This window comes from Benincasa hispida, chromosome 10 (assembly GCF_009727055.1).
Source record: "Benincasa hispida cultivar B227 chromosome 10, ASM972705v1, whole genome shotgun sequence".
In the NCBI taxonomy this organism is placed as follows: domain Eukaryota; kingdom Viridiplantae; phylum Streptophyta; class Magnoliopsida; order Cucurbitales; family Cucurbitaceae; genus Benincasa; species Benincasa hispida.
Window position 1 is genome coordinate 60857915 of NC_052358.1, and position 72089 is coordinate 60930003.

Consider the following 72089-nt stretch of genomic DNA (forward strand, 5'->3'; position numbering starts at 1 on the left):
CCTTGTTGGTATAGATAGTAACTTTCAATTCTTTTAATCTTTTCTTACCATAATTTCATGTCCTCAGGATCCCTCTCATTCGGATGTGATACTGGTTCATTCATGTACCCCTCCTAAACTCGGGTCATTACATGCCCACCAGCTTCCGCTTGGTTCGTCCCCAAACCACATCTTACTGGGAGAGGTTCCACTCTGACATCATCTGTAACACCCCAAGCCCAAGATTTGGACTAGGATTCGGAATTCGGATTCGGTACCTGATAGCCCTGGCATTCCCCTGCGTCCCCTGCGACCTGGCTACGTCATCCTCATTTGCCTTGAATGCTTCTAGAAGTGAAAGTTGTCCCCACAAACCAACACGGGTCCTTTCAACATGCTTTGTCCTCACTCACATGCATCCTAGGAAAATTCCCAGGAGGTCACCCAACATAGGATTGCTCCAAGCTAAACACACTTAATTTTGGAGTTCTTATGATTGAGCCACCGTGTAAAGATTTCGTGGCAGAATCACCAGTTCGAGGAAGCCACTTGGGAATGATAGGATGAGATAAGAACCCAGTACCCAGAGCTTTTTTAGGAATGAACTTTCGAGGACGAAAGTTCTTTAAGGAGGGAAGAATGTAACACCCCGAATTTTTATTATTTATGCAATTTTAGTAATTTTTATTAATTAAGGGCATTTTTGAAATTTTTGGACTGAAGTGTAATTGCGGGAATTTAATTATTGACGTTGAAATTATTTAATTTGGAAATTAATGGATTGACGTTGAAATTATTTAATTTGGAAATTAATGGATTGACGTTGAAATTATTTAATTTGGAAATTAATGGATTAACATTGAAATTATTCAAATTGAAAATTAATGGTAGGAATTAATTTCATTTTGGAAGGAAGGGGTGTTTCAATTTAATGGTTTAATCGGAGGGAAGTTATGGAAATTGGACTTTTAATGTCATACAAATTTAATTTGAAATTAATGTCAAGAATTAATTTCATTGTGGAAGGGAGTGAGTTAAATTCTTTGTTAATTGAAAATTTTACGGGAGAAAATGATTAAAAGTTGGAAGCAGGGTCTGATTGAAGGAAGAATTTGGAGATTGGAATATTGAGGATGGTTGTTGCTCAGGCTTCGTTGGGGAATTGAATTCAAAGATTTATTATTGAAGACTGCCGCTTGGATCGATATCTGAATCTAGTATCGAGGTAAGTAATCTTACTACTAGAACTGCCCTAGTGCCAGACAATGATAATTATGATTTATTGAGGATATATTGATAGTTTGATGTTTATGTATGCCTTGCTGACATGAGCGTTTAAAAGACTAGTTGCACATAGAGATTTTTGAATACTAGTATGATTTGAGTATATTATTGTTATTGAAGATCCTGCTAAATTTGAGGAAGATGAGATGCATACGTATGTTATAGAGCTATGATGAAGAAATTCATATGTGTGTTATAAAACCATGATGATGAGATGCATACGTATGTTATAGAGCTATGATGAAGAAATTTATATGTATGCTGTAGAACCATGATGATGAGATGTATATGTATGTTATGAGACTAGGATGACAAGAGGTATATGTATGTTGTAGAATCGTGATGATGAGATCTATATGTATGTTATAGAACCATGTTGTGATACTTGTGATGTTGAGATTGTGATAGTGTCCTCACTGATTAGTTAGATATTCACCAGATATTGTGTTTCCTTCGGGATTCACCAGATTGTGTTTCCTTCGGGATTTACCAGATATTGTGTTTCCTTCGAGATTCACCAGATTGTGTTTCCTTCGGGATTCACCAGATGTTGTGTTTCCTTCGGAATTCACCAGGGGTTGTGTTTCCTTAGGGATTCACCAAGGGTTATGTTTCCTTTGGGATTCACCAGGGGTTGTGTTTCCTTCGGGATTCACCAGAGGTAGTGAGCATACTTAACTACCGTAAGATAGAAATCAGTTTCTCATGTATGTATGTGTCCCATGAGGACTAGAACAATTTATATATTCCACCAGAAGCAGGCATCTAGAGGACATAGATGCCTAGCCTGATCCCAGTAGGGGGGTTACTTACTGAGTATTTTATACTCACCCTTTCTCATGTTTATTTTTCAGGTAAGGGTAGAGACGAGCCATTGGGAATCATTTTTAATGCTTCTGCTCATGTTTTAAGAGTTATTTTATGTTTTTAACTTTCGGTCTTGACATTTGGAACTTATCATTTGATATTTGTTTTCAGACTTATTTATTTCCATTTATGACTTATGGATACCCTATTGTTTTTTTTAATATTTGAATTTAATAAAGGGATTTTGAACTTACCTTATTTATTTAGCATTTATTTCACCATAAAAGGGTGCCGTTTTAAGTTCCATACATGCATGTATTTAGTAATGGCCTAGCTTGAGTCCTAGGGGATCGGGTCATTATAGTATCCATTTGATCAATTAATTTAAGTAGAAAGAGTCAACTGCTTAAGAAGGTAAGTAACTGTGGAATGCATCGAGTAAGGGCATTGATAGCTTTAGAGATAAAGTTAATCATGTTTTTTATCTATTCATTTCATCCAATGCACGCATCTTAGAGATAAGACAAATGTGGCAATCACATCGAGAGATGTTAAAGATAGACTTAAGTCAAGAACAGAACTTGAACGTATCACACATGTACATTTAGAGTTTAGTAGATACTTCTCCCAACCTCATTTCATTCGATTGATTTCATAAAGATTTATTGTGTGTTATTAAAGAATCAATACATCCCATTCCAACGCATAATCCTTCTCGTCAATACACCTTTTTCACTAACTTATGTTTCTCTTTGCATGCATGATGTATTTAGTTTAGTGTATAACCTCAACGCATACATACACTGGAAGAATCGTTGTAGAAGGTCCACTTAACCATATTGCATTAGTGCTCACTAGATCCCTGCATCGACCCTTGACTTACCAGGAAACTTGAATTCGATTTATACTTGTATCTATATCAAGGAAACTTGTACTCAACTAGGGTTGAATTTATGCATGAAATATGGATTCTATCACATAATTAACTCATTAACCTAAGATAAACAAGATAGCAATCAACTCACAATAAGTTTTTGGCGCTATTGTCAGGGATTTAGGCAACATAACTAATCTTGAATTGAAGAATCTTCTAGTTCTTCAATGGATTCGTTCTAAAAATGTAGGGGATTTAAACCCAATTTTAGCTGGTGAAAGTCTAATAATTAATTTTCCTTGAGAACAAGCAATACATAATAACTCATTGGATTGAAGAATCTTCTGGTTCTTCAATGGATGTCCATGTGAATTTTCAATATTATTTTTCATCATTATTGACCCAGGATGACCTAATCGATCATGCCAAACAGAAAATATATATGGATTATGAATTTCACGTTCATGGTTGCATAAACTTCAATACCACTGATGTGAATATAATATAATCCAAAAGAAAAGGTAGACAATTTTTCTAATATACGTTTTTCATGTGAGACAATTAATATAATATAGAGATACTCTACATTATTCACACTACTAGTCTCTATATGATAACCTTTAGAATGTATATCCTTAAAACCTAGTAAATTTCTCTTTTGACTTACTAGAGAACAAAGTATTATCAATTATAAATTTTGTTCATCTAGGTAAAATTATATTTACTTTTCCAAAGTCTTCAATCAAGTCAGCAGGACCTGATATGTATTGACTTTTTCTTTCATAATTGTCAATTTTGAGAATTATTCTGTTTTTTAGTATAGTGTGTGTTGTTGCACTATCCGCCAAACATAAATCTTCATTATCCATCATTGAATGGGCCAAAAAATGAGAATTGTCCATAGTTCTTCATTGAAAAAAGAATAATTACAACAAATTAGAGAAAAAGTAATAATAAAAAACTTGACAGGAGTAAAGACGACAATAATAATAACTAAAATAAATGCAAACTAAAATAGAAGACATAAATGAACAATCCTAATTGTTAATATTTTCATGTAAGGTGTTTCCTAATTCTTCAATGGTGTCCATTCTCTTTTCAGTAGACTCAAAGAAATCAACAAGATCTAAATGTGTCACGTTTGATGGGTCAAATACATCATCTTCTTGATATGCGAAATTTGCTTCCACATTTTTTTTTCTTTAATGGTGTCTAGTGGAGATCAATCAAGTGCTTAGGTGTACGATATATACGAGACCAATTCTCTTTTATGTTACATCAAAAACATTGGTTTTCAACATTTTTAGATCTCTGACCATTTTGTGGAGCTCTCTTTATGAACATCATTATTTGTGTTCACTTGAAATTTGAAGAATTATGGTGAATACCACGAAGAGAAAAGTTATTTCTCCCTCCTCCATGGTCTCTACCTCGATCATGACTACGACTATTAAAATTTACAACATTCAATTCAAGGAACGACGTTACTTCAGTTGGTCGAGATTCGTGACTTTTCATTAAAAGCACATTATTTTGTTCAGCCACGAGGAAACAAGATATAAGTTCAAAATATTTTTTAAAACCCTTTTCTCGATATTGCTGCTGCAGAAGCATATTCGAGATTGAAAAGTAAAAAAAAAAGTCTTCTCCAACATATCCTCATCAATAACTTTTTCTCCGTATAATGTTAACTTTGAACTTATTTTAAATAAGGCGAATTTATAATTACTTACTGATTTAAAGTCCTGCAACCTCAGATGCATCGAATCATATCGAGCTATTGAAAGGATGATTATTTTTTTTTTTTTTTGATCATACCTTTCTTTCAAACTTTTCATAAGACGTGGGGATCTTTTACTGTAAGGTACTCAAATTTAATCTCTTATGAACATGATGATAAAGAAATATCATGGTTTGTGCATTTTCTTGACTTTATGTTTTATTTTCTTCTTTAATTGTTTTACCAAGATCCGACATCTAAATGGATCTCATCATCAAGCACCCATGACAAATAATTGTTTCCATCGATATCTAGAGTTGTGAACTTTAATTTTGTTAGATTTTCCATGTAAAGACTATAAAAGAAAAACTAATATTAGAATTTTAATAAATACACATCAAACATATATTCTAAAAGAAATATTACATGTTATATTTTATTTTATTTATTAGGCATATATCCTATATAAATAACATGATCTCTCTATATGAAATATATAAATGATTCATAAATAACTTTCAAAAGTCGTTCAATTAACCATTATATGTCCTTAAATAAAATTGGACTAATTCAACTCCTAGGTTCTTTCTCAAATAGACGTTTTCTCTTTTGGTCATCTTAAATATCTCAACTTAGACAGACTAATCCTTAGATAGAGTTTCCTGATAGCCATTTTTTATTTTAACAACATTAACAATAAATGCATCAAAGTAGTGAATATATCATATACAAACATGTTAATTGCAATATTAGATACATGGTATATATAAAAACCTTGCTAGGAAAAACTAGTGGAGAAAAAATTGTAACGACCCGATTTTATAGGACCGGTAAACATATAGTAAAAATGACAGTAAAAATGGCAAACTAACTTTCATTTTTAATTATTTCCAATTTTATCCTTACTAGATATATCACTTCTATCATAGATATACTTCTATCAATGGTAGAAGTCTAATAGTGATGCTTTATTACTGATAAATTCCAATAGTAGGACCTATCAATGACAAATTTATATTATTGATTGAAGTCTGAAAACAAAGGAATGCCATTAATATTAAGCTATAACATTTTTAGCCTACCAAATAATCATTCTATCCATTCAAAAAGTTGTTCATGAAGACTAAACATAGATAATATTTAACATAAAAACGATAGATAATTGAAGTTTGTTAGTAATACGAGTCTATTAATGATAGTTGGTCTATATAAATAAGGCCCTTGGGTTAAGCCATTAGATACATCTCACACATCTCCTCTCCAAAGTTGTCTAGACGTTTCCAATCCTTTGTAGATGAGTGAATTTAAGTTGATGGATTATGGTAATTTTATTTATATCAATACTTCAACAAATTAGTACCTTAGAATTATTTTGGCTCATATCTTAAAGAAAGCATAAATCATTTTGTGATGTATTTCCATATTTTGCTACTTTATTGAATTTACGAGAGTTGCTCTTGGAGTTTGACCAAGAAAATATATCAAATACAATTGTTGAAGTGGGAGATGAGCCTTTGAGTTTGTGAAGTTGATTAATAGTTGTTATTGTGGGAGGCAAGATTGTTGTATTTGTCTTCAAATGGAAGATTTTTGGGTCTATACAACCCCCAAAAAAGTTTTATGTATGGGTTGTGAGGGCAATGTCACGATGTTGTTGGAGAATTTATGATGTGTTTAGTTTAACTTTTCAAGCAGTGACAGATCCAAAAATTTTAAGTATGGGGATTACCGTATATATAAATGTAATTGAAAAAAATTTATAAAGAAATGTAAAACAATATTCGTTTATTTATATGTTAACTGATATGATATACTACAGTTGTCTTCTATGAGTTTTCATATTTTGAAATCGATCCATGATAACTTGAATATTACAATTATAATCATAAATTTTAGTTCTTAAACTAAGATTTGCAGGTAATTCTCCTAAATTGATTTCTATATAAGATCTATCATAATCAGAGGTACTTTTCTTGTTTGAAGATGATGATTTTATAGTCTCTATCTCTATTGTTGTTTTTCTTTTAAAATTCTTCCATATAGAATTAGAGTTAGCTTTACAAAAATATTCACAATAAAAATATTAAAATCTATTATATAGATTTAAGAGTATGCGAACTAAAAAAATCTAAGAAGAATTTGAAACTTACTTGTCAATGGTGTGATATATATAGCTTGACGAATGACGAAGAAATTATATTGTAGCTTTAACTTTGAAATTAATATATATATATATATATAAACAAGTAATGTGAATAGGAAAAAAAAGTAAATATTTACCTACTCAATAGAACGTTGGTGAGAATTGAGATTGAAAATGAAAACTTTTCAAAATTTTGAAAAAGAAGACAACTCTACGAAACATAGAAAATTGCATTCTTTTTAATATTTTTGTAACTAGAGATGTGTAGGAAAATTGGAACCTAAAATCTAGTTTATATTTTCATTTATTTTATATCATATTTAGAATTTAATAAATATGCAGATTTCAAGGTGGCCTAACAGTTTACTCACAAAAGTGCTTCGAGGTAAGTATTTGAAAACCGAAAATTTTCTAAATGTAGGTTTAGGTCACAACCTTTCTTATGCTTGGAGGAGCATCCTTTGGGGTACATCCTTATTTGAGAAAGAATTCAGGTAGAGAGTGGGGAACGAACAGTTTATCCAAGTCTCCAATGATCCTTGGATTCCCAGGGAGGGGAATAGTAGACTTATTTGGGTGCTGCAAAGTCTGCAAATGTGGCATTTCTGTTTGCAAGTAATGGTGGATGACATGAAGAGTTGATCCAATTGAGCTTCCTTCATGATGACACTGAGGCTATCTCGTGAATCCAACTATCCAGATGACAACATGATGATGAGATCATTTGGGATATTGATAAAAAGAGAGTTTTCCCTGTTAAAAGTACTTATTTTCTTGGTTTAAAACTTGCTAATTTGTATATTGCCAGTTCTTCGTCTGGGAATTCTACTAGGCTTATGTGGCAATCTTTGTGGAAGACTAAGGCTCCTTCTAAGGCTAAAATTTGTTGTTGGAAAATAATTCAAGATATATTCCCCTGTAAAATTAATCTTTTAAAAAAAGACGTTTAAACTGATCTCTTGTGTGGGTTTTGTAGGTGTCAAGAGGAATCTACATCACTCCTTCTATGGAAGTGTCAAGTCACCAGGGGAATCTGGTCTTGATTTCTATCAATTAGCGTTAGCATTCTTTGTGATGACAGTTATTCCTAGAGCTACCAAGACCATTTGCACTGGATTTTCAATTATGTTTCTACTTTCGAGTTGGAGAAGGTCATGATCATTACTTGGTAGATCTCAGAGACAAGAAACAAATTATTGTTTTAGAGGAAACCGATTGATACTAATTCCATTTTTAACTTAGGGGAGAGCTATATCATTGAGCCCAATCATGACAGGAAGGATTCTTGTATTGGGGTGTCTGTCCCTCAGATGTGTTCATTTGTTGGATGACATTCTCTTGTGGAGTCCTTTTGAAAATTGAAAACTGATGCTATTTGGAGTCCTGTCTCGAAGGAAGGTGGTCTAGGTTGGGTGCTCTGCAATCATTTGGGACGTGTTTGACTTATTGGTCTATTTTTTATCCCTCGGTGCAACGAGGTGAAAACTTCGGAGGCGATGGCTATATGTCATAGGCTAGAGAGTGTCTTTTTTTTTTTTTTTTTTTTAAAAAAAACCTTACTAATATTTTGGTGGAGTTTGATTGTCTTAAGTTTGTTCGTTAGTGAATGATGCAGTGATGGATATTTCCAAAGTTTCTTTTTTTCATTGAAGTGGTCAAAAAAATAGGGGTTGTGAGTTGGCCATTGTCTCTTACTTTCATGTGAGATGAAGTTAGAATGTGCTTGCGCACCATGTAGCGCATAAGGCTCTGGAGAAACGTCAATCTTTCTTCAATCTCCTTATTATAAGTGGTTTTGGCGGCTTGTTTCTTCACATGTTTTTTTTTTAATTTGTTTTGCTGCCTTTTCTCCCAAAAAAAAAAAAAAAAAAATCTATTTCATATCTTTTATATCATATTTAGAATTTAATAAATATTCCATTTCATATTTAGAATTTAATTTCATTTTTATTTCAAGTAGCCGCAGAAAGATAGTACGCAGGCGTCTACCAATTTGATTTAACCTATAATTAAAATCATGCAAAAAATGGACATGAATAAAAAAAAAAGCACCAAATGGATTCGAACATGGGTAGCGAGCTTCAAAACACACAAAAACACCAATCATCGCTCCTTACTAATATGGTTTTGTTAATACATATTTTGAATTGTTATTTAGTATTTATATTTAAAAATACAAAAATTGATAATTTGAGGAGGGGAGGGCACGTTCCTAGAGATGTTTAATTTCTCCACGGGGACAGAGCCCCATGGGGCTCTGCCCCAAACAAGGCGAGGATTCCTCGATTGGGTGGGAAATGGGGAAGGGAGTGGGGAAAAAATTCTAAATGAGGACGGGGACGGAGAATGTATTCCCCGTCTTCGCCCTTGCCCCCGCCTCTGATTTGCTTCTACATATTTATTTAGTATACTTATCTAATGTTATGTTATTATTATTATATAAATATTACATTTAAATTTCAAATTTGATTATTTATTGGGAAAGATAATGAATATGTTTAAATTGAATATTCAAATTTAGATTATATATGTGAATAATTTGATTTATATTTATTTTTTCTACTAAAAAATTAACTAGCTATTTTAGGCCAAAATTTGAGTAATTTATCTCTAAATTCAAATGGTCAGGTAAGACTAACCCTAATAAACAATTTAGTGATAAAGTTAATTATTTAATTAAAATTTACTCATATTAGTGATTTAAATTAATTGGCTTTTTACAAAAAAAAGTAATGGAAAAAATTTTCCACGGGGAATCCCTGCACCATCCTCATTAGGAATTTCACGGGGATGGGAAAAAATGGGGAACGGGGACGAGGATGGGGAATGGCAACCCGACCTCACCCCACTCCGTGCCCATCTCTACACGTTTCCCCAGCCCCTACATGGATCCACCACTATTTTTAAGTGTTTATCTTTGAAAAAAAAAAAAAAAAAAGAAAGTTTGGAAAAAGTTGGAATGTTTGACAACCACTCAAAATAACTTTTAGATAAATAAATTTATGAAACAAGGCCATGTTTACCCCATTGAAAACATAATAGATAATGAGAATAAAAAAATGGGCTCAATTTGATTACTTTTGGTGTTGTTAACTTGTATTCAACATTTGTATTGACACATGGACTCTGAAAGAAATCAAACACAAGGATTTCCATGAGCAGCGGAAGTGGTCATTCCAAATTCCATTCGAATTGAACATAAACAATTACAATCTAAGAACGAAAACTAACAGGTCATGCACAACTAGAAATTACAACATGCTTTACGAGAATCAAGGGATAGAGTATGCATACCTTTGAAGAATCATTCTTTAAGAATCCCCGAACAATCTACAATGCGTCCAAAGATAGCAACACACGAACGCAATGATCACCATACGAAAAACACAAACAACCAACAACTCTTCAAACCTAATCGAGTCTAACTCGATCCACGAACTAAGTGAGGACACCACCACAATGGTTACCTTGGTATTCTCGGTGTGAGAATTCAGGAGTTGTGAGCTCTATCTGATCTTGGCTTGAGAAAGATACTGGAGGTCTACGATCGAGCAAGTGAGAGATAAGAAGCTGGTCTATCGTATAGACGATGTGCTCGATCGTGTAGCAATAACAGCTAAATGACAATCGTATAGTCAAAGGTAAGCGATCACTTAGCTGATTGTATAGTCTCTCAAAGGCTATTGCTTAGTGAAACTTTTTCACTTGATAGCTTATCCGTGAGAACTTTCCGAATGAAGTAGCTCTCAAAATTTTAGGAAAACAATTTTCCTTTTATCTCACGGTTACCATAAAACTACCAATAACCTCCTACTCAATCAGTTATTAGAGAAAAGAAATTAATTATCATATAATTAATATATTATAAATAAATATGATAACCAACTTATCATATTATATTTATAACTATAGTTTTAATATTTCATTTCATGAAACATATAAACCATAGTTCTTTTTCTATTTTATGGTACTTAATGTAAATCATATTTACATTAACCCTCCATTTGATGTATCTCATACATCACACCAATTATATCATATATAATTGAATTTTCTCTTGTTAATTTGAATATTTCAAACTAACCCAAAATCTGATTCTTAACTTGAATCCATTGAGCTACCAAGGGGACCTTATGGACATGTAGCTTGAAGCTCTAATAGTACGTGAATAACTGACTAAACTCTTTAGTCACGAGATCCACCATCCGTTAACTGCCAGACACTCAACTAAAGATCGATAACTGCACTCTTCTCACTGCAGATATATTTCTGTGTCCATATTAACCAATCAACAGTGCGATAACCCATCACAGATCGCTCGTAAGTACAACTGGGCCAATTTACCATTTTGTCCCTGTAGTTACATCTAACTTCTTAAGTACCACTGATTCCTCTAATGAACAATAAATCATAGTCCTATTATGACTGGGTCCTCTCTTCCAAAGAGAGGATATGGCCACTATGTTCAAGACCTAGAATCAGCCCTTAAGGGAGCAATCTATCTATTCACCCCTTCTTCGGGGAAGAAGTGAATTCCATCTTGTGTAACTGAGTTCCCAGCTCCCCAATCAGACAAATCCCCAAAAAGGTAGGCTTGTTGAGTTTGCAATATGGCCACTCTCACCCATACTAATCAAAGGACCGCCTTCATAGGCAGGAGTTCCCAAAACACTCAGGATTAAGGTCATGCCACCTATGGTCGTTTTAGTGTAGGATTGGCAATGGGGCCGAGGCGGGGCGGGGGACGTCCCCCGGCCCCGGTCCCGTGGGGGAAATTCTCCCCCATCCTCGCCATTTAAAGGTGAGGATGGGCGGGGATTCCCTATCGGGGAAAGGGGTCCCCACGGACACCATTCCTCGTTTCCCCGCAGGGATTCCCCTACTAGTTCCCCACGGGGAACTAGTAAGGGATTCCTCGTGAGGATTCTCCATTTTTTTTAATTAAAATTTTATTTAAGTTTTTTAAGTTTGGGCTTGGCTTCTTGGGCTTAGAGTTAGAATTGGGATATTTAATATTGGACTCCAATCCAATACTATACATTATAAACATATATATAAATAAATTATTTTATATATTATAAATATATATTTATAAAAATATAAATATATCAAATCGGGGGTTGGGGTTGGGGTGGGGATACCGTTCTCGTCCCCGTCCCGCACCGGACGGGGCCCCAAAATTTTTTTCCGGTTTGACCCATCCCCGGTCAAACCGGGGATTTCCCGCCCAGTCGGGGCTGGTTCCTGCGGGGAATTTTGCCAATCTTATTTTAGTGAGATGTAAGTCTCATCTATCAACGGTATTATATAAAGAGATTAATCATCTCGTGGTCTTCTTACAAAATCTTTGTATAGAATACCCCTGCTCGCATGTCTCTACATGAATGGTCAGGATTAAACCATATTTAGTAGTTCACAACACTTGTAAACCTTTACAAAGTAGACCATATCTGTAGTATCACCAAGATAAGGTATTCCTCCTTTATCCTTATACTACAGACCTTTTAGGTTATTACTTAAGGAATGATCCACTTGTATATCTCATATACATGCTTAAGTTCACATAAAATAACCATGAATCTTTGTTTATTGGATATGAGTAAATGCAAATAAAAGAACTCTTATTTTATTAATAATAATGTATACAAAGCTTACAAACTACGAGACTCCGAGAAAATTAAGACACCAATCCCAATAGAGTCCACATTTAAATCTGTAAAGAAATAAAGCAATTTAATTGATGAATAAAGAGTACTTACACTACAAGAAAACACCCCTTTTCCAAGTCTGAAATCGTTGGAAAATGGTCAGAAACTCATCGGGAGATCCACTCCTGATGACAAACTAATCGTTGAAAATTTGGTCGAGATATACCCGTTGAGAAAGCATCTCCTGACGTGAAAATATATACAGTGAGTAGTTATTGGAACTCCCGACGCTTCATATACTGCGTCGGTAGTTTCTCCCGACACATATATAGGCATCGTCGGAAGATAGTCATTTTTTGAAAAAAATTTAAATTGATTTTTTTTTTAGTTTAATCTGAATAACCTAAAATGTATAACATTATTAAACAAATAAATATATTGTTGAGTTCATTTATGTATTTTTTTCTCGTGAAGTAACTTCATGAGACAAACTTGACAAGACGTTTCGTGAAATTACTTCACAAGACAAACTTCATGAGACGTCTCGTGAAGTTACTTTACAAGACAAACTTATAGTAGGGTGTAATATGAAACCGAAGACAAACTTTGTCTCGTGAAGTAACTTCACGAGACGTTACGTTGTAATGTGAAATTGAAGACAAACTTTGTCTCGTGAAGTCATGTCACGAGCAAAAGACAGAAATGAACTCGTGAAGTTTGTCTCAAAAAAATCATTCTTTTATCTCATAAAGTTAAATTCATTTTTGTCATTTGTCTCGTGAAGTAACTTCACAAGACAAACTTATAACTTTACGAGACAAATGACTTACTTGCTAACTCAACTTACGAGTCAAACAACTACTTTTCAACATGAAAAAATATAAGACTACTTTTCAACATTCAACATTAATCGAAAATTTTCCAGAAAGATATTATTCTCAACCCACCCCAAACAACATTCAAACTTCAATATTAAATTCCACAAACACACAAAAAAAAAAAAAAAAAAAAAAAAAAAAAAAAAAAACTCTACAAAACACATTAAAATCTAGTTGTTTGACTACTATAACTGCAGGATAGCCAACAATTCATTATCATAAACCTAATAGTAAAATATAACTATTTTGCTATCATAACTATAGGATAGCAACATATTAAAATAACTACCATCCGAGGAATAAAAATTTAAAACAGTTTAGGATATCTTACTAACATAAGGTATCACCCACAACTCTTAAATCTCAAGGTTGATTCCTCATTTGATATACGAGTAACTCATATAACAGAGATTTCTTCCACGAGAATGCACTTTCGCAAAGAGTTAGAATGCAGCTTTGTGTACAAGGAGATAGATACAAGCAAAGAATTAAAGGTTCACATGGTGGTTTGCAGGCCTTGAATTCAATGAACATAGAATCGTTCAAGATCTTTTGACACTATCAACTTAGAATTACAAACATTCTCTGTGTTTTCTTACAAGGAACAAAAACAGGCAGCACATTACTAACCTTAATAATAGAGACGACGTAGAACTCTGGAGTATATTTAAAATGCACGTGGGTAATTTTGCCAAATGGCTAAAAAAAAAAATACCAATACCAATGTGCTGGTGATTTTATTTTAACAATAAAATGGTGCTCTGTCTTTTAAGTAATATAAGAAGCAAAATATTGAATAAGAGATAAAAAAAAAAAAAAAACCTAAACCCTTTGCAATTTTCTTTTCCTTAATCAGATCCTGTAGACCTTGAACAAGCTCAAAAGTAGTCTTAAACTCCACAAATGCCTTCTTCGAGTCTTGATTTCTCAAAAAGTTCTTTCTAGACTTCAATCGAGAGATCAACTCCTCCTTCCTTGGATCAACAATAACTTCTTTCTCGAGTATTCTTCCACCAAAGAGAGAAGAAAACAACAAAACCATGAAATTTTTTCAAAAAAAATAAAAAAGAAAAAAAATAAAAAAGAAAAAAAGGAGAAGAAACCTAAGGATGAAGGGAGGAGAACGACAGACGATTGGAGGCGGATGACTGCCGAACGGATGTCCAATAGCCTTAATTTGGGGTTTCACGTGTCTGATCGGCTAGGGTTTAAAGAATAAGAAGAAGAAAGACAAATCTAAAATCTCCTCGATTTGGGGGTTTTATAACAAAACTCCCGCGGGCACCATTGCCCATCGGGAGTTCCCGCTCAACTCCCGAAAAGTTATTGAACTCGTCGGGAGTTTGGCTAATCTCCCAGGGGCATGGACGATCTGTGGGGTGTTTGACCCCTCTTGACAAACCCTCACACCCAACTCCCGACGAATTGTTTTATTCGTCAGGAGTTCTTTTATATCTTCCGACGGTCATGGGAGGTATTGCAAGATCCTGTTGGGAATTGTCCTAAAACTTGCAATTCGTGATCATGGAAACATATTCTATTTATTAATAAAAGTATTATTGAAGCATTTATTCAATAAAGTGTTATTGAAATTGCATTATGTAATAAAAATCCAATAAAGAAATCCATGGCTATAGTATGAATAAAGTAACTTTATATAGAGACATAAAAGATGATCAAGTTATAGTATATAACCAAAAAAGAAATATAAATATATGGATGGGATTGAGTTCCTTATCCTGGAGACATTATGTGTAAAACCCGAACCCTAATTACTTTAAGTAAGAGTAAGTAATGTGATGTTTTCTAATGAGTTAAATGAAGCCTTGTCTTAGGAAGGACAGAAGATGGAAACAAGAAGGAATAAGCTCTTGGGTAGCTAAGTGTAAAAGTAGGACAAAACTCGACTAGGCTAAGGAAGGTCATGCTTGATGATGGAATGCATAATAAGCATATGGATGAGACTATACCATCTAATGAGGTGTAGTGCTAAAGTAATATTGTGAATGCAGTTAGCAAAAGAAAATTTGCTAAATCCTAGCCCTTCATCACCAATAGTGGGCAAGGTGGCATAAGGAGGGTTCATGCTGGATTTTGGACGGTGATATAAGCAAGAGGGTCGAATTCATTGGGTCGGTTTGGAGAAACTACTTAGGCTATTTGTGAAATTCTGTGGCATTCAAAAGCTCTGTGTGTCTATTTTCTGTGGCTGTGCTGCTGGAGGGAAAAATGTCGGAATAAGGCCGAAGGGGCAAAATAAAGACGAAGGGTTCGTTTCTCGGGTGAATCTAGGCCATCAGTGAAAAATTGAAGCTCCAAGACGAGTTACGAAGCATTTTGAGCTAAAAATTTGAGGTAATCTTTGTAGAATGAAACTTTTTAAGATGAGGCCTGGAAATCAAGTTATATATTTTTGAAGTTTGAACTGGAAACTATTCAACAAGCAGGCAGTTGCTTGAATTGGGGGCAATGATGAAGGTTTGAATCTTTAGATCAAACGACGAAGAATTTTGAGCTGAAATTTTAAACTCATGTTGCTAACTTGATTCTAAACAAGTTTGTAGAAGGAAGTTTCTTGAAAAGAATTCAGGATTTTGAGTTATGAATTTTTGAATTTGAAGCAGAAAATCTGTGCATAAACAGACAGCTGCTTGGGAATAACAAGCAAACAGCTCACTGTGGATAACAAGAGTGAGATAAGGAGGATGAGGATCTCGCTTAAGATGATAATCTCGCTAATTTTGTGCTAGAGATCTCACTCAAGAAGGAAATCTCGCTGGAAATTTGGGCTGAATCTTGTTGATGTGGTGAGTATCGCTAGGTTGAAGTTTTGCTAATGATATGCTTGATCTCGCTCATGAGGATCTCACTCATGAGGATGAATTCACTCATAATGGTTATCTCGCTAGCAATGTTATTTTATTGAGGAAAGTTCCATTAGTAAATGAACTAGTTGAGGTATTCTGCTAAGAATTCTAAGGAATTTAACCGAGAATTATGTCCTTTCAGGCCAAGAAGAGCTAGGAGAAGCGTATAAACCGTTAAGAGCCCCGACGAGCTCTTAGTGACTATGTGATGACTTAATATTTTAATGATTTAGAAACCATGATTTCTTTGAAGTTATTTCTCATGCTAAGTGTTTATATGAAGTGCCAAGCAACATATGTTTGAAGCTATTTCTCATGCTAAGTAAAGCATGTTTTCCATGGAAATTAACATGATTTAAGTATGTTATTTTGTCCAAATACTTTCAGCATTTTTAGTAACTCCATTTTCATGATGAACTAGTATGATGATTTGAGCACTAAGCCTTAGTTTTCAACTAAATATTTATGACTAGTTATACGACAGATATTGAAAGACAATGAGAAGGTATCCTAAGGATACTGAAGGACAATGAGAAGGTATCTTAGTTAAGTACCTAAGGTATGGCAGTACTCAGTTATAACCACGTGCACGTAAGTAATACGACATCGAGGGATTGAGCAAAGTTATTCTCATACTAAATTTTATGTGATTCCAAGCAACTTATTTCTATGATTGAAAGCATGATCACGCATGATGTTTACTAATGTATGAGTTTTCCAAGTATGTTTTCCATGTCCAACGCATGTTAGTGGTTTTTACAAGCTAGTTCAACATGATTTAAGCCAACTTATTTTCCAAAGTATGAAGCATGCGTTAGGATTAAAGCTAAAGTTGAATGAAGCTTGATGTACTATGTTTTAAATACCTGAGGTTGTCAAAGTACATGCATTGGTATTCCTAAACATAATGAAAAGGAATATTGAAGGTAGGGAAGCTATCCTAAAGAGTTTTCTATGCTATATTTGAAAACTATTCTTTTAATGCTCTTCGAGAACTTGATAGCCTATGTGAGTCGGATACTGAGGGTAAGGAAGGTATCTGAATAAATGTACCTAAGGTGTTGACGGTACATAGGAAACTCCACGTGCTTGTAGGTAGTTCTGAAGAGAGGCCGAAGTATGGGTCTCTTAGACCATATACCAGCAAAAGGAGGCCGAAGTATGGGTCTCTTGGCCGATAACAGACGTTGGGAGCTAGAGCGATGTATGCTCGTTCTCAACTAGGGAATAATGATGTTTAATGGTGTTTAAGAGTAGTTATCAATGTTTATGTTTAAAGGAAATTGCTTGAGATGCTCATCGGTATATTTAAAGAGTTCGACGTAGGGATCTCTCTTAGCCATAGTTTAGTATGAACAGATCAAAGTAAGGGTCTCATTTAGCCATGGCTTGGCGTAGGAAATTAGAGCGATGAATGTTTATTCTCAACTAAGATCCAGGTTTCAGATACAATGGTTTTAAAGGTTTTATGTACACGTTTACTTGGCATATTTTAGTTCTAGGATTATGTTTTCAAACTTTCAGTTTAAGCATGAGATTTATGTTTTTATTAAGTCACTCACTGGGCTTCTAGCTCATGTTTTCAAATGTTTTCCTTTTAGGTAGCAGTCAGTTCCCAAAAGACTTTTCTGCTGCTGCTCTGCCACTCAAAAAAACAAGTTGAAGGAAACGTAATTGAAGACCTGTATTAGTTAGTACACATGTGTCTGTCTAGTGACTACTATTCTTGATGGGGCTCACTAAGTTGTAATATTCATGTATGAACAATGCTGCGAAACCCTGTAATATAAATGTGTTAAGTTCTGAGTTAATATGTTCATATATTGATGATATGTACGTATTCAGGGTTTGAGCAAAATTTAACAGGTTAGATAAGCAGTAAGTGCCAGCAAAAGAGTTGGTAACTGCTGCAGTCACCATTCCATCCAGGTTATGAGGGTAATCTGGAGTGGGGTGTGACACTATGGATGCGACCTACTTTGTATACTGATATTAGCAACGTGGTCCCGAAATCGTTCATGTGGAGACATGTGAGTAGGGGCATCATATGCAAAAGAGTTTTGCATAAGACCGGACCACGAAATAGTCACTTTTTCTTTATAACAACCATTTACTATTAAAACTGACTATTTCAATTTGATGACCTAGGGTAACTCGATCTTAATCTTGAGCTAACTAAGAACTTTTGTTTATTCGAGATTATCCTTTGATCTGCATAAGTGAGAGTAGTTCAACAACACTGCTCAACAAGCCTCCCATTTTGGGGATAGAACCAGAAAGATAATTGGGGACATAGTCCTGCAAGATGAAACTCACTTCTACCCGTTTTAAAGTTAGCAGATAGGTTGTTCCTTTAAGAACTGATTCCTGGTCTTGAACAAAGGGGTCCCACCCTCTCATGGCCGAGAGGGACTTGATTTATAAGTTGGACTATAAACCAATTGTTTAATAGATGATCATTGGGAGCTTAAGGAGCATGATGTATTTACAGGAGTAAAACGTTAATTTTGACCTAGTTATAAATATGAACGAGTTGTGAAGGATTGACTTACTAATTATGGTTAAATCAAGCGGATAGAAATATATCTATAGTGAGGAAAGTGCAACCATCGAGCTATAGTGGTATGTCTTAGTATTAACGAATATTGATTAACTCGGATTAAAGAGTTTAACCGATTAATCTCAAATCGTTGGAGCTCATGATCTATATGTCCATAAATCGATTAATCTCAAAACATTATACCTTGGATTAGAAAATTGAGCGCATTTGAAGTGTTCAAATTCGAAATTAGGGTTTTGAATTTGAAGATGTTTAAATTCAATTTTAGGGTTTGGATAATTATATTCGTTATAATTAACGTTTAAATTTATTGGAATTAAACATAAATCGGGGAGTTTAAAATAAATTATTATTCAATTAATTAAATTTGTTTAATTAATTAAATTAAAATTAATTTCAATTTTTTAAGAAATTCAATTTTTGGAAAATTGAATTTAAGTTATATTTAATTTAATTTTAAATTAAATATAATTAATTTGAAGAAATTGGAATTTTAAGTGGAAATATCCAACCTTTGATGTTGGTAGTAAAGTTTTCCACTTTTTGACACCTTGCCCACTCACTTTGTGCTAATTGAGGTATCAGTTGGCTAAATGTATGAGTGCTTGCATGTTTAAACTTGATAAATACTTCATTAATCAGATTTTTGAAGGCCATGCATTATGAATTTTGAGAAGAAAATTTATGTAAAAAAATCTTCAACTCCAAAGCTCTCTCCAATCCTTGCCCAATCTATCTTAATCTTGAGTTTCCACCACTTAATTCAAGGCTGAGGATAGTAGAGAAAACTCTCTTGGTAGTCTACTAAAGTTTTGGAGATCAATTTCGTGGAGTTCAACAAGAATCAAAAGTGATTCAACAAAGGTATACTTTCATAAAACCCTCTTTTTATAAAAACCGTATTTAGCATGCTTTTGTAACTCAAATTAAGTGTAATTAGAGTGCTTCATGATTATGTTTGCTTCCGTTTTATGCTTGTTTATCCTATCAAATACTTCATGGATAATGGTCTTCTATTTCCATCCCCCAACGCCTGATTTTTGTGCGTTGGGAGTTCTTACCAACTTCTAATGCCTCACTTACGGCGTTGGGAGTTATCGAGCACTCCCGACGGCACCCTTACATAGTCGAGAGAGAGGGACGATTTATCTCCCAACAGTCATTTTAGGCATTCAGAGAATCCCTTTTTCTTGTAGTGTCAATCCAATTTCACTTGAGAATTACATCCGATCGTTACTGTTACGGTGATAGTTACCATTACGGCTACTGTTATTGTTGCTGTTATAGCTGAAAAATTATCAATTTTGACATCTTTACTGTTATCGCTACCACTTGACCCTCAGAGGTAGATGTAGAGGTAACGGTAACAGTAAATTTGAAAAAAATCATAATTTTAAGTAAATGCGATCAAAATCAATCCAATCACGTTTGAGATTCAAGCTCATTACAATTGATCCATCAATGAAATTTCATTACAATTACACCAATTTTAATTACGATTTGGTAAACATGGCCTAAATTAGTTTGAAAGAAGCATTTGAAACCAACTTTTAAAAAGATGAAGTGTTTAATCATTTATCTCTCCCTAATTTGTATAATACATAAAATTATCAAAGTACACTCACTAATCCTCTACCTTACTATCACCACCCTTCGACGACCATCTTCAACGACCAACTCCAGTGACGACCACTGATAACCAACTCCAACAACCACCTTCGACGATCAGCTCTGATGACCAACTTCGACAACCATCTCCAATTACCTCCTCCGGCTACTAATGTTGGTGACCATCTTTGACAATCAACTCTGGCGACTTCCATGGCAACCACCACGACAACTAACTTTGGTAGCCATTTGTTACGACCATCTCTGATGACTAACTGCGATGACCACCTTAATCCTCAGATGACCAACTTTGATGGTCATCTCTAGTGACTACCTCTGACAATTAACTTTGGCGATCAACTCTAACAACCAAAACTGGCTTGATCACGGGTGACCACCTTCAGCAACAGCTACCTTCAACGAACAGTTGCACGTCTAACCACCAACTCTAACAACTAACTTTAATGACCAATTAGATTGATCATATGCTAAAAAAAACCAAACAAACAAACCAACACATAAAAAAAAAAACTCGGTTATAAAAATTTGACATTAATAGAAACACTTTTACTATATAACAAATCAAACAAATTTGTACGTAAAAGCACATTCAAAGTGTTTTTTTTTTAATTTCAAACACCAAAATATCTAAACAAAAATGAATATTTTTTAAAAAAAAACATATTTTTTTTCCAAGTCAATAAAAAAAAACATTAATTATTAGCATTCTTCACTTTAACCCATTAGACTTTAACCAAAACACAGATTGCCAACTCTCTCTCTCTTGTATTAGTTTGGGGATTTGCTTCTAAACCACAGAAAGACAGCCACCAGAAACAAAAGAAAACACCCAACCAAACTTCTCTCTTGAAATACATCAGATATATAAAAAAAATGGTTCAATTTGGAAAAAGGGTTGCAGATCTGATAATAATGGTTTCTCTTCTCCTTCTTCTATCTCTTAGCTTCATTTATTATTGCAACGCCTCAAGAATATCACCTTCTTCTCTTTCAAACCCAACACCACTAACAAAACCCCATTTCTATGGCTTCTTTCCCAAAAGGATCATTCCAATCCCTTCTTCATCCCCTTCAAGAAAACACAATGATATTGGCTTCCAAACTTGGCCATCCCCCTAATTCCAAATTATTACAGTCTGTGTATATACATAGAGAGAGAGACAGAATAATTCTCCATTGTTCAACAAAAAAGCTGCCTTTTATATGGTTTATGATCAACTTCAACTTGGTATGTAGTCTTTTTTTTTTTCTTTTCTGGTTAGTACAATTAGGAGTCGGAGCATTCAAATCACATATCACGTGATTATTAATACACTTGTATGTCAATGAAGTTATATTCAATTTCACAGCTTGTATGTAGCTACACATTTTCTTTTCTTCTATGAATATATTCAATATTAATATTATTGTTCCACTCATTTTACGCTCTCTAAATATATTTCTTTATCATTTTTTTCTTTAATTCTTAGTTTCTTTGGGAAATGCTCATATGGCTATAAGGCATTGTGCAAGTTACATATTTGTTCTGCCACACAGTTTATAAAAAGTATTAGGCTTTAATATAATCTCTCCATACTATAAAATAACTAATGTTAGTGATAAACATTTTTGCTTTTTTTTTTTTTTTTTTTGTCTGTGTAGCCTCTAAACTTTCAATTTTATATATGATTGATGTTTAAGAGTATTAAAATAATGTATAATAGATATTTAAACTTTTAATTTTGTGTTTATAATAGGTCATTGAATTTTTAATGTTAGATCTTATTGGTCATTGACCTATTGATGATTAAACTAATTCAAAAATGGTACTAAATATCCAAAATTGAATGTTTAATGTCTCATTGAACATAAAATTTAAGTGCATATCTATTGAAGAAAAATTAAATAAATCAAGAGTGTATAAATTGAAAATTAATAGATTTACATTAGACATTATTAAAGTTCAAGGACCTATCAATTGAAAAATTAAAAATTTTGTGACATATATTAGACATAAGTGATAATTCATTTTGGAGTTTTGTTATCAAATCGTTTCCTAAAAGAATCTTTCAATGCACAATGCAAGAAAGGGATTTTTTTAAGTACTTGTAATGTGTTTTTACAGAAATAGTTGTAAATCTAATATATATGTGGTTTCTTTTACAAAATAAGAGTATAGATATGCAATTTTTAAAAACAACTAATTGTTGTTACTTTGTATACAAATTTTGAACCTATAACACCAAGAAAATGAATATATATGTGTCAATTACCTAAGTTATGTTAACTTAAGTTAACATTGATTGAGAACGTTACCATACCTCAACCACCAAGTATTAGTCTCAAATTGGTAAAACAAAAAAAAAAAAAAAAAGGAAAAAATATGTTTTTGGTCCCTAGATTTTGTGTCTAGTTACCATTTGGCCTCTAAATTTTAAAATGATACTTTTAGTCCCTAAGTTTTGAGTCTGACTTCAATTATATTGTCTCTAGATTTCATAATATTACAATTTTACCTTTGAATATTGAGTTTTGTTAAGGGCAATTTTTAAATATAGAACAATACAAAAAAATATTTACAAAATATAGCAAAATTTTAAAACTATCAATGATAAACGCCAATAGACACAGATAAACTTTTATCAGTGTCTATCAGTGATATTGATAGACGCGATAGAAGTCTATCAGTGTCTGTCAACGTCTATCATTGATAGTTCTAAAATTTTGCTATATCTTGTAAATATTTTCAACAATTTTACCATTTGCAATAATTTTCCTTGTTTTTAATTTGGTTCTTAGGTTTCAAAATTTAAACCTTTGACCATGATTTTTCACGAAAAACTTTCTTTTAGTCTTTGTCCATAATACTTATTAAAATTAATTAAAAATAATTATGAGGTGAAAATTTAAATTTAATTTTAACAGTGATAAAAATAAGTGAAGTTTAATTAATTATAATTCTTTTAAATCTTTTAAACTTATTAATAGTATTTCAATCGAAAGTGAATAATTAGTGAAAATATCAAAATTTCTTAAAATCTAAAATCAAATTAAAATAAAAATCAAATCTCAAACATAAAAATATAACCCTTAAAATTTTAAAAGACTAAAGTGCAACGTTATTTACGTAGAAATGGGTTGATAATCAAAATATATGACCACACTAAGTTTTTGTTAAAAATTTATTGGCACACAATAAATAAGGACTATACACTTTTTAATGTAAAAGTTAAAAAACTAAGATGTAATAGTGGGAAAGAGCCAAAATAGCATAGGTTGCAATAGATTCCATTCCACCTTAATTTATTGTAAAAATACATAAATACTGGAAAAGAAATTAATCAAAACATAATAGAAAGAACAATTTTTGAAGCATTTGATATATGTGGCTACTATATATGAAGAACACATTCATTAATTATTATATAAAGTCTAATGGTGGGATAAAATTCAAATTGGTAATCAAACCTTCCACATGCATGAAAATTCACTTTTATAAAGTTTTAGAAACATCAAAAAGCAAAAGAATTGAAAAATTAGAGCAATTTGCACATTAGATTTGATTATATTGGTTGGAAAAGTGATAAGGGCCAATTAGCTAGGTTGGCAGTCAAATATGAGAAAGTGAAGGTTGTTTGTATTTTTCCATCAAGTTAATATATTAAGTCAATGTCATACTTTTTTGATAGACCATGTGAAGTTGTTTGCTTCATGGTCCCTATGAAATATAATTCACCCTTTAAATCATGAGGTGGAGACTACAATTTAATTTGTTTCCAGAGGTATAAATGCTTTTAACTAACTAAAATCCATTTAGATTGACTTGAGAAAAAAAAATTCTATTAATAGTTTATTTGAAAAAGTCGATGCAAGGGCATACAAATTTCACACGACTGATATTATTGAGATCGTGTGTATATATATATATATATTATTAGGTATATATCTTTTCGTGTATGGGTACGATAAATATGAAACACATCACAATCTGGCCATGAAGATATGTTTAAATGGAAAGTTACATCCTTTACGTCCATTATGACTATTCAAGTCAAAGTGGTGCATGTATCTTTTCATGTATAGATATGATTTAAACCATAGAAATGAAATATTTACGATTTGACCGTGAAGATATATTTAAACAGACTATCATGTCCTTTGCTCACTTAAATAGTTTATAAAATTAGTCTCTCTTCAAATAGTTCTAATTATACGTGTCAAACAATGTAAAAACATTTTGCTTTGATTAGATTTTTTTTTTGTTCTATGCACACTAAAATAGAATTATAAAATTCATATATATCACAGTGTTAAAAAACACTTTTCAATCTATAAACTTTCATGGATTTAATTCTTGTACTTTTCAATTTGTAACAATTGTGTTTTTAAATTTTAATTAATAACAATTTAATTAATGTAATTTACAATTTGTAATAATGAATAGTTAGTCGTAAAACATTATTCTTGGAACATTATGTAAATTTAAGACATTCTTGGACAGAAATCTTATAAAACAAATGCAATTATCAAGTATCTATATCTCAAAAAACAAACGATCTTGTATAGTTTATAAACAAATTTGATCTTTGATAAGTTTATTGATCTATATGTGTAAAAACTTTCATTAAATTTTAATAATACTTTTTACAGTTGAGGCTCAGTTGTAACAAATTGCAAAGTGCATATACTAAATTGTTACTAATTAAAGTTCATATACTAAATTGCTATAAATTTAAATGCATAGAGACTAATTGTTACTTTCATATAAATTTAAGGATGAGACCATAAAAATACTTATTTATAGATTTTCAAACAAAAATATTATTAACAAAAACAAAGGAACCACCACCAATATTTTTATGTGTTTATTATCTTAAATAGTAATTAATAATATGAAAGTTATTTAAAATGATAAAACTGTTGAAAATATTTATAATGGATATAGATAATAGTCTATCGTGATATGATAGATATAGATGATAGTTTATTGTGATTTATTATAGATAAATAGTAAAATTTTATTATCTTTATAAATATTTTGATTCGCAATCTTAAAATAAATGCAATAAAGCAATTTTTGTTATTATTTCTCAATAAAATACAAAGAATTGATGCAACAAAATGGTAATTGAAACTATCAATCAATTATTATTATTTTTAGAGTACATCAATCAATTAAATAATAATATATTTAGTTAATTAATTTTCGTTAGGATTAATCTGGTATAAGGGTTATTTTTAATAATTATAATTGAATACTCACTGTTTAATTATTTTGATTGTTTTATTAATTCATGCATCATAATTATATAAATTTATCAAATTAATCTTAGTACATTACATAATTAATTAACTTTCATTATAAATTACCCAATTTACAAATATACTTAAGATATGTTTGGATTAATTTTTCAAGTGTTTAATTTTGAAAATAAGTCATTTTAAAAAAAGAATTAAAGTGTTTGAAAATCACTTAAAATAACTTTTAAAACACTTCCAAAATTTATTTTAAGTAATTTTTTATTAAAAAAGTTTTAATAAAAATAATCTTTTGAAAAATATTTGTTCTCAAAACAATCCAAACAGGTCCTTAGTATTTAATTATTTGATTGGTAGTTAACTAATTTTTTTTAATACTTTAAATTGTATTTATTGTATAATTAATTAATATATTAAAATTATATAAGATTGTCATGAGTAATCTATAAAAAAAAATATAAACATAATTTATGTACATAAAATTTTGATAGCATTCTCATACATAATTCAATACAATAATTTTTTATTCTCAACAATCTTATTTTCATACATGTTATTTTCAAGTTCCCTTAATTTTTGAATATGTGTGAAATCTTAAATCAAAGGACCACTAACTCAAATAATTGTAGAGATTTTTTTTTAATTAAATGGATTTTTTTATTATAATCTAAAATCATCTCACATTGTCATGTAATCATTTACTTTTTGTTATATTATCTTTGTTTTTTACTCTTTTAAATTATTCTCTAATCTCTCCTCAAAAACAAAACAAAATAAAAGTAAAAGTAAAAAATCTCATCCATATGCAATTTTTATATTTATTTTAATATAATATTTTATTGGTATCCATGTTTCCGTTGTGCTCCTTAAGTTCACAACACGTTATTAGCACGAGCTCTATCATTTTCCCCATTAAAGCTAGATTATAAAGGTATGTCAATATTTTTCTCTTAGTTATAATTAATAAATTTAATATTATTTTGCATATTTAATATCTATTAAATTTCTAATTTAAATACAACATTTTATGATAGTGCTGCTATGACTAATCTCACAAAATTAAAATTTTTCGCCCTTGATATTAACGATAACAATTATCTGTCATGGTGTTTGATGCCGAAATCCACCTGGATGCTATGAATCTTAGAGAAACTATTTAAGAAGAAAATACGACATTCAGTCACGACAAAGAGATTTTCCTTCGTCATCATCTCCACTAGGGATTGAAAATAGAGTATCTTACAATAAAAGATCTGTCCCGTATCTTGTGAAAAAAATTGAAAGAGATGTATGATCATAAAAAAACAATTATTCTTCCTAAAGCTTGTTATGAGTGGACGCACTTGAGGTTACAAGATTTTAAATTAGTAAGTGATTACAACTCCGTATTATTTAAAAATCAGTTCGAGAATTTTGTTATGTGGAGAGAAAATTACTGATACTGATATGTTAGAGAAGATATTTTTTACATTTCATGTCTCGAATATGATCCTGAAGCAACAATATTGAGAGAGAGGTTTTAAACAATATTTTGAACTAATTTCATATCTTCTCATCACCGAACTGTTGGGAATGTCCTGAAACTCACAGTTTGTAAATATCGTTAACATATTCTATTTATCAATAAAAGTATTATTGATATTGCATTCTATTATAAAATTCAAATAAACAATCTATGGCTATAATATGAATATTTTAACTTTATATGGCGACATAAAAGAGAATCAAGTTTTAGTATATAGCAAAAATGGTCTATAAGTATATGGATGAGATTGGATACCTCATCCTGGTGACACTATTGGATGTGACCCATTTTGTATATTGATACAAATGATATGGTCCCAAAATGATTCATGTGGAGACATGTAAGTGAGGACATCATATGCAATGAGTTTGCATAAGACCAGACCTCGAAATAGTCACTTTTCTTATAACGATCGTTTACTATTAAAATTGACTATTTCAAAACTCAATGACCTAGGGTAACTCGATCTTAATCCCGAGCTAACTATGAACTCCTGTTTATTCAAGATTATCCTTTAATCTGTATATGTGAGAGTAGTCCAGTAGCATTGCTCAATAAGTCTCCCATTTTGGGGATAAGACTGGATAGATAACTAGGGACATAGTTCTGCAAGATGGAATTCGCTCCTACCTAGTTTAGGGTTAACAGATAGGTTGTTCTCTTAAGTATTGACTTCTGGTCTTGAACAATGGGGCCCCACCCTCTCATGATCAAATGGAACATGGTTTATTAGTTGGACTATAAACCAATTATTCAATAGAGGTTCAGTGGGAGTTTAAGGAGCAATATGTATTTGCAGGGGTAAAACGGTAATTTTGACTTAGCTGTGAATACGAACAACCTGTGAAGGGTCGACTTACTAATCATGGTTAAAGTGAACAGAAATATATCTACAGTGAGAAGAGTGCAACTATCGAGTTATAGTGGTCTGTCTCGGTAGTTAACAAATGACGATTAATTCGGTTTAAAGAGTTTAACCAATTAATTGTAAATCATTGAAACTCATGATCTGTAGGTCCATTAGGTCCCTCTACTAGCTCGTATAATTATCTTAGATTAGTGAATTTAGTGGATTTGAATTATTCAAATCAAAACTAGGGTTTTGAATTTGAAATGTTCAAATTCAATTTAGGATTTGATCAATTGTAATCGATATAATTGAAACATTTAATTTAGTTGAAATTAAACAAAATTGGAGAAATTAGCATATTGAATTATTATTATTTAAATATTGAATTACATGAATAGGATTCATGTATTAATTAGGTGTTTAATTAATTTAATATTTGATTTTAAATTATTATTATTTAAACTAATTAATTAAATTTGTTTAATTAATTATTTAAATAAATCATTTTTCAAAATTTAAATTCAAAATTGAATTTAATTAAAATTGGTTTTATGAAAATCAAATTTAATTTAATTTTTGTTTGAAAATTAATTTTATTAAAAATAATGGATTAATCTAATTTTTGTTGGATTAATTCACTAAATGGAACACCTACGCTAAGACATTAATGCAATTTGAAGTGTCAAATTGCATTAATGCTTAGTGCTTGCATGTATTGAATCTATAAAATGCTCAATTTTTTTAGATTTGAAGAGAATGCAATACATAATTCTGAAAAAGTCTGAAAAAAATTCTCCAGCAAAAACTCTCCCTTGAATTCACCAAAATTCACCTCAATTCAGTGTTTCCACCACATAATCCAAGCTGAGAGTAGTGAGAAGATCCTTGTGGTGGTCCATCGGTGTTGGAGATCAAATTCGTAGAGGAGAAGAAGAATTTCAACTGTTCATCAAAGGTATTTTAGCTTGAAACCCTATTTTCTGCAAAACTGTTTTAGCATGCTTTATGAACTCAAATGAAGTGTAATTGTAGTGCTTATTGATTCTGATTTCTTTTGCTGCATGTTAGTTTTATTCATCACGAACAAAATAACAAGTTATTGATGAAAAATCATGAATTTGGACTAACCAAAACGACACCATTCCCTGAAGTGAATGCTGTGAAAGTTAATAATAATTGTGGTCGAGGTCATGGTTGTGACCATAGCAGAGAAAGAAATAATTATTATTTTCGTGGTGGTCATTCGAATCATTAAAATTTCAAAAGAACCACACAAAATGACGATCACAAAAGAAAAGCTCCATAAGATAAGAGTTCGAAAAGTGTAGAAAATAAATGCTTCCAATGCGGAATGGCTGGACATTGGTCACGTACCTGTCGTACGTCAAGATACTTAGTTGATCTCTATCAAGCATCCCTGATAGAAAAAGAGAAAAATAGAAAGAAAATTTTGTGTATTAAGATAATGACATATTTGATCCATCCCATATGACAAATTTGGACGTGGCGGACTTCTTTGAATCTCCTGAAGAGAAAATCGGTAGAATTGATGGAACATTAAGTGTTTCCTTTGACTTTGAAAATATATAGACTTAATATTGTTATTTTTTATTCATCTCCATATTTTTTTCCTCTTAGTAGATGTTAATCTTTGTATATTCCAAATGTTTTTTTTCCTTATTGTAATTATTTTCTTTTAATGAAGAAACCTAGATTATTTTCATATGTTGGGTGACTAAAAAAATGAGTAAAGAAGATCTATGTCTGGCAGACAGTGCAACTATATATACAATACTTACAAATAGAATATATTTTTCCAAACTGAGAATGCTGGAAGCAAAAGTCAATACAATATCAGGTTCTGCAAACCTAATTGAAGGATTTGGAAAAACAAATATTATTTTGCCTAGAAGAACAAAATTTACAAGTGACAATGTATTGTTCTCTAGTCAATCAAAGAGAAATCTACTTAGTTTTAAAAATATACGTTGCAATGGTTATCATATTGAGATTGATAGAAAGAATAATATGGAGTATCTTTATATCATATCTACTGTCTCATATGAAAAACATATACTGGAAGAGTTGTCTGCTTTATCTTCTGGATTATATTATACTCATATATAAGAAATTGAAACATATACAACAATAAACTTGAAGTTCATGAATCCAGACATATTTACAATTTGACATGACAGATTAAGTAATCCAAGGTATATAATGATGAGAAGAATTGTTGAGAATTCAAATGGACATTCATTAAAGAGCTAGAAAGTTCTTCAATTTTATGAATTATCATGTGAGGCTTGCTCTCAAGGCAAACTAATCAACAGACCATCACCAGTTAAAGTGAGGACTGAATCTCCTGCATTTTTAGAACAAATTTATGATGATATATATGGATCTATTAACCCACCAAGTGTACTATTTAGATATTTTATGGTATTAATAGACGCATCCATCAGATGGTCACACGTATGTGTTGGGTTGTATATCATAAAACTCACAATTTGTAAATCTTTAAACATATTCTATTTACAATAAAGTAGTTATTGAGGTTTATTCAATAAAGTTATTATTGAGGTTTATTCAATAAAGTTGTTATTGAATAAACTAAGGAACCCCTGGCTATAGTATGTATACTTGAACTTTATGTAGAGACATAAATGATGATTAGGTTTGAGTACACAGCCAAAACAGTCTATAAGTAAAAGGATAAGGTTGGGAACCTTATCCTTTGGACACTATGGATGCGACCCACTTTATATATTGATACAAACAAAGTGATCTCAAAATCGATCATGTGGAGACATACGAGTAGAGGCATCCTATGCAAAAGATGTTTGCATAAGACCATACCACGAAATAGCCACTTTTCTTTATAAATGCTATTTACTGTTAAAACCGACTATTTGAACTCAATAACCTAAGGTAACTCCATCTCAATCCTGAACGAACTATGAACTCTTGTTTACTCGGGATTATCCTTTAATATGCATATGTGAGAGTGAATTAACATCACCGCTCGATAATCCTCCCATTTTATGGGCAAGACCGGGTAGATAGCTGGAGACATAGTACTGCAAAATGGAATTCACTCCTACTCGATCTCAGAGTTAGTAGATAGGTTATTCCCTTAAGTATTGACTCTTAATCTTGAACATGATGGTTTATAGAAACATGCAACAAAAGAAAATCGGAGCATTTTAATTCCTCAATTTTGGCATCAAATTAAGAATGTTCATAGGGTATCAAGAGAGTTTCATTACATATCTTTGAAGATCCTCTTCAAAGTCGAAATTCAGCTGCAATCTTCTCCAATTCATGTCGTGGACCACTCCTAGAGCTTCCATACTATTCTCTAGGAGCCTTAGATTGAGTTATGGGATTTAAAATAAGCTTGAACTTAGGGAAATTGAAGGAGAGATTTTCTAGGTTTTTAGTTTGTTGAAGAACAACTTCTTCAACTTTAAAAAAAAACCTAGCAATTCAACAATTGCATGTCTTTTTCAGCTAAATCCCTTTTGTATTTTAAACCATCAACCCATGCTTTGAAGACTTCATCCCATGAAGACACCACCTACTTGGTGAAATTAGTGGATTATGGTGATTAAAGTGCTTTGAAGTTGAGTGAAAAAATTCCACTTTGTGGGTTTTTCCAAATTTTCAATTTTTTCCATTTTGAATTTTGAATTTCAATTTCAAAATCAAAATCAATTTTCTTAATTTTTAATTAATTCTTTAATTAAAATTAAAATTTTATTAATTTTACAAAAATTAATTCAAAAATTAATTTTTCTAATAAACTAATAATTAATAACTAATTAAACAATTTAACTAATTTTATTAATTTAATATCAAATATTAAATTAATTTGTCACCAAATCCATCTCCATGAATCCCTATTCATGAAATTAATATTTAAATCACATTTATATGTTAATCGATTTTTCAATTACATTTAATTTCAAAATTAAACGTGTAATTATATCACATATAACTACTAATTCCCTTAATTCGAATTTGAATGTTTCAAATCAACTTATCACGCTACTCTAAGTCTAATTCCGTTTGTGAGCTAGTAAGGGGACCTAATAGACCTATAGATCATGGGCTCCAACGATCCAAGATTAATTGACTAAACTCTTTACATCGAATTAACCCCTATTCGTTAACTACCAGGTCATTCCACTAAAATCCAGTAGTTACACTCCCCTCACTGTAGATATATTGTGTCCACTCAATATAACCATAATTAGTAAGTTAACCATTCACAGGTTGTTTGTAATAATGGTGGCGTCAAAAGACTGTTTTACGCTCGAGATTACCTTTTGTTCCTTAAGTCCCACTAATCCTCTAATGAACAATTGGTTTGTGATCCGATCTCAAACCGAGTCCCTCTCGAGCCAATGAGAGGGTAGGGTTCTTGTTCAAGACTCGGAATCGACACTTAAGGGAACAACTTCTCTACTATCCCTAAAAGCAGGTAAGAGTGAATTACATCCTGTATCCTATGTTCCCAACTATCTACCCGATCTTATCTTTGAAATGGGAAGCTTATTGAGCCAGTATTGTTGAGCCAACCCTCACCCATGCAGATCTAAGGATAATCCTGAAATAACAGAAGTTCATAGTTAGCTCAGGATTAAGGTCAAGTTACTTAGGTCATTGTTTTGAAATAGTCAATCTTAAACAGTAAACAACGTTATAAAGTAAGAGTGACTTATTTCTTAGTCTGATATTATGCAAACTCATTGCACAGGATACCCCCACTCCTCATGTCACCACATGAACGAATCAGGATTACTTTGTTTGTATCACTTTACAACTCATTGTAACAACTACAGAATAGGCCGCATCCAATAGCCTTATCAGAATAAGGCACCCAATCTTATTAATATACTATAGATCATTTTGATAATTTACTCGAACCTGATCCACTTTTATGTCTCCACATAAAGTTCAAGTACTCATGTAATAAGATTTTTTAGTTTATTGGATTTATTTCTAAGACGAAATAAGCAATTCATATATTCAATAACAACTTTATCGATTTACAAAACAAGTTTATTGTTTATAAACCACGAGTTTTAGAACATAAAACCCAACAAAATAATGGGCCCCCGTCCTTTCTATGACTGAGAGAGACTCGATTTATTGGTAAGACCGTGAACCAATTGTTCATTAGTGGATCAGTGGAAACTTAAAGAGTAAGATGTATTACAGGGTAAAATGGTAATTTTGACTACAACTATAAATACGAACGACCGGTGAAGGATTGACTTACTAATCATGGTTAAATCAAGTGGACAGAAATATATTTATATTGAAGAGACTGCAGCTACTAGGCTTTAGTGGAGAGTCCCGGTAGTTAATGAATATTGGTTAATTTGGTTTAAAGAGTTTAGCGATTAATCTTGGATCGTTGAAGTTCATGATCTGTAGGTCTATTAGATCTTCTTACTAGCTTGTTTAAACTAAACCTTGGAATAGTATGTTGAGAAAATTTGAAACGTTCAAATTCGAAATTAGAGATTAAGATATTATATACGATATAACTAAACCTTTAATTAGTCGAATTAAACTAGTTGGAGAGTTGTGTGATTTAAATATTATATATACGAATAAGGATTCGTGTTTAGGATAGGTGTTTCATTATTTAATATTTGATATTGAATTCATTTTAATTAATTAATTTAAAATTAATTATTAGAATTGATTTTATTTAATTTTTTAAAAATGTATTTAATTTTATTTAAAATTAATAAATTGAATTAATTTTATTTAAAATTAAAATTAAAATTTGGGTTTTTAGAAATCCAAATTTGAAATTCAATTTCATATTTATTTGAAATTCAATTTCATATTTATTTGAAATTCAATTTCATATTTATTTGAAATTTAAGAAATTTTAGATTTGAAATATTTTTTTAAGGGTTAGTGGTTTTATCCAACTTTCTCTTCTAACAAATTTTAAATTAATTTAAGGGTTAGTGATTTTATCCAACCTTCTCCACTAACTCTTACACCTTCAATCCTACTAATTTCAACATGTTTTGGTGTCATTTTTTTTGGTTAAATGTATTTGCATGAAATTCATCTATAAATAGATGAATTTTATTTCATTTAGATTTTCATGCAACTTGAAAATTAAGAGATAATAGTTATCTCTTATTCTTGACTCCAAAAATTCTCTAAATCTCAAAATTTCATTCAAATCTCATCATATTTAGGTCCCACAACCCGTTTCAAGGCCGAAGGGGATAGCAGAGAAGATTCTTATGATAGTCCTCGTTGAGTTCATGATTAGAATTAGTGGAAAATTAGGGGAAATTGAGGATTCTACAAAGTTGTTTGTCTAAACCCTAATTCTAGAATTTCATGAATATGCTTGCTTAAATCTAAAATTGATATAGTTAGAGTGTTCATGATCCAAATTGCTTCTACTATCATGTTCATTTTTTTATCAGTGTACTTATTATCAAGTCGAAATCTTGCAATTTTAAGATTACTTGCTCAAATAATTAAGTTAAGAACACAAGTTCCTAATTATACAATTAAGACTATTCATCTTGATAATGCTAAATCATTTATAAAATGTTTGCAATTAATTACAAGACCATTACTTATGAGAGCTAAGCTTCCTTCATATGTATGGGGACATGCTATTTTGCATGCAACGTCACTTGTACGCATTAGGCTAGTAGCTTATCATAAGTACTTGTCATTACAATTAGTTTATGGTCATGAGCCAAATATTTCCCATATGAGAATTTTTGGATGTGCAGTATATGTTTCAATTGCTCCACCACAACCTACTAAGATGGGTTCTCAAAAAAGGTTAGGAATATATGTTGGATATGATTCTCCATCGATTATTATATATCTTGAACACCTGGCGAGTGATGTATTTACTACATGATTTGTTGATTATCATTTTAGTTAGACAAAATTTCCAACATTAAAGAGAGGAATTAAGAAATTGGAAAAAGAAATTATATGGAATGCATTGTTATTTTCTCATTTAGATCCCCTTACAGATCAATGTGAACTTGAAGTTCAGAAAACAATTCATTTACAAAGTATAGTAAATCAATTACAAGATGCATTTATAGATACAAAGAAAGTAACTAAGTCACATATACCAATTGTAAATGTTTCATCGAAAATTGTTATCTCAACACAACAAGTTGTCACTAGTGAGTTTAGAACACGCCAGAAGTATCGTAGACCAATGGGTTCCAAAGATAAAAATCCTTAAAAAAGATAAATAATTAATAGTAAAAAAAACTTGATTGAGGATGTAAATACCCATAAAGAATTATTTGACATGAATAGTGAGGAAGGTGAAATACCTAAAGATAATAATGAGATTTCAATAAACTATGTCATGATAGGAAAAAGATGGAACCGGACTAATAATAGTCATTGACGTCATTTTTGCGTATAATGTTAATCTTGTTATTATATCTAAAAATGAGGATACTAAACCAAAATCTGTTGAAGAATGTCAACATAGAAAAGATTTGCTTCAGTAAAAAAAGGCAATCGAGGCAGAATTAAATTCACTTTCAAAACATCAATTTTTTGGACTAGTAGTCCGAACACCAGAAGGTGTCAAACTTGTGGGATACAAATGGGTATTTGTGAGAAAAAGAAATGAAAATAATGTGGTTACTGATGGAGTTGACATTCAAAAAACGGAAGCAATTAAGAATTTAAGCACTCTAACTACATCAATTTTAAGCTATTATCATGCATGTTCAATATTTTTAACAAATTATGGTTACATAATCATATCTTTGATGTTTCCACCGAATTTGCTTGATTCTTTTATGAATTTCAATCTCAGTAGTAGACTGATGAAGTTGACATTCAACAAACGGAAGTAATTGAGAATGTAAGCAATCTAACTACATCAACTTTAGGCAATTAGCATGCATGTTCAATGTTTTCAACAAATTGGGGTTATAGAATCATACCTTTGATGTTTCCATCGAATTTGCTTGATTCCTTTTTTGAATTCTTCTTCAATTTCAGCAGTAGACTACCACCAAAGTCTTCTATACTAAATTCAGGCCTTAGATTGGAGTGTGGTCTCCAAATTGAGTGAGAAAAAGATGATTTTTTTTAGTTGAAGATGTGAAAACCAGAAAGAACATAGGCTGGAAAAATCTATGAAATTGTGGAATTGTATGCCTCCAAAATCCATGAAATAAGTTTAATTTAAAGAACTTATTCATGCACTTCATAATTCACCACAATTTGACACACATTTTCCACTTAAACTAAGTGGATTAGGTGTAATGAAAGTAGGAAGATCCCACTTTCAATTCATTTCTCAATTTTCAATTTAATTCATTTTTAACAATAAAAACCAAATTAAACTAATTTCAAAACTTAATTTGAAATTATCAAATTGAAAAAATTATTTTAATTAATTAATTAAACAAATTTAATTAATTAATTTTAACAATGAATTCAATATCAAATATTAAACTAATGAAATACCTAATTCAAACATGAATCTCTATTCATGTAATTAATATTCAAATAGAATTTAAATACCTTCAACTCTAAAAGAACGTTTAATTTGTTTAATTTAAATGTTAATTATATCAAACATAATTATACAAACCCTAATCCGAATTTGAAAGTTTCAAATTCACTCAACACACTATTCTAAGGTTTAATTCTTTTTACAAGCTAGTTGAGGGACTTAATGGACCTATAGATCATGAGCTCCAGCGATTTGAGATTAATTGGCTAAACTCTTTAAACTAAATTAATCAATATTCTTTTAACTACCGAGACATACCATTATAACTCAGTAGTAGCACTCTTATAACTGTAGATATATTTTTGTCCACTTAATTTAACCAAAATTAATAAGTCGATCATTCACAAGTCGTCCGTATTTACAGCTACGTCAAAATTACCGTTATCCCTGTAATACATCTTGCTCCTTAAGTCTCCACTGATCCTCAATTGAATAATTGGTTTATGGTCCAACCAATAAACCGAGTCTCTCTCTGCCACGAGAGGGTGGGGCCCCTATGTTTCAGATTAGGAGTCAAAGAGAACAACCTATCTGCTGACCTAAAGATGGGTAGGAGTGAATTTCGTCTTGCTAAACTATGTCCCTAGCTATCTATCCGGTCTTACCCCTAAAATTGGAAGCTTATTAAGCAATGATATTGAATCACTCTTACCTATGCAGATCAAAGAATAATCCCAAATAAATAGAAATTCATAGTTAGTTCAGGATTAAGATTGAGTTACCTTAGGTCATTGAATTTGAAATAATTAGTTTTATCAGTAAACGATTGTTATAAAGAAAAGTGACTATTTCGTGGTCCGGTCTTATGCAAAAATGTTTTGCATAGGATACTCCACTCACATATCTCCACATGAACGATTTTGGGATCACATCGTTTGTATCAATATACAAAGAGGGTCGTATCCATAGTGTCCCCAAGACAAGGTACCTAACTCTATCCATATACTTATATACCTTTTTGGTTATATACTAAAACTTGATCCTATTTTATGTCTCTACATAAAGTTTAAGTATTCAAATTGTAGCCACCGACTAGTTTATTGGATTTATAAAAGAATGCTATTCAATGATACCTTTATTGAAAGAAATTTCAATAATAACTTTATTGTGAATATAATATGTTTAATGTTTACAAACTACGAGTTTTAGGAAATTCCCAACAAACTCCCACTTAGACTAAAACTCTAATGGGTTTTAAATATATACATAAACAAATATATAATGTTGAGTATGAGAGAAAACAACCTATTTAACTATTAAAACAAGTTGTTATTTATTAACCCTAAGTGAGCATGCTGCTTATCTCTGTTATAGATTTTAAACGTCTAACTTATTTTATAACACTTTATAAAACTATAGCCAATCACAAAATATAAAGAAAGACTAGTTACACAAGGTTTCTCACAAAGACATGATATTGATTATGAGGAGACGTATTCTCCGTTGGTGGATGTAATTACATTAAAATATTTAATTGGTTTGACTATGTATGAAAATTTAGACATGCATCTTACGGACGTAGTCACAACATATTTATATGAAAATCTGGATATTTAATTAGTCTGACTATGTATGAAAAATTGGACATGCATCTTACGAACGTAGTCACAACATATTTATATGGATCTCTAATGATATTTATATGAGGATCCCATAAGGATTTAAGGTACCTGAAACATATAAACTAAATTCTCGGGCATTGTATTCAATACAATTACAGAGATCGGTATATGGATTGAAAAAATCAAGACGAATGTGATACAATCGCCTGAGTGGATATTTGTTGAAAGAAGAATATCAAAACTATCCAATATGTCTATGTGTTTTTATAAAGAAATCATAGTTAAGATTTGCTATTATAACTATATATGTTGATGATTTAAATATAATTGGAACTCAGCTTTCAAAGAAAATAAAAGAAAATGATCTTAAAGAAAATGGTGGCATCACTGTACAACAAATTTGTTCGAAGGATAACCTTGGAGACTTATTTACAAAATCATTACCAACTGCAACCTTTAAAAAATTGGTGAACAACAGTAGAATGTGGTAACTCAGAGATCTCAAGTGATGTTTCCATAAGCAAGAGTAAATATACTTTATTATTTTTAAGAGTATCAAATTATATGGAATATATACTATTTTTCCTTCACTAGGATATTTTCCCAGTAAATTCTTTTCTAATAAGGTTTTAACAAGACATATTTCATATACAATGTGTATCTAAGGGAGAGTAATGTAAATATGTTAAATTATGTGTAATGTAGATGCCCATTATTAGTGTCTATTGGCCATGTGTCACTTATCCATTACCCCATGTATTATTCATGTGTCTCAAGATTACACATTATTAATGTTCATATAATCCACCTCTTACTTGTCAAATTGCTTATAAATAATGTCATTTGATGGATTTTGGAAGACACACATATTGGTGATCTATCCAAAAAGATCGGAGAAAGTGGAGAAATTCATCTTTTGTTGTTATATTTATTTTATTACTATATTATATTTTATTGGTATCCATATTCCTATTGTGCTCCTCAAATTTACAACAATATGGTTTTTCAAAATGACTAATATTTCCAAAATTAAGCTTTCCACCATCCTAACACATGTAATACATATTAATATATTATTATACAATTGACACAAAGATTTTGTACTTGCAAAATTTTTAAAGGTTTTCTATTTATGTTGGTAAGAACCAACGGAGAAACTCATGGGACTCATTGGGTAGAAATATTATACTTGTAATCATAAGTTTAATTTTTTTAAAAAAACTAAAAAATCAAAAATTAAAAATTAAATGATTATCAAATGAACAATAACTTATTTTATAGTTATATGATATCATTTTTGTATCACACAACTAATTTTTTTAATATAAAATTATGAATAAGAATTTGAAGATAGTGACAGATCCACAATTTTATATCAAGAGAGACACAAGTTTATATATATATAACTTTAAATAGATTGTTGCAATATTAAGTAATATCGATTATGTAGATTGTTGCAATATTAAGTAATATCGATTATGTTAAATTAAAGTTTAGTACTTAAAGTGTTAAGTCTGTGTCTATTTAATTCTAAACTTAAAAATTAGTTTAAAAATATGAAATCTAATATATTGAGATTACTACTTTATAATAAACCATTATATATGATATCAGTTTTGTTTAATACAAAAACTAAAAAAATGTGACCTATATATACATACTTTTATATTAATGATTTTAACTATTTCTATGCGGTAGGTGTAAATTAATATAAATAGATAATCATAAAATTAGTTCATAGCTAAATGTACATAAACGATTATAGAATGATTTTACATATATCAAAGGCCAAAATATTTTAACCATCTTTTAATTCATAGATCAGTTTTAATTCATCAAGAGAAAATAAAAATCAAATGAAAAGAATCGAACCAATGAAAAAAAGGGCTAATATCAATTTTAAGTTGTATCAATTAAAATTCAGAACTAATAATTATATCAATTTAAATCCTGTCAATTTACACACTCTCTTCCCCAAATTTCATTAGACCAATATCGTGTGAAATTTATAATTTAAGTCAATTCAAATCCTAGATTCTTACCATTCAATTAATTAATTTAGACCATTCATTATGACTACCTTTAAAAATCATCAACATATTAATTCTCAAACACAAATGTCGGTTATACAAAATGGATTGGAATAAATTCATAGATGGATTTGAAAGAAAAATTTGTTTAAGAGTTTAAATTGATTCATTTATGAAAATTTAAGAGTTTAATTGATGTAATTATAAGTTTCACATAAGATTTTTCGAAACAGAACATAATGAAAGGTGTAAATGGATATAATTATAAAGTTCAAAGTTTAAATCGATACAATTATTAGTTTAGATTTTAAATTGGTACAACTCCTCAAATTTAAGGATATATAAATTATTATTATTATTATTTAAAAAAAAATGTACTAGCAAACACGCAAACTTGCACGTACACAAGGGTTACACTTGAAAGGATTAAGCCAGCAAAGCAAACAAGACACTTTGATTACTAATAGCTGAGACCCTGTCCGTTAATGATTTGGCTTTTGAGTTTTTATTTTTGAAAATTAAGCCTATAGACATTATTTCTACCTCCAAATTTCTTCCTTTGTTATCTCCAAATTTTAAAAACTAAAAAAAAGTAGTTTTTTTAAAAAAAATTTGGTTAAGAATTCAACTATTGTACTGAATAAAAATGCAGATCATGATAAGAAATAGGAAGAAAATTTGCTTAATTTTCAAAAACCAAAAAGAAAAAAAGAAATTATTACCAAATGGACCCAAATTATACATATATAAATAAATATATGAAAATGTCTAATCACTTGGGTTATACCTATCATATTAAATTTTCAACGACATGTCAATATTTCTATCAATATTTCTATGCTTCCATGGGTTCAACATCGATACAAGGGGTGAAATCAATTTTTCCATTATATCTTAGAAAAATCTATGAAACATATAAAAGATAAGCAACAAAATGTCACTAATGTACATCTAATATAGATAATAGATAGTTAACTTATTTAAAAAACATAAAAGATCTATTTACCAATTTAATTTTTTTTTATTTTTATAATTTTTCTAAAAATATCTATCAAAATTGATATTTTCATCGAAATTTCAGTAAAATTAAAACCTTGATATCTCCGTGAAAATCGACATTAAACCTTGATTATACTTAAATTGATTTATAATTTAAAAAAAAATTACAAATGACTAACCATTCAAACTATATTTTACTCTTTTTATTAATTTATTTTTGCGTCAAATAGGTTCTGAAACTTTAAAATGTTTAAAACTTTAATTTCAATCTTGAGTCTAATAGGTCCTATAGATGCATATTTGACATTTTTTAATGATATGTAAATATGTTGTATACAAGATTAAAAATTTAGTATCCTATTAGACACAAACTATAATTTATTTCTAATAGATCTATTAAGAGAATATATAAAATATGTTAGAGACCAATTAAGTACAATATTTAAAACACTTATTGAATTAGACTAAATATGTAATTTATTTATTTTTTAATCGACTTCATTTCTCAAAAAGAAAAAGAAATATTTCTCTTGGGAAAGCTAATCTATTCTATCCTGATAAATAATTAGTTCTTAAACTCAGTCACTAGATGTATAATCTAATGACAACACTAGAGGAGGGCGAATAGAATTGTCTACCAATTATAATTTTAAAATTCTAAATGTGACAACTAAACTTGAAATTTAATTAACATATATCACAATTATGCGAATCAACAAAATAATCCTAACATGCAATCTAAAAATTATAAAATAAACTAAGTGCAAAAGTAAAGAGTTTAGGAAAAACTGAATTTATAATGGTCTAACAATGTGTCTACGTCCACTTTCCAAGACTCATTGGTTATTTTATTCTCTTGCAAGTGAGAACAAAATCTACACAACTTTTTTTTTTCCACCTAGGCTAAAGAGAAACGTAGATTATTTTCACTGGTTTAGGACGCAGATCATTTTCACTGGTTTAGTATCTAATCAATTACTTTTTCTCGCAATCCATGATGCAGCCACACCTTAATACAAAATTTCAATAAAAGAACTAAATTAAAAAAGTCATTTCTAAGTAGGTAAGATTCACAAATTTTACTCTACAACACTCCAACAATTTTTCTCTCAACTACTATTAATATAAAAAAAAATTAAAAAAAAATGAGAGAATTATGAGCTTTTGGACACTTGAAGAATGAATCAATGATGCTGGAATTTTTTTTCTTATTCTTGAGAAAGTGGCTACAAGGATGGATGAATGAATGATTGATTATAAAAATTGGAGGGTGTAATCTCAATCATTGGATCTAGGGTAAAAAAAACATAGGGTTGAGATTAAATGAGGAGAGAAAATAAAAGAGATTAATTTTAGAAAAAATTTTGGAGATGAAAAAATATGGAGGGGTTTACATTTCCGACTTTTCTATTTTTTATTTATAGATTTGGGATGTCATATGTTGTAATCTTATGTGGTATCACTTTTCTACTCTTTTTTTTCATCTCGTTTCTTTCTCCTTTTCTTTTCATTTCTTTTCTTTTCTCTTCAATAATCCACCACATTTTGTCTTACGGTTGGTCTAGGTTTTTCACATCACCGCCATGTTATCAATCATATTGAAATTTATTTCCAATCTCTTTTGGCCGCAACATCTTTGTTTGATGTCCAATTTGAGTGATTTGAAGTGTATTGGACTCGTCTCTCCGAGCTCTATGTTTTAAACAATTTGAAACACTACAGTCATCATTAAATAAATATTTGTTATCATCAAAACATATGGTATGATTGAAGCTCATTAAACTAAAACCGGATTGAATAAGTTTGTCTTAAAAAGAAAGCGTGAATTATCATTGGGCTCATATATTTATTTGTATACGAAATTTATAGTTTTATGTGTTTTGATTCATATAACAATCTTAAGACAAATATACTCACTTTAGTGCATGAGTTTAGAGAATAATTGTCTTACAAGATAAAATATATATTACATTTCCTATGGAAGTAGCACAACGTTTAGAAGATCAATGAACTATATGCTTTGTGGATATACAGAACTTCAACAAATTTTGAAATGGAGAGAAATTCTAAAGAATAAAAAACCTGATGGAAAATGTGAAAAATCAATTTGAAGAAAGACCATATATTTATATACTAATTAAGACCATTCAAATAGTCGTGTTCTTTCTTCAATTTGATTATTTATGAAAAGATGCACCCATTCACCAAAAAAACACAATTTATGCGATTGAAAAGACGCAAAACTTTTAATAAAGAATTTAATAAAGAGTTACCTACCATTTATTTCAACATGTAATTAGGATAAATAGAACAGCCCGTCATCTCTAAAATGTACTTCGAGAATCATATTATTTAGGTGACAATTTTAAGGGCTAATTTGAAAAACTTTCCCTATACAATATCTATCATATGACCCTTCACCCTTTCCCACCAAGTTGAAGCCCACAATATCTAATCCAAATCTATTTTCCTTTCCTCAACCTTTAGTTTCTTTGTTGGTGGGATCCTTTCCAACTTTTTTTTTCTTTTTTAAAAAATAATATTGTTGGAATATCGTGATTATTTTAAATCTACATAAACATTTTCGTCTCTTTTTAAATATTCGTCTTTGGGAGATGCATTAAATAAATAAGAAAAAAGAAAAATATACATTTTGAAAATTCAAAAAAGGAAAAATTTGTGAGTAAAAGAGAACCTTAAAAAGACGAGGATGTGTTGATATGATTAATTATTTATAACATGCAACATGTTGAAAATACGACCAAAGACTTACATTGATTAAATAAGAGGACGATGATTATAGATATATAAGTAAGGATAACCATCTATATTGATATGACAAGAAAGTTGACCATTTCCAAAAGTCACAACCTTTGAAAAAACCTTTGATACATCTTTTTTTCAAATTTTTTCAAATGTTAACTTAACCTGATTTTTTTTAAAGATTTAGTAACTTTCGAATATTATTAATTTTCAAAAGTTTATTTTAATATTCGAAAATTATTATTTTACAATGGTCACATGTCTTCGAGAATTGTCAAATAGTTTTCAATAATTATTTGTTGTCAAATGGTTTTTTTTCCGAAGGTTTTCGTTATTTTTAAAGGCTTGTAATGCTATTTTCAAAGATTTCAAATCCCTCATAAATAGTTCTTTGTCAAGAATTATAATTCCTTCAAAAGAAAAAAGAAAAAAAATCACCAACATTAAAATTAAATTAGAACCAAAACTTGCACTAAGCTAAAATGAACCAACAACAATAATCACAAAATTTTCTATAAACACTACAAGAATTTTACCATCTACCAACGCAAAAAAACATTGGCAGATCTTACAAAAAGCGTTGGCAATAGCTTGGATTAGTCTTCATCTTTTACCATTTGTGTCATAAGGCTATAAGATATAGACCCGAAAAGACATTAAAATCCAATAAGCACAATATACTCAATTTTACTTGTTTTAAATTAACCATACATCAAAATTAATAAAATAAAATTATACTTGAGATAAAGCTAAATTCAAAGAGTAGAACGATCAAAGAGACACGTTTTATTTTTACCATAGAAATAGATCGAGAAGATCATACAAATTAAACACACAAAATAAAAGATAGAAAGACTTGGATATAAGAGATGAAAAATAGTATCATTCTTAGCATCGCTGCAACTAAACTAGATAGCTTATATTGGGTTAACGAAGCAAACAACTACCTCTCAAAGCAGACACCCAACTAAATACTAATCTCATTCGAGCATGCTCACTAAGTAGACAAAAGAGGATACTGAAATCATGTATCTCACCGCTCTACAGTGTATTGGTTCCAATGACGATCAAAGCTTTTTTTTAGGGCTTCTAAAATCACACTGCATGGTCACAAAGATCTATAAAAGCCTTGATCATTTGTATTCCATAACCTTTTATCGAGAATGAATTGATATAACAATGGGGATTAATCATAAAGGTACAAAAACCATAATGAGATTAATTACTCTCATGAAGCAAACTTGTAAGCAACAAAATTTTACTCTCTTATACAGATAGTCAAGAAGTCGAAGTTGGTATTGACAACAAAGGCAATAAAAAAAAATAGGAGGCCTTATGAGCGGAAGAATGTATTACACCGTCAAAATGAACAAAGAAAATCTATGGGCATCAGTTGAAACATTAGAAAATATCGAGTCCAAAAAATATGGTAATCAACTTATTAAAGATATGCAACACGAATTATGCATATCACTATAGCTACAGTCAATATAGGTTATGAATTCAGCCCATGAAAATCATCTTTGTCCCCATAATGACCAAACCAAAATACTCAATTGAGCCATGATTAAAGAAGTATAAAAATAGAAGATCCAAGGACGATTAGATATGTTCTTTACAAAACAATTTCAAAAAATTATTCTCTATCTAGAACCATTTATTAGTTTTAAAAATTCATCTCATTTTTCTGAAAGACAATAAATTCTTGATACACTTGTATTTTCCAAGAAAAACCAGTTTCAATTGTTGTATACAAAGACACAAACAATAGTAAAGTAAGAAAACATAATTTTGGAAGAATTAGCCAAACCTTTCATGTTAAATCAACCAAAAGCTTCTTTAACAACATAACTCATGATTTAAACAACATAAAGAGAATTCGTTCTCACCTCTTACACCTCTTAAGATTGTCGAGACCTCTGTTCCCAATGATGAGACAACTAATAAGAATGCTATCCATTGCTCCACAAATCTTCTCTTGAGCATCTCTCAATAAATCTTAAGCAATACAAAGAACTGTTCCATAACAGAAAATTTTCAATGAGCAAAACAAGCGACACTTTGACCTTAAAGCATCCTAATAATACATAATTGATACTCTCAAAACCAATTAAAAAGATATCAAAGAGTGCCTAAAGTGACACTTTTAGCTTTCAAAACAACCTAGAAGATTTCTAAGTGACAATTTGACTTTCAAAACCAACCTTGTGACACTTTAACTCTCAAAAACTAATCTAAAAATGCTTAAACGTCTAAGAGCAAAACCATTAGGGAAACCTCATATTTAAGAAATATCTCTAAAATAGTAATAAGCCACAATACTATTAATTACACTCATATATAAACAAATATGAACAGACCTCGTATTTGTTCCTTATGGCATGTCTATATTAGTTTTACATGGATCATGCAACAATATTTCTAATAGTTATGTAAAATTGTTAAGGTATGGTGGCTCAAATTTGAATGAACAACTATGTTATTGTTATCGAAAATGGGTGGACACTCCTTTAGAATATTTTGATTTTAACACAAGGTCTTTAGTTCCTACAAATACATGTACATAAAGAATTTTACATCTATTTACACATTAAATTCAAATAAACACTTCCCCAGAAGAAAAAAAATGGTCCATACATTTCTAGCACCATACACCAATCTTTGGATTCAATTCATGTCACACTATTTTAGGAAGATGGAACATATATCCACAATAAAATCAACAAACAAGTTGTAAACAATTGGTAATGGTAATTGGTAAAAATGGAACCACTTGCTCCACTGAAAAATGATGATATTTATATCAACTATAAAATTGTATTTCACCAAATGATTGCCTATGTGTTCTGATATGAAATTCTCCAGTCATATGCAGCCATATACATAGTTTTTTCCTCGTAACTAATTCGAGCCAAGTTAGCAATTAAGACTGCCCATACAAATTTACCAGGAGCAAACTAGTCAGCAGTAACAAGCCCACTGACAGGCCTGAATATGATTCCTGGAGGATTTAATCTAGTTTCATTATCCAGTGACATATCCTCTACCTAGCACGAAGGTTTGCAAGCAAAAAGGGTTCAACAAGCATACCAAATTTAGTTATGTAAAACCAACCAACAATTTCTTTAAATGTGCACAACGTCGAACAGTTCATTGCAAATATTACTATCCAGACGAATTCTTAAAAAATTAATTACACAACTTCAACTAATCCAATACATCAATGACCTTAAAACCTCATACTGTATAGCTCTCAAATATCACTCTTCAATTTATGTAGAAGATTAAACCATTCAAACAAGGGTATAGAGGAGGGTCGTAATATCAAATACCTTTTATACACTTCGCTGAATGTACCGCCCCACATATCTTACCCACCTTAAATGACCAGTATTAAGAAAAAAACACCAAGAACAATAAAATCACCCTATACATTGTCAAAAAAAAAAAAAAAGAAAGAAAAAGGAACAAAATGAGAAAAAAATAGAACAAATGGTTTATAGAGGGAAAAATATCCAAATGCAGTAGAGGCGAGTGGCAGTGGGCAAGCGGAGCAGCGGCGATTTGAAGAAAATTAAAAGGGAGAGATGAGGGTTGGGACAACTTGCAAAACGAGTGTATTAGTAATGGCGATGAGTGAGCATGCAACATGCAACAACGGTGACGAACGAGCTGACGATCATGCAGTGGCGTGTGGCGCACTGCATGACCGTGCGGCTGAGAGTGAAAGTGAGAGTATGAGAGGAAATTGAAAATGGAGGGAGAGTGAGAGGGAATCAAAATAGAACAGATTAGAGATTGAGAGAGAACCTCATTCAACACATACACCATGGGACAATTTCCAAAGCCTTATCGTGAGCTGAAACGACGTTGGGAGTCAGACTGAGCGGCGGAAGTGTGTTGCGCAGATCGAGCGATGGCTGGAACGGCGGAAATTGGACTTGGCGGTAGAGATGTGCTGAACGAGTGAACAGACCGAGCGACAGAGCTAGGGGGAGGGATGGAGAGAACGATAAGTGAAGAAGAAGGGGTTGGGTTTCTTTGTTTTTAAGTTGAAAAAGATAAACTTGGGAATTTCAAAGATTTTAAAAATCCTTCTAGATCGTAGACTTTTTCCAAATAATTGTAAAAACCTTCGATAAAAGGTAAGTATTTTCGAAAGTTTTTTTTTTTCCTTTGATAAAGATAATAAATATTTTTAAATTGATAATGATAACATATATTTTCAACATTTTTCTAGTTTATAATTATTTTTTCAAAATCTTAAAACACCTTTAAAAAGAGAGAGTTTGCTATCAAAAGGACTTTCAATGAAAGATAATTTTAAAATTTAAAAGTTTTTAGTGTTTTTTTTATAAATATATATCTTTCTCAAATTTTTTTATAACCTTTAATAATATAACTAATCTTTTGCAAGTTTTTTTTTTTTAAAAAAAAAAAAATACATTTGATAAGAGAATATTTTCGAAGGTTTTTTATAATCACTAATAAAATGAAGATATTTGTTGAAAGTTCTCTAAATACTTTCGATAAATATATACTTTTCTTCCAAACGTTCTTTTATAACCTTCGATAAAATAAACATATTTTTCAAAAAATTTCTACGTGCCTTCGATAAATATATATATTTTTTAAAAGTTTTTCATAACTTTCAATAAAATAGATATATTATTCGAAGATTTTCTATAACATTCGATAAAATGAAGATATATTTTTTTAAGGTTTTCTAAATACCTTTTTTCCAAAGGGTTTTTTTTATAACCTTTGATAAAATGAAGATATTTTTCAAAAGTTTTCCTAGTACCTTCGATAAATATATATTTTTTTTAAAGGTTTTAACCTTCAATAAAATGGATGTATTTTTCAAAAACTTTCTAAAAACCTCCGATAAATGTATATTTTCAAGGTTTTTAATAACCTTCAATAAAATATTGTCAAAATAGACCAATTTTGTTGTGAGTATAGCCATGAAAGTTTATGCAGGTCTTTTCTTCTTCATATCCTTACCGAAACCTTTTCTCATTTCTTCTTCATTCAAAAAATTCGTGCTTGCTTGCTTACGGTATATTAAACAATAAATTAATAATAATAATAATCGATGACAAAATCTAGCCAATGAAGCTCACCTAACCTTTTTTTTATATTATATAATCGTGTAATTTGAATGTATATGTGTTGAAAATTTAATTTTGAACCATTTTTTTTTCATAGTCTTTATATATATACAAAAACGAGGTTACTTTTGAATGGGAAAAAACTTTTTAGGTCAAAACCTGCAATTTTCCTAAATAGGTTACTTTACAAAGTGGGTGCAATGCTTGCTCCCACAAGTTTGACGATGTTATTTGTGGATGATTTATTCCCTATCATGTACTTCTCACTCTATTTTGGAATTGATACCATCAGGTTATATCCCTTCTGTTTCCCTTTACCCTTATTTGGTTAAAGTTCAGGGACCTTATATGGTGACGATAGTTCCATGGAACCCAACGTGTACGCACCAATCCGGATCGGCCTCCCTGTAACGCCACTAGAATGTGCGACATAACTGGAATAAGTATAGGAACTGGAATTGGATCATCTAGTATCTCAGTTTCCTTTTGTTTCATCTTTAATCAGTAGCTTCTCACTGTTCCCCCAAGGCCTGAAGTACTTTTGGAGCATTCCTCGTCTATTTTCAAACAATCCAGCGTTCTCGTGGATGTATCCTACTAAATAACTATTAGGAACGTTGTACGACATCTGAAAGCACACATCGACATCGTAAAATACTAACTTCAACAACTTTGGTAACTGAGGTTATGGATGTCTTGCCTTTGCGACTGGTTGTCTTCCTCTAATTATCCTCGTCCTCATTGTCCACCGTTTGTATTGTCTGAATTACAAAACCAGATTGGCCGAAATGAATAAAGTTAATATAACAACGTACGTAAAACATGTAAAGTACCAATCGATTAGGTGTCAATAACTCATATACTGTATGCCTTACATCTACGTTATGTTTTCGGGCCTTGTTTATGCGGACTAAGTACGATGACCAAGGCGCCAGTGTTCATTTGTTTCACCACGTCGTCAGGATGAACATATGATTCCTATTTTAATAACAACGTAAATTAACTGAAATACGAATTTGTGAGAGTAATTTGATTTATCAATTTTCACGTACCTTTGGTTCATTAGATTCATTCTTACTTGTGCCATCGACACCTAAAGGCACAGTTTCTATAACACTAACATCCTGTGAGTCAATTGTAATTATCTTCTATCCTCCAAGTGTCAGTTTCTGAAGACTACATATATCCTCAACAGTGTTAGGAATGATTTAAAGAGCGAAGACAACTGAGTTATCCTTTGCTCCCTCAGCTCCTCCCCAAAGGGATCCGATGCAATATCCCACAACCCTAGATGAGCCAAGAACATCCTCAGTCACGATATGAGGGAAATCAATTTCGGGTTCTACATTCGCATCATCAGATTGCGCAACATATTTTCCCTGCAGGCATGTTAAAGAAAATGTAAGCAAACGTACAAAATTGTAAAAAGCGTATCGTGTATAGGTTCAACGAAAATCGTACCTTTAGTAGTTGCCTTAGATATCCCATCATAGCAGAGACATCTCGCTATATATCAACAACCTTAGAATGGAGGGTATCGAACTCGGGCTTAACATTGGCTTCAAACCGATCCAGGCGAGCCCTCCAATCGTTTTATTTATCCCACAGCTTTAGATGCCGATTTCAAGGCATCGAACCTAGACCTCAAATCGGCCTCAAATATATCTCTATGTGCTTGAAGCCATTTGAGCTCATCTGTAACCTGGGTATCCGATATTCCACAACGAATCAGATGTGTAGAATTGTCAATGTCGATGTTTGAATGGGAGGGATCTTCTTCCACCCGACTCATTTCAACATCAACTCGGTTCTAGTCTTGGTGGTCATCATGTCCATGATCACCCTCATTGTCACCATGATCACCCTCACTATGGATGTGATCCAGTCTGACGCCATGATCACCCTCGTCGTGATGGTCCCCACCCTCTTCGCCACGATCACCTTGATCGTGGCCAACATCACCCTCACTAACAAGCCTCGGTGAGAGGACACGTACTTCTAGGACAAGAACTATGTGACGCATGTGAGCTACCTCGTCCTCTGTTGGTACAAATCGTACCATTATAACGGGGTTTCCTTGCATGTAAGGAGTTAGGGGCATAAGCAACATTAACTTAGAACATTATATAAAAAGAATTTTAAATCCATTATTTGTCGTGGATTGAAAATATCTCTATCCAACAAGGCATATGTTGGGTTTTTCCTGCTTTCCCATCGAGACAAACATAGACTAGTTGTCTCACTAGTACGAGTTGCCACGAGGTTTCTGAATGAAGAAATCGTTTCACATGCCTATACTTATAAATAGGAAGATAGAATCAAATCATAAAAAATAATTGACGATAACGGAGAAGGAAGCACACGTAGAATACGTATGTAAACTAACCTGTAAGGTGAATGGGGAATCCTTACAGGCTATATCTAGCTAACATCTCGGGTTCTGCTCGATCGATAGCACTGGTAAGAGCTCTCTTAAGACTACTGATTGTTTTCTCGAAAATCACACTACTCTAGTCATAGTTGCAAAAAATCTCTCAACCATTCACAATTCTGATGATGGTATAGTCAAACACCTGCTTATTCTTCCTCCTCATCATGACTAACTCTATGAAATAAGCAAGTGCCACTTTCACCGCATCCTCATCACTTCTAAAGTCCATAGCAAGAAAATGTTCCTCAGCTTAAGTCTGTTTCAATCTAAGCCTATTGTTGAAGTATAGGTTTCTAAGCTTTGTAGGGTTAGGATTATTCCGCACCACTCGCGTCTGCACCCTAAACCAAGTGATGAGATCAAACTCATCCTTAGCAAATGACATCCTAGACCCAAACAGATTAAAGGAAATTATGTTCGGTCTATCATCAACCACCTCTTTGAGAAGTAGGTGATGTATCAATTGTCCATGGAGGAAGAGAGTACTATCTAAGATGGGTCCGAATATGGTATGCCTAAACATGTCTAACTGAACCCTCGTTACCTTTATACGGATCACCATACAGGTCTTAGCCAGATGAGAACATAAAGACAACAAAGTCTGAAAGTATCCTGTTGACTCGATCCTCGACCCCAAAATAATTACCTATACGTGCCACAAAACATGGAACAATGTTAAAATCCCTAGTGAAAGAAAAGACCCTTAGAAAGGATGAACTTCACGAAAAAAGAAGAAGCCAGAGAGCCATCACTAAAGTTATTTGGTTGTATTCACAACATCTCGTAAAATTTATAAAATAGCTTGAGTTGTGCTCTGTGTTGTTTGTCTCATAATATTCTAAACGTTATGTGAAGTTATTTCACGAGACAAAAGCCAAAAATCAACTCAACTTTACAAGACTACAAACTATCTTTTGTCTCGTAAAGTTGAGTTCATATGTAAGTCTTTTGTCTTGTGAAGTAACTTCACAAGACAAACTTGCAACATTACGAGACAAACGAGATAGTCTGTTGTTTGTCTCATAAAGTTATAAGTTTGCCTTGGGAAGCTACTTCACGAGACAAAAGACAGAACTAAACTCAACTTTACGAGACAAAAGACTAACTTTTGTCCCTCGTAAAGTTGAGTTGATTTGTTTTTTGCCTCGGCAAGTAATTTCACAAGAAAAACTTACAACATTACGAGACAAACGACAAAGAGCTTTCAAGCTATTTTACAATCTTTCTACTGTTACGAATACTTCACAAGACAAATATTCGCAACAACTTCATGAGATATTCGTCTCGTGAAGTTCAATACACCAAAAAAATGTGAAATCAAACCCAAACGAAGATGTACCCTCTTACCCCACATATTTTACAGGTTCTTTTAAATTCGTTAAAGTTCGAAGGATAAAATGGTAAATATGTCGTTGATAAAAAGGGGTTTTGGGTTTTTCACTACACATTCCTACCAAAAATCACACAGACTCCCCCTATAAACAATAGAATTGATTAATCATTTAGAAGAAAAGAAAATGAAAAAGGTACTTGGATACCTTTTGTCAAAATTTGAATAGGTCTTTTTTTATAGAGGTAGGGAGTCTTTGTAAGAAGATAGTGTAACAATAGTTGAAAACTCAACGAGAAGAAAAAGAAGTAGAAAACTCTAATTTCTATGGAAAGATTAAATCTTTACGATAAGATTTGTCTTTTTGAATTCAATTGAGGGTCAAAATTGTACTTTTACGTGGTAAATACCTTCACTTAAAGTCTGAAAAGTTGGAAAAGAAGTTACAAAAATAGATTTTGATTACTTTTGAACGGAAAAAAACTTTTTGGGTCAAAATCGACAATTCCCCAAAGATCTCCATATTTGTTCATAAAGCTTTGGGGGAGGATTCAGTGTTTGCCTCTTGAAGATCTTTTGAGGAGAGAATTTGTAGAAAAGATATCGTTTGTCTACATTTGTCAGGTCATGAGGAATTGCATCAAGGAGACAAACTCATCAATTTCAGTGTCCTCAAGTTCCAGCATGCATTTTCCATATTCCACAAGTCTGTTATGGTCCCATCTTTAAAAAGAGAGAAATCAAATATACGAGGGAAACTTGTAAGGGTACATCCCCAGCCCAGACATCTTTCAAGAATGATAAACTCCTACCATTCCCAACAATGCAGCTCATTCTGTCATGGATGAGGAGGCAGTATTGCAATCTGCTCTTCCAAGGACCTTTTGCTGAAGAATCAAACTATATTAATTGTATTTGTTTAATTTATGGACATTCTGCAGAACGTCTCTCAACTTTTTTAACAGTGAAAAGATTGTTAGGAACAGTTGGAGAGAATGAAAATTGAACATTTTTTTTTATCAACACATAGGGGTGAGAATTTGAGCCTCTGACATTTTGTTGAGGATGTATATCTAAACCAATGGAGTCATGTTCAAGTTAGCTAAAATTGAAAACTTTAAATGGTAAAAAAATCAACCAATTGAACAAGATCAATCAATTTAAGTTGAGACGGGCATTTCAATTTCACTGAAAACTCATATTTGCAGAAGCTAGAAGTCAGGTTAACATACTTCGGCTCACTAGCATAAGTTAAAACTCTACAAATATACAGCATGAAAAATATGGCTGAGATTTAGATCAAATATAAACAAATCAGAGTTACATCTAGCTGTGTTACTTTGAATGTTCTGGCAGCAAGATACTAGTTAATTCACCTGAACTCATTACGGTATGCTGATATTCCGTTAAGGGTGTAAACTTCCAAAGAGCCCATAGAATCACTCACATGTTAAAGCTTTATTCAAAGCATCAAAAACACTTTGCAAGCTTACCTCCTCCACGATCACAACCTTGTCTCTTGATTTAGAGCCAGAACCTATAGATAATTGTCTTCTTTTGACACCTAAAACCTGTGATAAATATGAGTGATAAGGAAGCAGCATTCATATGATTCATGCAAAGGAGATCTTCATTTCAGCATTTAGAGTACCAAGCTTCATGAGGAAAGATAAGAAGAGAGAAAGAAGTTTCAAGGCAAGATGAAGACACAAAACCTGAAAGCTCTAATTTAAGGGCTATTTAGGCTTTGATTCTTAAAGAAATGCTTTGAAATTTATCCAATTTTTCTAATTTGGGAATCTTATAGCTATTGTGAACATGTGTGAAGTTTTAAACGACCCAAGATCGAAAATACTACACAGTAAGTAGACAGAAACTTTCACATCCTACGAGGAACAGGCCTTCAAATGCAAATGGGTGATCAAATACTGGATTTTCAACACACTAAGAACAGCAATATTATCCGTTTGATGCACCAATTATGATATGAACCACCATGTCCTCGTAGTAACCAATCACACATTCAAGGACCAAGAAGCTACATTTAGCTCTAAATTCTCACATACAAGTTAAGATGAACTCAATTGAGGCAGTTCAAGAAACACAAACTTTGAACCATAGCATTCAGAAATAGGCCTCAAACTTGCTTGTAGAGTGTTCAAATTTAGAGTGAAGAAATAATCCTCCTTGTCCAAATCAAACTGATTTTGGGGTTTTAGAATTTATCATTCGGTTCAACCAAAAGGTTCCTAATTTTCAAATTGCTAGGGCTTTCCTATCAAATTAGCTCAAAACAATTTCAAATTTCAGAATTTTCACCAAAAATCCCAAATAACAATAACAATCAATTCCCAATTTAGGGAAAATGGTTAAATTGGCAATGAAAATTAAGTACAAGGAATGAAAAAAGCATTGGGAAATCAAATAATAAGCAGCAAAGAATGAATGGGCAACTCACAGAGCTCATGTAATCAAGAAGTGCAGCATTAGCTTCTCCATCTTTGGCCGGTGCATCGATTTGCACTCCCAACGCATCATCGCCAAAGTCTGCAAGGATTTCCGGAAACATACGACTTAAATGTCATAAACCGAAAAGATAAAGAGCGAAATTGAGAGAGAAAAACCTGTGATAGAAGCGATCTTGGAGCCAGGCTTTGCGTGGATGGTAATGGCGACGGAAGAAGGAGAAACAGAGCGAAGACACGATGGGTAATTGTTGGTTTTGACGGAGGATTGAATTGATTCAGTAGCTTTCGCCGCTTTCGTTTTCCCCTTCTTCGCCGGAGGCATTTTCTTTCCCAAATCAAACGGGGTTTTGCGAGCGCTGATATAGAGTTTTGGTGGAAAATTGCCCAAACTTAACCCAAAACCCAAAAATTTTGGGAAATTGCCGAAAACAATCTGTTTGAGGTGTTTTGACCTATAGGTTTGGAATTAGGAAGGGTTTGGCAGTTGAAGTCAAATCCATATTTATGTAGTTGGAATAAAAATTTTCAGGATTAAGAAACTAAATCCATGTATTTAGAATATGTATTTTAATGAATGTCATAGGTACAAGAAAATTTTCTCTTAATCTCTTCAATGGTGTGGTCATCGACAGCGATCATTGAGCAACTTTTGTGATCGATTACCGACAATAGATCATCTTGATCGTTGGCGATTGACTGTCAGCGATCAATCGCCTTCATCGTTGGTGACTGACCATTTTTACCATCCGCAAGTGACTGTTGATCGTCAGCGATCGGTCATGGTGATTGATAACTATTAATGGCTGACTATCGGGACTACTAACGACTCATCGTAGTGATGGTCGTTGACCAAACATCGTGAGTATCGGCGACTGACCAACCGACCAATGTTACCTTCAACGACTGACCAATTGTTATGACTATCAATAACAAATCGATCGTCGTGATTGTTGAGGAGCAATCAACTGTCATGACTGTCGAGGATCGATCGACCATCTTGATCATGGACAATGAATCGATCGTCATGCCGTCGTCAATTGACAATAGTGATTGTCTTCGATCGACATGGTTTCTGATGATGGCGGTAATTGTTGCCAGTAGGCTGCATGTGATCGTCGACCATTGTCCACTTTTTTTTCCCTCCATTTCCCTTTCTTCCTCCTTTCTATCTTGGATTTCTCATTCTTTTCCTCTTCTTTTTTTTTTTTTTTACAAAAATTAAAAAGTAGAAAAACATATCACTTATTTTAGGTTTTTCCTCACTGTAGCATGATGTCGATTATGCTAATCGAATGTTCTTTGTTGCTCGTCACCCACTGCTGGTCACTAGGATTTTGTTTTTGTTTTTTCCCGTTTCTTATTCTTCCTCTTTCTCTCCTTCTTACTCATTTTCACACACTCAAAAACAAATAATCTATTCTTTCATCTGTGAACTCTAAAAACTGAAGTGTTTCATTGATCATGTTGCTTATGGGATATCAAATTCTCTTCACCGGCCATTGCACACCTACTATCATTGGTCACTCAATGGCGATCACCGATAATTTTTTTCTTTCCTCTTCTTCCCTCTTTTCCTTTCAATTTCTCATTTCATTCTCGTACTTATTCATTTTCCCACAAATATATATATTGACCAATGGATTAAGAATGTTATTAAATGCAAAACTCAAAAGTAAAATTCATTTCATGGCTTCAAGAAAAAAGAGATTTTAGAGATTTAAAGCAACATTATCTTTGTTATTAATGTATTAGTATACTAGATTTTAAACTTTACTACTTTGTTAGCAAAAGATAAAACTTTTATTTAAAAAATGATAAATCAAAAATTCAAAGGCGAACTAAATTTGTTATAAAACTTAATTTCAAAGTTTTGTTACTTTGTTATTAAAAATTATTTTTTAAATAAAAATAACTAAATTATTGTCATTCCTATATGACTATCATGGAAATTAATGGACCAAATGAATTATTTTAGAATTACAAAAGACAAAGCTAATATAAATTTCATTTTAAAATGGATGGATTAAATTTTTCTTTGAAATTATCATAAAAATTGATCCAAAATACACTTAGATGTTATACAATCACAAAACAACCACTAAAAAATAGGGAAAAAATCAGATTAACTAAACCCATGTCAGCATCCTAAACACGGGCTTCAAAAACCCACGCTTCCAAACCTTACATCCCAAACACAAACATTTGTGATTCCTAGACTTCAGAATCCCTTCAAATAAGCCCTCAAACATTTGATTTCCAAACTTTTGATTTTGAACATGCGCCCAAACTTCCCATATAAGTTTTTGTATTATTGGAATAACACACATTTTCAAAACTCTTTAAAAGAGTTTTTCTCAGGTCATCCCAATCGAAATCGACCCTCGAGATTTTAGTGGAATGTTAATTTTCATCTTTTCGAACAAAAAGTCGTATAAACTATATATGACTCTGGTGACTTACTATTAGTAGGCTTCTGCTTGTAGAGTGCAACTTTCTCATTAAGTGCACCTCGTAAGCTACTCAAGGTCTTTTTGAAAATTATGTTACCCTAATCGTAGTAGCATAAGTCCTGCTACTCGTCAATAAAACCAAACATGTTCTAGTCTAGTTGTTGGTTCCTTTCCCTACCCATCATAGCGAGCTTGATGAAATAAAAGATGGTCATCTTCGTTGTATCCTCATCACTCACAAACTCATAGCATGGAAACAATTTGTCCAACTCAGACCCATTCATATTAGTCCTATCGGCCAAATACAACTCCCTAAGGCTATGAGGTTTATACTCTCACCCTGAATTACATACCTAAAGCTATATTTCAACCCCTTCACTATATCAAACTGCTCCCATCCATAAGACACCTTTTTACCTTATAACTTGAAGCTAATGATGTCTTTGCTACCATCCTCCACCTCCCTTAAAAGGATGTAATGGCATAGAGGCCCATTAAAAACTAACTTCAGATCCAAAAAAAAGTCAAAAAGTGTTTGCCTAAGTATATGTAAATGTCTAGGCGTCAACTTACTCTTAATAATAAAAATTGTTTTCCTTATATGGGAACAACAAGTCAGATTAGCTGGAAAATAATCAGAACTGTGAATTTTTTGTACCAATGTCATCTATGAAACAAAGAGAGAACAAAAATTAAACTCAAGACCAAACCAACAAAATAGACATAAAAACTATTGACCTAACGGTAAAAAACTGTTTTAAATCTCGGGATGATCTTGGGTGAGATTAAGCACCGAGATTTAATGCATTGGTTGAATTAAGCGTGAATCTCAGGCATCCAAGATTAGGGAAAGCCCCAAGCTCCAACGTTTGAGTCATTCTATGATTCATCTCAGGGCCTATCTCAAGGGATATAGGTGGCGATACCAAATATAGAATGTCATAAACCTCAAAATTTGGTCCAATCTCGAGAGAAACTAAATGAATCTCGGGCAAGATTCAACCGATTTCCAAGCGAATCCATACTTATTTCCCCCCAACAAATCCATCAAAATAGTTCGCATTCAAATATCTTGTCAAAAAACATGTAAAAGGCCAACAAAATGCAATAGATAGTCTAAGATTTCAGAAGAAAAAAAAATTCTAAGCCCTAAATCAAACTCATAAACTTAAAAATACAACCTTTAACCAACAAAAGTAGCTGGAACGTGAAATACTTCTACTTCTAGGAGTTGAAATCAAGTGGAATGACACAAAAAAAAAAACTTGTAGATTGAGAGAGTTTCAGAGATTCAAAACGGTAATGAAGAAAATGTAATGAAAAAACTTCATGTTCAAAAGAAAAACGTTTTGGTTTTGAGTATAATCGATATTTCCTAAAGATTGAAAAGATGAATATTAACGTTCCACTAAAATCCCGGGGGTCTATCTCAACCGAGATGGCTCGAGAAAAATGTTTTTAATGAGGTTTGATAATACGTGCTATTTCTATTTCAGAAATATGAAAACTTAAAGGGGTTATTTTTTACAATTTATACAAAAGCTTCTATGTAATTAACCACTTTTTTAATACATGTCTTTTTTTACCTTTTGAAGATGTGACATACTCACTTCGCTCACAATTTTAAATGGATCACTTTTCACTTCTTTTTGAGTTCCTCCTATATTTGTTATAACATTTAAAACTTAGATTGAATATTGAATATATATAAGTAATCTTACAATATTTAAACTTAGATAAATTTTACTTTTGGAATATTAAAGTCAAGAATTGTTTGAGTATTTGTTTAGTTTGAAAGAAACATGAAAAAAATGTATGATAACGAATGATCATTTAGCTAAAACGAAATTGTATCGATAAAGATATGACCAAAATAAAATTATAAAGCGAGAACTCGCCGTCCACTTGAGGTTAGCGATCGTGTACCTTTTCTGCATGAACAATAATTTTGTTTTGGTCATATCTTCGTCGACAACTTCGTCTTAGCTAAATGACCACTTGTTCTCATACATTTTTTCGTGTTTTTTCCAACCATGCTTATAAATTGAGAAAAAATATTAAAAAATTCTTACTTTTAAATGAAATTTACAAAGTTTAAACTTTGATCATTTTTGCTCTGTAATGTTTTGGTAGCATAAGAAGAAACACATATAGGAGAAACCCAAAATATGAGAGAAGTGAGAATTGATTCATTTAAAATTGAGGACAAAGTAGGTATTTCACATGTTCCAAAAAAGTCAAAAAAAAAAAAAAAACATATTTTCTAAAAAGAGGTCACTTACATAGAAGTTTTTGGGTTTTGAATTAGTTTAGGCAATTTTCCTATATTGGTTAGATCTAGACCCACTCAAAGGTTTATCCGACACAATAATTTTGTTATAAAAAACAGGAAAAGTTTAACTTACACATCTAAACTTCCAAATGATATCAATTAAAAAAAATATATCAACCATTTAGACTCTCAAATCATTTCAACTAGACTCTTAAATTATTATAATTAAATCAATTTAAACTCTTTATTAAGATTACATTAGAAATTCGTCTATACATTCAATTCTTACATGTGTGTAAAGTTTTAGATTACCATTGATATATTACATTTCACCAGAGATAAACATGGCCTAAAATTGATCATTTTCATGTGCAAAGGCTTTATTAATTTTATTTCCACACTTCTTCAATTCTAACATTTGTATACTTGTCAAAATGAGCATGACTCAAGTAATATACCGATGAGTTAAGAACCAAGAGATCTATAGTTCGAATTCTCCTATCCTTATTATACTAAAAGATATTATGCAATATAATTGTAAATTTGGGGAGTGAATATTCATTTCTATAATTTCTAATTAAAAAATATATATATATATAAACTTACCTGAATTTTCTTTTCATTTCAACATTGCATAAAGTTGAAAATTTGAATCGTCTCCTTGATTAAGGACATATACTTGTTTTTTTTTAACACAATGTGTTATGGATAAAAATTTGTGAGTGTAACAAAAAATGTATTTTTTTAACACAATATGTTATAGATATGCTAAATATAGGAGTGATTGGATAAAATGAAATGATAATTTTGAAAAATGGCCAAATTTATTTTTCTTTATAAAAATGGTCGAATGGCTTATTTCGAGACTATTTAAATTTTAGTAATGGACACAAATACTCCTACAACCTAATTCCTATAATTACTAATGATCTAAATAAAACAAGATCTAACAAACTTAACCAACCAAAATCTAACCTTAGTTCTAAAAAATAATATCACATGCAATCAAAACTAGAGATGCATAATCTAAAATAAATATAATTAGAAATTAATGTTGAAAAAGTAGAAAAATTAGATTTTGATTTTCATCCAAAAATTAACATTAATCATCAAGAATATTTAATTATAATTACTAACTCAAAATTTATGCTCGAAATAAGCAAATACCTTATATTCAAAATAGTTATGAAATCCCTTCTATCCATACTAAGCATCACAAATACCTTCTACTCAAATTGAGTCATTCAAATAATGTAAATAATATTTATTTAAAAATCGTCAACTGAACCATACAAACACCATATACTAAAAATCTACATATATGCTAGAAATGAAAGTTAAAAGTTAATGTCAAAAGCTATGCAGAAATTGTAATCTTTATATTATATTTGTATTGCTTACGAAAACAAGTATATTGTAAATGAGAAGTGAAAAAACAAAAAACATAAATTAATGATAAGTATAGATGAATGTTAAGATTTAATCATAAACAACCATAGAAGAAAGAGAGAAGAAAGGAAACAATAGGAGACAATAAAATTAAAACAAGATGTATGATATATCCTTGTTGAAGAAACCACGAACCCAAAAACGTCTTTCCAATCCAAAACCATGCTTTCTTTAGAAAATTGAGAAATCGTGAGCCGTAATACTACATTCTTTAGATGCAAACTATACTATGTCCAGATGAAAGTATATATTATATTTGTTATTAAAAATGTAGATGAGCTCCATTGGAGCTTCTCATGAAACAATTGGTAGAAGAGGTTAAATGATTTGTTTAAAAAAGGGAAAAAGATAAAGATGTAGAAGTGTAAACAAATAATTTAAATTTTGGAATCAATTTTTTATAAGAGTTAATGAACATTTAATCTGAATATCTATTTATTTGGCCATATTTCAGTAGAATTGTTTTCTTTTTTAATATTGTTAAGAAATAATGGTTTGAAATGCCATTCCACACAATTTCTCCTAAATTTACCACTACTTGGACTCAAATAGAATGAAAATAACGTTTAGGACGAAAATTCTAAAAAGACCTTGGGCCAGGGCACCTATGGGGCCCAACTAGGGAGAAGGCCGAGGCCGAACTTTTTGGGGAAATTTGACGGGTAGCAAAACTTGGGATTTGAAAGTGATGAATAGCAAAATTGAAAAAACTTAGGGAGCGTTTGATACTCTTACATTACTATTGTTGGATTTTAATAGTTTATATACCTATTATTTTAGTTTGGATTATAATAATATGTATTTGAGGTGTAAACTATTTTAGTTTGAGAATGTAACAGTAAACACGATAGCAAAGAATAAAAAAATAATGAACGTAAAATAGTAAAAACTGTATCAAATAATAAATATAGTTTTGAAATAGTGCTTACTGTAATTAATTGGTTATTATAATCTATAATCTTTGTCCCAAACGTGAATTACGACAAACCTCCCCTTCCTGGGATGATAAGAGGAATAGAGAAGCCTAGGTCATGTAGGCCTATATATAGGCCATTATAATTCTAGAAGAGGTAAGTTAACTCTAATCCTCAACTTATAGAAAAATTGTATCTTTTAATTTTTCATCTTACAAAACTTGTTCAAATCTTTATACCAAATCTTGTATTTTTTAAATTTTCTCTAAATTTGATAATTTTTACTAAATATTATATTAACATCTTAAATAATTTTTAAATCTTTAACTCAATTTCTAATTTTCAAATCAATTTACCAATTATTCCAAATGAATTTTTTAAATGACTCTCTGTGATTGGCTTTTATTTTTTAATGTTAGGAAGTATTAAATTTTTCAAAAGAATTAGATAAGATATGGAAAAAATATAAAATTTCGATATTAATCTTGCAGATTAATATCGAGATTTTATATATTTTCCACATTTTACTTAATATTTTTTCATCTTGACAAAATTTTAAAATCAAATTGGTAAATTCATTTGAAAATTTAAAAATTCTTATAATTGTGGAAATAGAAATTCTCTGTCCAACTTAATCTTTTTTAGAGGACACATTCTTTTTAATAATAATAATAAATAACAACATCGAACATGTATAGATCAAGTGACATTTTTTCTATCACATTTATACAACACAATATATGTGCCAAACTTAATTTAAGAGTTGTTTGGATTAATTAGGAAAAGAAATGTTTTTCAAAGAATCTATTTATTTTTAATATTTAAAAATGTTTTAAAAGATATTTTAAGGGATGGTTAAATATTTCAATTTTTTTTTAAAATGATTTATTTTTTAATTTAAACCTTTGAAAAGTCAAATCTTTCAAATCAAACACGTCTGTAATGAATTGTGTGTTGTGATTTCCAGTAATAAAGTTTTTGCTTGATATATTTGTCATGGCATCACGTTCTGTAAGTTTCAAAATACATGGAAATTATTTTTTTCTCTTTATAATCTACTTTTTAGTTTTCCTTTTATATATATTTGTGTGGTGAGTTGTTTGTTTGTAACTTATTTATTGGAATTACATCAAATCAACCAATTTAAATCCTTTTTGTTCGCAAAAATGAACAATTTTTAAAAAATTTGAAGAATATGATTGGTTTATTCAAAAGAGTTAATTTAATCACGTTGTAATATTTTAAAATTATGTTAGAACAATTTAATTGGCTGATTTTATTACTAGAAAAACTTGGACTGTCTTGGAATATTTGTGCTTTGTGTCAAGCAACTTGTGCTCTCTCTTGCAGATTCAACATGGAGATTTAAGCCCTTATCGATTAATATTTTCTTACTTGTTCTTATAGATAATATTTTCTTTCTTTCATGGTATTTTTAAGGATGTTTTGATGAGCTATATATTGTGTTTATTTGATTATGTTTAGGATTAGCTATTTTGAAATAGAAAAGTGTGTGCATTAAGGATTTTGAATTTAGAGATTGTTTAAGCCACTTCTTTTATGCATTGTTATTGAATTTTATATACTTTGTTGTTGAGGATGTTACCAATAGTCGATGAGACTAGGAGTTGGATTGTTGTGAGTATAGTAAATCACTTAAGGAGTAAGTGAGAGCTCTAAATTCGTCTAGATGTTGTATTTAGGAGATCTCATTCCACACTTGAGAGAAGCGTTTGCATGAAAATTAAGGGAGCTCAAACTTAGGGAGAGTCTTAATTGAAACTTAAGAGAAGACTTTACATGAGATGTTGAAGAGGGAGTCTATCAAGTGCTTTGTGTAATCGTTAACTCTTTATCTAGTGAATTATCTTTCTACTAGACATACACAGTCATCCTAGAAGTAGGGTGATTGCATTAAATTAAGTTACCAATCTCTCTGTCTCTCTATTTCTATTGTTATTACTTGATATTAAATTATTTTGTTTATCTGTCATCAATGGTATAACATCTTGCTTAATATTTGTATTTTGTGTTAGATCTATTTTTTTTTTATTAAAAAAATTAATTAATATAACCCGAAATTTAGTGACGTAAATTAACTGTTTTTTCAAAAATTAAAAATTAAAAAGAGATACCAAATATTCTCTCTCGTACAAAAGTGAAACTAAAAAAATATATGGTAGCACTTTGTTTTAGAACAATTTTTTTTTTTTTTTTTAAAAAAAAAGAAGTGAGCAACTCTTTGTACCTTTCAATGTAAATAATGCAATGCATGAAAGTACCAAATTGAGCTATAACATAAGTTGAAATATTCTACCCTAAGATCTTGTAGATCTTACTTTGAATATCATCCAAAACATATCATACCTAAGATTAAAACTTCTCCCTCTCATTGCAATCTAGATATATTTCTACGGTAAGAAAAGTCCCAAATTCATTTGTTTTTAGTACAAATCAAGGATGGAGATCAAACATCATGATCCAATATTAAGGGAAGATAGCATATGAATGTAGCCTAACACTTAAAAAATGATGTATATTTTTAATAGATGCAAGAACCTTTTTATTTTATGTCAACGACGTATATATACTTAATTTCACTAATTTAATATTAAGATTACTCCATGTCAATAAAATAAATTAACCTATCATTTAGTCTTTAGCTAACATGTCAATGTGCCATAATTTAAATTATCAATATAGTTATAAACAACCATCTATTAGGCTTAAAATTAGAAATTTAAAGGCATATTATTAAAAAAATTAAAGTAAAATAATTAGAAAAAAACGAGTTCAAATGTTAAAAAAATAAATTGAAACCTTTTTAAAGTATAAGAATTAAAAAAAAACACACACACATGCAATCCTAAAGTTCTTTATGATAATTTTGTAATAACTTTATTTCTTATTAATAAAGTGGAGCACATTAAAAAATTATCCAGTAATATTTAAATAATCGTTAAATTATAAATTCAATCCTAGGAAATAAAAATTATGCATCGAATCGAATATAAAAAAACTTCCATTGTGAAGTCGAGTATTAATTATTAAGGCATAAATAAAATAATTGTGCAAACTTATCCGTGGTATGTGGTCGGAACTTTTAGCTCCAATTTCGTGTATATGGTTTTGAATTTTAATTTAATCCACCTATATAGATTTTGTTATTTTAAAATAAAGTCATATCTCTTAATTAATTATGAAAAAGGAATAAATAAAGAGATGTAGTCTCTATGGCTCTTTAACACACTACAAAAAGGTATAACATCACTTTTTATTTTTTTATAAAAATAAAATATATGACTCCATCCTTATCGTTTTTCATAAAATTATCCATTTATAATTATTCTAAAATACAAATGTGTGCTAAAGATGATAGGTTAATTAGTTGTGTTGAACCAACTACGACCCTCACGAGCTAAGGATGTGCGAGATGTGTGCTACCTTATTGATTAGCTCATCTCGTAAGGTACCTCAATCTCCACTATTTTGTACTAAACCAAGTGTGTCGTTTTAAGATCTTGACCTTTGGTTTGACTCTTTTAAGAATAAGTTTCGTCCTAATTTGGATGAATTCAAGCTTGAAACCAAAATTTGACTTTGGGATTTAGTGGTGAGTGGACTCATCCACCGATTTTCATCAATTATGTTCATTCTTATTTATTGTTATAAGGGTTGTTGGGTGGTTACACTTTTTATAGGCTTATATTTTGTGTACCTATCTTTAGGTAGTTTTATGTGTATAAATACATATGTATTTTACCATTTAGATATACAATATACTTTTACATGGTATAAGAGCTATGAAAATCATTAGCTTCCGTGAAACTCACAAAACATCTGTCGCCTTTCCGCTTGCATCGCTGCTTATCACTGTTCGTCTGTCGGAGACGTCTGCTTGTCGCCACCGTGAAGACCAACCATTCCGATCCGAATGCAACAGACTATCCGACTGCTGCAGATCCAGCCACGATTCAAATCTCAACAAAGACCTTCAAATCTACCCATGCCAACGTTAGTCACTTTGGACCAGCTCAGCTCTCTACGATTTCGACCTTTTCAGATCCACCCACGACCAACGTCGATCACTTTCGACCCTTTCCGTTTTACATCTCGGCGAAGTCCGTCCTGTTGGGGTTGATGCTCTAAACTCTCATCGGGTCTTGTAGTTTGTAAACACTATATTGAACAAATGTTTGTGATGTAATAATATATGATATTTTCTTCGCTATTGTCTATGAAACATGAGATGTTTTATTTGCTTTACCACAAACCAATAAACTAAGATCCCTGGTTGTTGTTGTAACTTAAGCATATATGTGGTGACAAACAAGTGGATCATGCTTTAAGTCATAACCAAAATAGTCTGTAGTATATGGATATAGAAGGGAAACCTTATCCTGGTGACACTACGGATATAGCCCGCTTTGTAGAAGAGTTACAAATGTTGTGACTTGCTACAGATGGTCTGATCCTGATCATTCATGTGAAGACACGCGAGCGGGGGCATCCTATACAAAGGACTTTGTATAAGACCGGACCACGAAGTGTTATAGTCTTGTTATATAACGCCGTTCATGACAGAGACTTCACTTCACTAGGATGACCATAGGTAACATGACCTCAATCCTGAGTGAATTGGGAACTCCTGCCTTTGAGGGCAGTCATTTGATGTGCATGGGTGCGAGTGGCCAGATTGCCGACTCAAACCTACCACTTTGGGGATTTGTTTGATTTTGGAGCTGAGAACTCAGTTACATAAGATAGAATTCACTACTTCCCCGAAGCAAGGGTAAGTAGATAGATTACTCCCTTAAGGGCTAATTCTGGGGCTTGAACGATGTGGCACCATACACTTTCTCATGGTCCGAGAGAGGTGTCCACACATAGTAGGACTATGTTGTATTGTTCATTAGAGGGATCAGTGGTATTTAAGGAGTTAGATGTAACTGCAGGGGCAAAACGATACATTGGCCTAGCTGTACTTACGAGCATCTGTGAAGGGTTATCGTACTATTGACTGGTTATATTCGATGGACACAGAAATATATCTGTGGTGAGAAGAGTGCAGTTATCGGTCTTTAGTGGAGTGCCTGGCAGTTAACTGATGGTGGATTTCATGGCTAAAGAGTTTAATCAACTATTCACGTATTGTTGAAGTTTCAAGCCATAGGTCCATAGTGTCCCCTTGGTAGCTCAATGGATTCAAGTTGAGAATTAGATTTTAGGTCTATTTGAAGTGTTCAAATTGACAAGAGGGAGTTTGATTATATATGATATGATTAAACGGGTCAATTATATATCATATAGCTGACATGATGTATGAGATACATTAATTGGAGGAAAAAGATATAAATATGATTTATATCTAGTGGAGGGAAAAAGGTCTATGGTTTATATGTTGCAATTGATGTGATATTAAAACTATAAGTTATAAATATAATATGATTATATTTATTTTTAATTAAATAATTATGAGATAATTGTTGGTGGTTTTTCTCCATAACCGTACGTGATAGTGGGAGGTTGTATTCAATTTTCGTAACTGAAGGATAAAATGAAAATAGTCTTCATTTTGCAAAGATATCGAAAAATCGTTTCACGATTTATACACTGCTAATCGTCTAGCTAATGAGAGCATACACGATAGCTCAAGTTTTCCTAAACGATCATGTACACGCGCAGCTGACCTAAACGATTGTATAGCATTTTCTAAATGATCGCATACGAGAGCGAGTTTTCCTAAACGATCATCCTCAATTTACTAAACGATCGTGCACTTGTTTCTAAACGATCAAGCACCCATCTATATGATAGACACAATATCTATTGCTTGCTCGTTGTAAATGATCGTAGTTTCCTCCCCCTTACCAAATCCAACAGAGCCCACTCCTCATGGATTCTCACTCCGAGAATACCAAGGTTACTGAGTGGTGGTGTCCTCCTTACTGTCTGTTCGTGTAGAAGACTGTTCGGTGGTGACCGACAGCGAGATTTGGTGGATGATAGGCTTGGCGTGCACAGCGACAGTGGGAGTTGCTAATATTGACGAGAGCGAGAGATCAAGGGAAGAAAAGTTCTTCAAAGATAAGTCTCTTGTCCTTTGTTATTTAATTGTTAAAAGCATGTCGTAATTTATTTATAGATGCATAACTTGTTGTATGTTTGTGAATGCGATATTTCTATCACAATAAATTTGGAACGGTTTTGCTTCCGCTTATATGTACTCTTTGATAAGAGTTCCTTCACGTCTGCCCAACGCCCTTTCAGATCCAGCATTTCCATGGAACGTCATTCACGTTTGCTCAGATCCAACTAGCTTAGTTCCGTTCGCTTCAGATCCGTCCACAGTCATTCAGATCTGCCTAACATAATAGCCATTCAGATCCCTTTTGACCCTTGTTCGCTTCGAATATGAGAAAAAACCTATCCGTGGCGAGTCGAACGGAGTTCTCAGCGAGTCAAGGCATCTACTGAGCCGAGCCGAGCCATCTGTTGAGTGAAGCCAACTACGAGCTGAGCCGAGCCGAGCCGATTGTGAGCCGAGTTAAGCCATCTGTTGAGTTGAGCCGAGCCATCTCTGGAGCCAAGCCATAATTCGAGTCGAGCCATTATTCTTTTTGAGCCATTTTTCTTGTGCATATGTTTGTCTCCATTCAGTTATCGTTTTAATCGAAAAAATTGATTTTTTCATCCTATTAACACTGTGTTGGACGACACCAATTATATCACGTAGGCCTATCAAATGAAGAGTTTCTGATTGGGTGTGAGTTATGGCGGATCATTACCGGAGATGTCACCCAACCTATCCAAAATTCCACTGAAGACAATAACAAATTTATTGAGAGGTTAGAGGACTGGGATAGCAAAAATAACCAGATAATCACCTGGTTGGGTAACACTTCCACCCCAACCATTCATACCCAATTTGATGCATTCAGCACAGCTAAAGAACTATGGAATTTTCTGTCTACACAGTTCCAAACTATTGGTCTAGCTCACTACTATCAGTTGCACTCTACTCTGGTCGACACCAATCAAGAGGTCGAACAATCTATGAATGAGTACCTGACTATTCTTCACCCATTTGGATTGAGTTAGATTAGACCAAAATGAACCTGGATCACCTGCGACTCATAATGGTTCTTATGGGGCTCCGGCCAGAATATGAACCTATTCGTGCTGCCTTATTGCATTATAATCCCTTGCCCTCTCTCGATGTTGTAATTCAGGAAATCCTCTTTAAGAAAAAAGGTTTGGGCTAGTCTCCACTCTATCATCGAAGATTGCTCTTGCAACCACTTATTCACGCTATTTCATTGAGTCCTCTTTCTACAAAAACTTCAAATCACATGGTCATAAGTTTGTCAATTGTCCTGCAATTGAGTGTAGCTATTGCCACAAACGTGGTCACATTTTGAACAGTTGACCTACCAGATCGCCTCAACCTCAAGTTATCCTACTAAGTCAAATAATTCTACCAAGTGTGGTCTTCCCCTTGTTATTGTTGCTCCAACATCTGCTGATGTGACATCTTCCACTCCTCTGAGTTTCCAGCTCAATGACCTTCAGGATTTACTCAAACAGGTGTTATCTTCTAGTGCACCTACTTTTGTTATCATACCAGCTACATCTTGGCTCCTTGATTTGACTTGTTGCAACCATATGATCTCCAACATTGCTATGTTATCTTCCTCTACCCCTATCAATTCGCTTCCTCTTGTTCACTCGGTTGACGGTAACCATATAACCATTTCTCGAATTGGTACTATTAATACACCGACCATAACCCTCTCTAATACTTATCATGTCCCCAATCCAACCTTTAATCTTGCTTTTGTTGGTCAGTTGTGTGACCTCAGACCTACTGTTTTCTTTTTCTTTCATGGTTGTCAGGTTCAGGATCCATGGATGGGTCAGATAGTTGGTATGGCTCGCAAGGTGGAAAGATTATTTGAGCTCACAGTCTTTCAGCCACCCATTCATCCATCTCTTTCTATTGCTATCACTGATACTATTACATTTCATTGGCATCTGCATCTTGGTCATGCATCATTTAACAAGATTCGTAATTTAATTTATGTTGGTAGTTTGAATAATATTTCACGATTCAATTCTTTTGACTGTTTACATTGCAAACTTGTAAAGCAACCAACTTTGTCTTTTTCTATTTCTGCCTCACTCTGTGATACTTTGTTTGGTCTGGTTTATTTTGATAAATAAGGCCTTACACCTATTTCTACTGTCAATGGTGTTCGATATATTGTGTTATTTATTGATGACTACTCCCGCTTTACCTGGATTTACTTTATGAAACATCATTCTTCCTTACCCCAAGTCTACATTGAGTTTTCAAAAATGGTCCACACTCAGTTCTTGTGCACTATCAAAGTTCTTCGCACCGATAATGAAATGGAGTATAAGGATGCCCACCTATTTTCTTTCCTTACGCAACAAGGCATTCTTATCCAACGTTTGTGCCCTTATATTTCCCAGCAAAATGGTTAAGCTGAACAAAAGCATCACCATATCCTGGATTTTGTTTCTATTTAGCTTCTCTCTGCATCCTACCCTGAGAAGTTTAGGGTGAGGCTGCTCTTATGTCTGTTTATGTCATTAATCGCCCGCCCTCCACAGTTCACATTTTTTCTCCTTTTGAACGGTTGTATGGTACCCATTCTTCATACTATCATCTTAAATTTTTTGGGTGTGCATGTTTGTCCATCTCCATTCTCATGAACATACTAAGCTTGAACCTAGAGCTCGTCTATGTTGTTTCCTTAGATATAGAACTGAGCATAAAGGGTTTCAATGTTGGGATCCTATTTCTAAAAGGCTTCGTATCTCTCATCATGTCACATTTTAGGAACACTGTATGTTCTCCAGTATATCTTCTTTTCATATTTTTCTTACTAGTCCCCGCCCATTCTTCACTTATCCCTCTACTGATCTCTTCCCTGTATGCGATTCTTTGCCTAACTTGTCCCCTCTGCCTATTCCTGAGCTTGATTCATCTCTTTCCACTAATGCTCTCCCAGATATGCCTTCTACCCTTGGTGCGGAATCAGAATCTGCACCTATTTGCCGACCAACTCACGTAAGACAAACTCTCTATCATCTTAGAGACTATCACCGTTTTTCCACTGTCATGTCTTTGGTAGAACTTTCCTCTTATCGAGAAGCCTGTACTAACCCTTTTTGGCAGCAAGTGATAGATGAAGAACTTCAGGCTTGGGAGAAAATGCATACCTGAGATTTTGTTGACTTACCTCCTGACAAGAAACCGATCGGGTGTAAGTGGATTTATAAGATCAAGACTCGTTCCGATGGGTCCATTGAATGGTACAAGGCTCGTCTAATAGCCAAAGGGTATTCTTAAAAGTATGGTATCGACTATGAGAAAATTTTTCTCCCGTTGTCCCAATGATATCTGTTTGAAGTTTGTTAATAGTAGCCATTGCAAAACAATGACCTCTTCTTCAAATGGATGTTAAGAATGCTTTCCTCAATGGCACTTTATCTGAAGAAGTTTATATGAAGCCATCGCTTGGTATTTCTACCCTATCTCAAAAAGTATGTCTTCTTCAACGTGTTTTGTACGGACTAAAACAAGCGCCCCGTGCCTGGTTTGTAACTTTCAATGCCATTTTCACCCAACTTGGATTTGTCTCTAGTGCTCATGACTCAACTTTCTTTATTCGTAAGACTCTGCATGTCGTTGTTCTTCTGCTATTTTATGTGGATG

The 72089-nt window shown here is 31.8% G+C and overlaps 1 protein-coding gene across 5 annotated transcripts; it reads right to left on the reverse strand.

The window, feature by feature from the left end:
* Positions 1 to 44698: 44698 nt before the first annotated feature.
* On the reverse strand, positions 44699 to 55748 carry LOC120088741 (UPF0235 protein C15orf40 homolog). 5 transcript variants are annotated; one of them, XR_005485017.1, is made up of 7 exons: positions 55416 to 55748; positions 55250 to 55338; positions 54285 to 54362; positions 50492 to 52107; positions 50083 to 50409; positions 49906 to 50008; positions 49153 to 49791 (listed from the first exon to the last, which is right to left on the reverse strand). XR_005485017.1 is itself a non-coding variant. In XM_039046175.1 (4 exons), exons 1-4 carry the CDS (start codon positions 55579 to 55581, stop codon positions 45906 to 45908), a joined length of 360 nt encoding a protein of 119 aa, XP_038902103.1. In that variant the 5' UTR covers positions 55582 to 55738; the 3' UTR covers positions 45059 to 45905. The 5 variants fall into 5 exon arrangements, 3 of the variants coding, with proteins under 3 accessions (XP_038902103.1, XP_038902100.1, XP_038902101.1); XR_005485018.1 differs by lacking the exons at positions 49153 to 49791; positions 49906 to 50008; positions 50083 to 50409; positions 50492 to 52107 and adding exons at positions 44699 to 45016; positions 45806 to 45932 and having other exon boundaries at positions 55416 to 55738; XM_039046175.1 differs by lacking the exons at positions 49153 to 49791; positions 49906 to 50008; positions 50083 to 50409; positions 50492 to 52107 and adding an exon at positions 45059 to 45932 and having other exon boundaries at positions 55416 to 55738.
* Positions 55749 to 72089: the final 16341 nt, after the last annotated feature.

Bases quoted from the DNA above. Each gene is read 5' to 3' on its own strand.
- LOC120088741 (XM_039046172.1), bottom strand. From the start codon at position 55,581: ATGCCTCCGGCGAAGAAGGGGAAAACGAAAGCGGCGAAAGCTACTGAA. The intron at 55,339-55,415 runs GTTTTTCTCTCT...AAATCCTTGCAG, and splicing joins CAAGATCGCTTCTATCACAG to ACTTTGGCGATGATGCGTTG. The intron at 54,363-55,249 runs GTGAGTTGCCCA...TATTTATCACAG, and splicing joins TTCTTGATTACATGAGCTCT to GTTTTAGGTGTCAAAAGAAG.